General features: G+C 45.7%; 2 long non-coding RNA genes across 2 annotated transcripts; both read left to right on the top strand.

The window, feature by feature from the left end:
• The first annotated feature begins 18,445 nt into the window (after positions 1 to 18,445).
• LOC115894521 lies at positions 18,446 to 26,823 on the top strand. Its single transcript, XR_004054619.1, has 3 exons — positions 18,446 to 18,619; positions 20,717 to 20,787; positions 26,602 to 26,823. It is a non-coding gene; the product is annotated as an uncharacterized LOC115894521 (long non-coding RNA).
• A 26,579-nt stretch (positions 26,824 to 53,402) lies between these two features.
• Positions 53,403 to 54,231, top strand: LOC104665306. Its single transcript, XR_748395.1, has 2 exons — positions 53,403 to 53,499; positions 53,934 to 54,231. It is a non-coding gene; the product is annotated as an uncharacterized LOC104665306 (long non-coding RNA).
• Positions 54,232 to 71,855: the final 17,624 nt, after the last annotated feature.

Genomic DNA, 71,855 nt, shown 5'->3' with positions numbered 1-71,855 from the left:
CACACTAAGCCAGTTGATTTGAAACCACCCAAGACTTGGTGATTTGGTCTAAAGAAATAATAGTATTAGCTTTGCAGAAAACACTTCTTTTCTATTTACAGTGATTTTGGTTTTTAATAATGTGATGGGTCCGTCTGTTCTTCCTGCTCCATATTTTACATGCCAGCATTGTCTTTCTGTGCACATGCTAAAGTCAAGAGTAGGCATTTCAGCCTAACCCAACGCTGCCCTTTCCTCAGCACACGGCTTGGCTCTGGCTCGTGGTAATTACCTAAGGAACTGATTGCAGGGAGAAGTGGCCCACTGAGATTTCTACTGCCAAGTAATTAGGGCCGGAGAAGTTCCACAGACCATTAGTGTCACTTTGGGGAACAGGATTTTACAAACATTGTGGTAGGCACTTGAGCTGAAGTCCTGTGTCTTTTTAAGGAGGAACGAACCTCAGAAAAAGAGAGAAAAGAGGTGAGACGCAAATGAGAAACAGATGGAGAGAAATTAATCCAAAAAGGAATATGAGGGAAAGGTAGAAAGAAACACAGACAGCCTTAGGTTTAGGTGGTTTTCTGTTTATCCGAGGAGATGGCCAGTGTATTCATTTAGAGGATTAGTTAGTTTTTTGACCCTGTGTCTGTCCCTGAGTCAAGGGGTGCCTGTCACACAGGAAGGGAAGTTTTGCTAGGCAAACTGCTAACCAAATGACACCCCCAATTTGTTTCACGCTGGCTTTCCTGGATTGGGAGCCCTTTACTGTAATGTGGTCCCCGGAGTCCCTCGCATGCAACACCAGATAATGGAGCCCTCTGGTGCTTCATCTAAGTCATCTTCTACAGGGGTCCAAGTCATTCTTCCTAGCAAAGGCGTCTTGGTGAAGTTGCGGTAACTATTTTGAAGCATTATTAAAATGCATTCGGTGTCAACAAATAGTCCTTTGATGTAGGGGTGAGATGGGACTACGAGATGCAGGAAAATGATTCGTTTCCTGTTATCGTGCTCAAGATATATTTGCATAGATCGCTTTTCTGGTTACTTTGAATAGAGGCACCACTGCAATGCACCAAGGCAAAGGTCAGAAGTGTCTGTGTAAAGTCCAGCACGGATTTCTGACCACCTGTACCCCTGAGATTTTCTGATTTGATGTCATTAATATTTTCATTAGGAACAATTATTACATGACAAAACATATAAGACTTCATTATTATACCTTTTTTTTTTTTTGAGATGGGAGTCTTGCTCTGTCACCCAGGTTGGAGTGCAGTGGCGTGATCTCAGCTCACTGCAACTTCCACCTCCTGGGTTCACGCCATTCTCCTGCCTCAGCCTCCCGAGTAGCTGTGACCGCAGGCTCCCGCCACCACGCCTGGCTAATTTTTTGTCTTTTTAGTAGAGACGGCATTTCACCATGTCAGCCAGGATGGTCTCAATCTCCTGACCTCGTGATCCGCCTGCCTCAGCCTCCCAAAATGCTGGGATTACAGGCGTGAGTCACCGTGCCCAGCCCATTATTATACTTTTTTAAGACCTGAAGATGAAACAAATCAGAAAAATAAAATGATGATAGTCTGAGATTTTTGTCTTAGAAACTGGGTCATTCTCAGAGACCTCAGAAATCTTAGACTAGGTACCCCCAAATTGACTCTCTTTCTTTTTCTCTTTCTCTTGTCGAGCTATCATCATCTAGCATCATCATCTATCATCTATCTATATCTAATCTGTCTATTGTTAACTATTTATTTGCCTATTTCCGTAGCATTTGATTCCTCACAGCAAGCTGTCTCCCCGGGTTCTGGAGAATTCTGCTTAACGTCCTCACTTCTCGTGGCAGAGTCCGGCTGTGGTTTGTAATCCCTGACACTATTCCCTGGGGCAGCAGCCATGCTCCTTGGTGTTTTAGACCTTCTGAGAACTCTGAAAGCCGAGGCCCAGCCAATCAGCACCTCAGTGGGGGCTGTGCTAGAATTGCCTCTGTTTGATTTGGTCAATATAACTTGTCTTGGGAACAACCTGTTAGTTCCCCAGCTTGAAAACAATTCTACTTGCCAAGTTCCTGCTGATGGGCTGTGCTCCCTCGCAGGGCCAGTGGCAGCCAGCAATTCACCTCCAGGGGCCAGGGGGTGGCTCCGTACGAGATGAGACCCTGGGATCACAAGAAGTCAGAGGTGGGGCCGGGCACTGCATGTGCCAACAGATTTATATTCCGGCTTCACCTTGGCACTGCCTACTGGTCTCCCAAGCCCAGATGCCCCCTCACCTTTCCTGTGGAAGGGCCCTGTGGGCACTTTGTACTTGCTTCCCCAATTGAACAATTGAACCAAACTTGAAACCATTTGTGGACACGACTGTCACCCACTGGACCATGGGCTCCCCAGGATGGAGGCCGTGTCTGATTCATCCTTGTTTTTCACAATGAATACAACACTCAGGTGTAGAGTGTGTAGCATTTATTTAGTGTTTATTATGTGGAAAAAAATGAAGATACAAGTGGAAGGAAAGGAGCAGGGGTGAGGGCATGGGACTTTGACAGTCATCACGTCTGGTTCTAAGATCTCCTCTTTCTTCTCCCATCTCTGAGCAGTCCCTACGGGGTACATATGAACTTTTATGTCTCTTTCCTAATCCTTCTTAGTCCCAGAGAAAAAGTGACAGGGACCAGGCAAGACAACAAATGATCCACTCCCGTATTTGTTAGGATGGGCTAGGTTACGCTGTGGTTAACAAATAGCTACCTGAATCCTAGCATCTAAACGAAAAAAGCTGCTGGGCACGGTGGTTCATGCCTGTAATCCCAACACTTTGGGAGGCCAAGGCTGGTGGATCACCTGAGGTTAGGAGTTTGAGACCAGCCTGGCCATCATGGCAAAACCTTGTCTCTATTAAAAATACAAAAAATTAGCCAGGCGTGGAGGCAGGTGCCTATAATCCCAGCTACTCGGGAGGCTGAGGCAGGAGAATCGCTTGAACCCCGGAGGCGGAGGTTGCAGTGAACCGAGATCACACCTCTGCACTCCAGCATGGGCGACAAGGGTGAAACTCTGTCTCAATTAAAAAAAAAAAAAAAAAAAGAAAAAGAAAAGAAAAGGAAAAAAGCACTTAAAAATGTTGTTTGTTTATTAGATCACTTACTGTAAATGTTTATCACAGACTGGCTGGTTCTCTGCTCCATGTCGTTTTCCTCTTAGGACCCCAGTGTTGGAGAAACTTCCATCTGAGATGTTATTGATTGACAGCACAGAGGTCAAAACACTACAGCGAATCCCTCTCGCTCCTGATATTCTCTCACAGAAGTGACACCATCTCTGTTCACATTCCCATTGTCGAGACCGAGCCACACAGTCACACCTAATCTCAGGCAGCTAAGAAATGCAATTCTGCCATGTCCCTAGGAGGAGAAATGAAAATATTTGGTGCAAGGTGCCAACAAGTACCACAGCTCAAAAAATGAGATCTATCTGTCTATATCTAGGGCTACCTCTCTCTCTATCGAATGAGACTCTGCCACGCTTTCTATTTTGCCGAATCCCATCTTACTTATCATCTATCTATAGCTAATCTGTCATCCGTCTATTTATTTGCCTATTTCCATAGCATTTGATTCCTCACAGCAAGTTGTCTCCCCGGGTTCTGTGACGTGATCCCAGTCCACCCAGCAAGGATAGGTCTGCAAAGATCCAGGTCCCTGACAGCTGTGAAGGGTCTATGGGAGCCTCTTGTCTCATTGGAGAGGTCTAGAGAAGCAGACATGATGAGACCACTCTTCCTGGTAGGTGATGAATTGAAGGGGGAGGAGAGCAAAGATTCTCAAAGTGAGGTCTCTGAACCAGCAGCACGGTCGCCACCTGAGAACTTGTTGGAAATGCAGATTCTTGGGCCCATCTAGAGGACCTGAAAAAACTCTGGGGACAGGAGGCAGTCCTCTGTGCTTCAGGCGACTCTGATGCTGCTGGCATCTGAGAACCACTGGCTTTGGCTTCGGCCGGTCTTTGGGTCTCCTGCAAATACATGGGGCATCTGTTGCAACTCACACTCTTAGGCCAACCTCAGACCTACTAGGTCGGAACGGCTGAGATTCCCCCAGGAGTTTTCACTTGAATAAATGCCCCTGGGGACGTTACTGTCTATCAAAGGTTACAGAAGACACTGGCAAAAAAAGGCCAAGGGGTCCAGGGTCTGGAAGGGTGGGAGTTCTGGGTTTGGAAGGCTTAGGAAAGTCAGGGAGTTGCTCTAACTACAGGAGACCAAGAAAGAGAAAAATCTGGGAAGTGTTAGCTGGCTAAATTAATGTAGTCAGCTTGTGATTATCCAGCTGGAGGACATATCGGCCCTTTGACCAGCTGTTCCCATTTAACCCAGTTAGGATACTGATGCTCCTTCAGCTCTCCGGCTGCACACTAGCACCTCTCTGACTTTCCCTCCACTCTTCCTGAGAGCTTCCTAGTGCTTCCTCCATGTGCTGGGGAGGTGCCCCAAGGCTGCTGCATCATCTTCTCATCCTGCCCCCCAGCTCCATCCCAGCGGAGGTCCCCGGGGGACCCCTGTTGCATGGCAGCTATCCTCTTTGGCCACAGAGTTGGGAGGATGCTGCTCTCCTCAGGTCCAGAACAGGGCCTCACCACCCTTCAACAGAGCAGGGACCAGGCTGAGATTTCAAACAAGGCTCTAGGGAAGGTTCAAGGAACAGTGAAAGGAAGTGCGACTCCAAAATGTGATCCTTGCTTTTCAGCCCTAGACCCACCTGGCATCTGGTGTTGGGCAGGCTTCCCCCTTCCCCTTCCCCTTCCCCTTCCCCTTCCCCTTCCCCTTCCCCTCCTCCTTCTCCTTCTCCTTTTTTGATGGAGTTTTTGCCCTCATTGCCCAGGCTGGAGTGCAATGGTGCAATCTCAGCTCACTGCAACCTCTGCCTTCTGGGTTCAAGCGATTCTCCTGCCTCAGCTTGCTGAGTAGCTGGGATTACAGGTGCCCGCCACCACGCGACCAGCTAATTTTTGTATTTTTAGTAGAGACGGGGTTTCACCATGTTGGCCAGGCTGGTCTCAAACTCCTGACCTCATGATCCACCCACCTCGGCCCCCTAAAGTCCTGGGATTCCAGCGTGAACCACCGCACCCAGCCGTCTCCTGCTTTCTTCTAAACCTGCCTCTACGTGGCCATTGTAAATGCTCCCCAAATTTCTGTGTCTTGGAATCAGGGTCACAGTGGACTTCTGGCTTCTAGGAGGGTGCTCCCTTCACCACGGGACCCTTTCCCTGTCCCAGGGCTGGCTGCTTCCTGCCATGACTCGCTGTGGGTAAGACAGTTCCTTTTAAAGCAAGGTCCACTTTCACCCCAGTCAGTTCAGGTCTCCTGGGAGGCAGATACCAGGGCAGGATGAGACACACAGGAGAAATGTGTGTGGAGCATGAAAGGGGCTTAGCCTTAGTCATTGGCTGTCTTTCGTATCTCATCACCTGTCTGTAGGGTGTCAGAACAAATTAGTAACCATCAGCCAACTCTCCTGTCCTTGCAGGCATTATCCCCTTGTACATGCCAATGTCCAGTACTGGCAAGGGTGTCCCCCTTGGCCCAGACATTTTCACAGGTTGCAGCCTATGAAATCTTCAGCACTTGGGCTGTCACTCTGAGTCTGGGAATATTCAATCCCCACTTTCCATTCCAGAAGGAGTCTGACTTGCCAGCTGGGCAGCAAGTGAGCCAGTCTCCAATATCATCTTATCATCACTTTCCTCACACCACTCCTGGTACCCACTGTGAGTTCTCTGAGAAGTCAATGCCAGGTGACATGAGGGAAACAAGAGATTTACTGGGACAAATGCCTGTGAATGATAAAAAGGGAGAGCAGCATCAGGTTGGGAGAGACTTCAGACTGAGAGGCAGCTCTGGCACCTGAGAAGGGAGAGCAGGAAGGAAAGATTAGACCGGAGGAGCCTCAGGCTGTAAAACATGTTCTGAGAAAGTCTTGGCCAGGCCAGTTGGGTGACCCAAGCAAAGTGCATTTATTGGAAGAGCCTCATGCTGGGCAGCAACGGCCTGGCTCTGGGACCCCGGCTGTGCTCATCTTGTGCTGGGAGCAGCCCAGGGGAAGTGTGGCTTGGCATGAAGCCCATGGGGGGTCTGAAGGTGCAGCAGCTGGAGGCTGCCAGTCATCCCCATTCCCTGCAGCAGGCTCTCTTGAAGAGGGAGCCAAATGATGCATTTCTACGGCCGCCACATACCCAAAGAGTTTTGGTCCACAGTCCAATAGCCCAAGAAGACATTTGCACAGCCATGTCCTTTCCCAGCCACTGTCCCAGTCCTGGCTGTTGAGCCATCAGTGGTCTCCTGTGGCACAGCAGCAGCCTATCAGGCTCAGTGCCATTCCTTCTCAGCCTCTCATCAAAAGCTCAGCTATGCTTAGGATCCACTCCCATGCAGAGATGACTTGCTTCCTAATAAAGTAACTTCATGGAAAGGTACTAGGAATCTGAGTTTTTTCATAGCTGGAAGTTACATCAGAGAATTTTGTTTTAGTCCCTCCCCCAATCAGTTACGACCCCAACAGGAAACAAATGGCACGCTCAGATTAGGGTAATTTGGGGAGGGCTTATTTACAATGGTGTGGGCAGGACGCAGGAAGGCCACAATGGGTAGTGCAGTGCTCTGGGTCAGTGACAGCTAAGTTCTCACCATCCCTAGGTCCTGGATGGGGCATGAGGACAGAGTCACACAGAGGAGACCATCTTGAGAAGAACAGTGACCTCTGGATACAGGACACAGAGTCTGAAGCCGCCACTCCAGGAGTGAGCCTGAGGAGAAGGAGTCTGCCCTCACTCCATTTCCTCCCCCCATTGGCCACACCCAACCAGAGACCAGAGGGGAAGGGAGTCCCTGACGTGGTCCAAACAGGTGAGCTTCCCAGGGCGGAGAACAGGTGCTGAGTGGACTGGGGTGGGGGAACCAGAGCACACCCTCTAAGCATAGAAGTGAGGTGCAGTCCAAGGTCACACAAATGGTTGAATAAAGGAGACGGGCAACAATTCATCCTTCATTCATCTACTTAGCAAATATATTTTCCAGGCAGCACAGTGTTAGGTCCCGGAAATACAAAGATGAACAAGTATTAACTTTGTTCTCTGCTGGGCATCCTGAGGCCTTAAGGACATTGAGTGACATAAGGTTTGGAAGCTGTGGCATTTCTATTTTTCTTAATGTCATGGTCTCCTATTGCTGACAGAGAATTGAGATATAAGCTACAGTTACTATTCTGAGTGAGAATCTGCCTGTATCAATGACTGAGAGAGGCTGGGAGGGGTCTACTCACCCACTGAAGCCTGAATCCCATCATTTGGGTTCAGAATTGGGTCATAAAGGGTTTTTTCATTTTTGAGAGTTCCGTATGTTAATGCAGCCTCCAGCTCTCACCCCAGGAGGGTTAAGTCCTTCCGTCCCCAGCTCTCAATGTTGGCTGCTCTTGGGAATCACCAGGAGAGCCTTCAAGAATGCAGATGCAGGCTGGGCGGGGTGGCTCACGCCTGTCATCCCAGCAGTTTGGGAGGCTGAGGCAAGAGGATCTCTTGAGACGAGGAGTTCAAGACCAGCCTGGGCAACATAGTAAGACTCTGTTTCTATAAAAAATAAAGAAATTAGCTGGGTGTGGTGGTGCATGCCTGTAGTCCCAGCTACTTGGGAGGCTGAGGTGGGAGGATCCCTCGAGCCCAGGAGTTCAAGGCTGCAGTAGTGAGCTATGATTGCGCCATTACACTTCAACCTGGGTGACAGAGCAAGATCCTGTCTCTAAACAAACAAACAAAACCAAAAACAAATCACAGATATCTGGACCCACTCCCAGAAAGTCTGTTTAACTGGCCAGGGGGATCCAGCCTGCTACATGTTTAGATTCTTACCTACAGCCAGGCCTGAGCGCCAGGGAACCACTACCTGAAACCTTCGCTGAGAGTCAGTTATGAGCAAAACTGGTGCCAGGGTTGGAGGCAAACATTAGCACTGAGAGGGGAAACAGGGACACCAAAGACCTTTACAGTTTTGTTCAGTGCGGGCCACGCTGGGGTGGGGGACATTCGTGAACCTGCAGCAGGGCTTGCTATAATCCAACTGGCATGGGTGGCAGGGCCAGGGGATCCCTATCTGTTGGAACGAAGATGATTTGGAGGGGTGCATAGTGGGCGCACGTGGACTGCTTAGGAGTGAGCTGCCCTTGAGGGCAGGGCCCATCTGGGGTGAGGTGAGGGAGGATTTACCCTAAGGGAGCCCAAGTACTGGGCTGGGTCCTGTCTTATTTACAATTTTGATATTTTATTCATCAGGGATATTTTGCATTAATTTTGATTTGCGTTAAAATATCATTTATGGTGATCACTGAGTTCTCTGGTGCTCCTTTCCATGTTTTTTTTTTGCCAGAGCTGGTGAGACTCAGCTCACCTGGTCCCGGCCCTACTGTGGGGCAAGGGACATGCCATTTATTGCAGTGCTGTTGGCTGCAGCTTATGATGATGGGAACAGGCTTCTTTTGCAATGGGACAGACGTGGATTTGAACCTCAGCCTCAGTGGTGTGACCGTGGGCTGGTCATTCACCTCTCTGAGTCTCAGTTTCATTCACTGTTATCCTGGGGATAACAGAAATCCCTAGGCTAGGTGCTAGGGCTGCCAGGGTGAAATTCACGCATCGGAAGTACCTGCAGTGCCCTGGCAGGACCTGCATAAAGTGGGCCACCAGAGTGGGGTCATCAAGGCTCCTGGGTGGCGGTGCCCGGCACTGAGTCTGAGTGGGGCATGCTTCTTACCCCCCCAGCTCCCCACAGCCCCACCCCCACCCTCCTGCGCCCCCACCTCCCTGGCTCAGCAGCAGATGGTTCTGCGCCTCCTCTTTTCAGGTGCGAGTGAGCCTTGGCAGCTCCAGCTTCTCCCTTTCATCCACCGGCCCCCTGCCTCCTCCTGCCCTGGCTGCCTCTCCAGGCTCCCCAACACCATTGTCCAGCCCCCGCGGTGTCCCTGTCCCCGCAGAGCACAGAGGCCCCTTTGTCTCTGGCCCACACCTGACTGCAGCTCAGCGAGGCGGTGACAGCACTGTTGGCGGGCAGCCAGGCACTTTCGGCAATAACAACATTAGTCATGCCTCTTCCAGAAAGGCCTCGTAAACCTGCAGGGGTCTGGGCGGCCCTGGCGGCCCTGGGCGGGTGTTTTTCATTTCCTTTCCCTGTTGATTTTTAAATGCGGCTGCTTTTTGGTGCCAAATGGAGACCCTCTGGGCCAGCCTTGGGACAGCTCCCTGGTGCTCTGGCTGGAGGGAACCGTCACCACCTTGGCCCCTGCAGAGCTGAACACTGAGCCTTGTGAGTTCTGGGGTCGAGGGCTCCAGACACAAAGGCCAATCTGTGGGTTTCCCCTGGGCTGTTGGAGAAAACCCTGTGGCAGCTCCTGTTCTCCTTCCTTCCCAGAGCACCCTGTTGCCCATCACCTGGCACTGGCAACCGCCGAGGTGCAGGCCACTCCTTACTAGCGGTTTTCTTTTTCCTTTTCTTTTCTTTTTTTTCTTTTTTTTTTTGAGACGAAGTTTCGCTCTTGTTGCCCAGGCTGGAGTGCAGTGGCGCCATCTCTGCTTACCGCAACTTTTGCCTCCTGGGTTCAAGCAATTCTCCTGCCTCAGCTTCCTGAGCAGCTGGGATTACAGGCGTGTACCACCATGCCACGCTAATTTTGTATTTTTAGTAGAGATGGAGTTTCACCATGTTTGTTGGTCTCGACTTCCTGATCTCAAATGATCTACCCGCCTCGGCCTCCTAAAATGCTGGGATTTTGGGTTTTCTTAATCCTCCCTTGGAGACATCCAGAAGGAGGTGGGGATCATGACTGCTAAGGAGTGAAGCTACCTGCCCAGCATGTCAGGACGAAGCAGCCCCGCACCCAGTGGCTTCCTTCTCCAGAAACGCTGGAGCACAACGTGGAGTGGGAGGGCTGGCTTTGGGGAGGCTCTGGCGCTGGAGTGTCTGCCTTGCGGGGGCCTGGTGCTAAGGGGGTGTCCCTGTCAGTGGGGGCTCCTGGCATTGAGGAGCCCCAGGCACTGAGGAGCTCCTGGCACTGGGGAATCCCTGGCAGTCAGAAGCCAGGCTGTTGGTGCAACTGAAACGCAGAGCTGACGGTGGTGATCTTCAGGGATGTCTACAAAGATCTGCGTGTTTTTCTCCCCCTAGGCGTGTGACAGGATTGCATTTTCTTGTCTTCTTGAACGCAGGCATTTTTTAGGTGTAAATGACTGTGCTTCTATTGAGTGAGCATTTGAAAAGCCTGTGCTTTGCTTTGCAACATTCTTTCCCTTTGCCATGGTAACTGGCAATGTCCTAGATAGTGGCCTCCCCTCCTTTCCCCCCACCCTCATCATCCTGGGGTCTGGAGTGAGGACGATGAGCCACTGACCCTGGTTGTCCCTCAGCATAACCTGGCCCATCCTGCCTGCTGCACTGACTGGCCCTCCCAGCTTGGCGCAGGCCACGGGGACAGGCAGGAAAAATACAATTTCTTGACCCCTTATAAACCTGCAGAGTCTTCTTGGTCAGCTGGGAGACTCTGCAGCAGGTCAGAGGAGCACCCTAAGAGCGTGGCACCCATGACTCTCCATCTGCTCACGCCTTGCCCATCTTTAAAAAGGTGGATGAAATATTATTTACACCATGAAGTCTTCTATAAATAGGGTGGACAGTCTTACCACATAAAAACCCAGGACACACAGCTGAATTTGAATTTCAGATAAACAGTGCTATACAATGTATAATTTTTTAGTCCGAGCAATGTTTGTGACATACTTACACTAAAAATTACGCATTGTTTATCTGAAATTCAAATTCAGCTGGGTGTCTTGTATTTTATCAGGAAATCCTATCTATAAACCTTTCTTTCCTCGAAACCAATATAACATTTTTAACTCTATTTATGACTTTCTGCCCAGGATTGTAATAATAATGTTCCAATTTTATCTGTCCCGTTGGACTCTGGGCTTCTTGAGGGTACACCCATAAAACTCAGGTATCTGGCACAGCACCTAACCCAGGCCCCTCGCTTAGTACAGGCATTAACTCAATGAAAAAGTTGGTTCTGATGTGCCAGAAAGCTTTTAAAGGTGCTCAAAGAGAAAAAATAAAAAGAAAAAGGAAAGCACAAAGTATTAGACATTTGTATTTTTCTCCATTTTCCTGCTTCCTTCCAAATAACATCAGAATCTAGCATTTTGTATTTTGCGGTGACCGTGGTCTTAGCACTTGGAAGGAGACCCTAACTTCTTTTCTAGGTTGTCATCGTCCTTTCCCAGCAGACCCTATGCTGGAAACCGAGCTAGTGCTTCCAGGGTCCCTGCGCCTCTCTGAGAAGCTGCTCTGCAAACTCTTGCATCTGGGTGGGTATGGGGGCACTGGGAGGCACCGTCCTGGAAAGGGAACATGCCACGGAGAGTCAAGGCACTGGGCCTTCCTGGGCTGCAGCACATAGGTGGATGAACTCCTGCGGCACCTCCACAGTATCAACTCTGCTACAGAACCCTGGGAACAAAGCTGTAGGGGACCGCAGTGGCCGCTCCTGTGTTGAGCACCTTGGGTGTGGCACACGCCATGCTTTGGACCTCAGAAATCAGCGTTGGGAGCATCGAGGTTCCTGCATATTGGACATTGGCCAGTTCCTGCTATTGAGCCCTTAGAGAAATGTCAACATCCAAGAGCAGATGTTCCTCACTCCTCACTGCCAAGAAACTACTTAATGCTTACCTCACTTTCCCTTAGTCTGGGCTCAGAGTAAGGAAGTTTCTATTCATCCTCTAATCGCAGAAGCCAGCACTGGGTTTCTCTCCCCATGATGCGCTAGGTAGCCGTGTTCTCCCTGAGGTCCTGGATTATTGGGGAAGGCAGAAACGGCCCCAGTTTTCAGAATCTTAGGAAACTTTAGACGACTACTACTGCCAGTGGTAGACAACGTACCTCTAACTCAACTCAAACGAGGAAACTTTTACAAACATTTATGCAGCTGGTGAACTTCTCTACATTGCCGTTTTCCCCCAGATTCATCCCAGTTCAGCTTCTCTTCCATCTCCATAACTGCCTGCATCTCAGGATAAACAGAGAGAGCCATGATCACCAGAACTGGACTTAATGGGCGTACGCCCAGTGTTTCTTTGTGGGGGTTTCTTATCTTCTAGCAGATGCTTGAGGTATGAAACCTGCATTTAGTCCCCAAAATGGGTTCAAATGGATCTATTGGCTCCCATTGATCTCGACACTTAGGTCCATGTGAATATGCCCTAGCAGCAACATCCATGCCTCACGTACACACAAGGTAAGCACAGGAATACACAGACCTGCAAAGTGAACGGAAGCCTCACCTTTCCCTGGCAGGGAACAGGAATGATTCTGGAAGTTGAAAGTAGGAAGTGAGTCCGGGAAAGGCATCAAGGACAGCCATGACCCAGTTTAGCAATCCAGATCTCACCCTGACTCCCGTTCCGTTTCTTTTGGGTTCTTATTTTCCTTTCTGCATCTGCAGATGTTCCTTTATCTCTGTCCACAGTCAGCCCAAGATGGGATAGACCCCCTTGGCTTCCTGCAACACCTTCCCCGCCCACTCCCCTTATCAGGCATGTTAGGAATGTCTACTGGAAATTGAAGCAAAAAAGGCAAATTCACCACATCCTGAGCTTTCCCTGCTTCTCTGTCTTCTTTCCCAATTTCTCCCACCCACGAACCCTGTTCCCCTGAAGCTGTGACCAGGATGAGCTTCTAGATCCTGGCCATGCTCTGCATCTTGACCTTGGCGATGGTTCCGTGTGCATTTGCTTTACAATTATTTTTAAAACCGAACATATATGACTTACTCTTCTATATGTGCAATGTATCTTACATTTCAAAAAAGAAGGGAAGACTTTGTGTTCATTTCTCATGCAGTGTGGCTCAGCTATCTCTTGTTTATTTCCTTCTATGTCCTTGGAGGCTTATCTTCTATTTCAAAGCAGTTTATCTAGGTATTTTGCTAAACATGGGCAGTCCTCCCATTAAAAGGAATGTGTTGGCATAAGATAAGACCACATTTCATAGTAGGATGGACAGGACACAGTTTTGAGAACTGCTAGGGTCCGGTATGGCCAGAACGTAGGGTGTGAGGGGCAGGGCCAGATGAAGATGGCGAGGTTAAGTGGGCCTGCTCTGGAGGACCCTGCAGGCCAGGCCAAGGCACGTGCATCTTATCTTAGAGACAGAAGGAGCCATGGATCTAAGCAGAAGTATGCACCATTAGATTGGATCAGAGGTTTCTAGAAGGTGAGTTCAGAGCCTGGGAAACGAGGTAGGAGGGAATGTAATGAGTTCAGTCAGAAGAGTGGGCATGAGCAGGGGCAGTGTGGTGGAGAGGAAGAGGGGACAGGAGGCGTGCATTGGGATAGACAGGACTCCCTGGTTGCGTAGATATGACATGGACGGGAGAGGAGAGACTGAGATACTGTGGCATTTCTAGCTTGAGCAATATGTGACTGTCATGCTGTTCTCGGAGACGGGGTAGTGGGAGGGAAGCAGGCCCTGGTCAGTGTCCACACGCGGATGCAGAGTACACGGAGCCCAAGGCAAATGACAGACAGAATTCTAGGGCCCGTGGCCGACAGTCTACCCCTGTTCAGTTAAAAAGAGTGACGAGCCAGTCCCAACCCTCGGTCTCATGGCCAGGGTGAGCAAACTCCTTAGTTGTGGGCATCACCATCTTAGGCAGGGACAAGAGTGGAAAGAAGGAAAGGAAGGGAAGAGAAAAGAAAGGGGATCAGGCGAGTCAAGGTAGAAGAAGAGACCGGGAATAGCAAGTGAAATGGGAGAGGAAGCTAGTAGAGGAGGAATGTGAGAATGATGAGATAAAAGACCAATGGCTGTGGTTATTGTTTTAGTCCATTTTTGTGCCCCTATAAAGAAATCCCTGAGGCTGGGAGCAGGGGCAGAGGGCAGGTGACACACTCGTTTGAACAACCAGAACTCCGGTGAACTCAGAGTGAGAAACTCACTCATTACTACAAGGAGGGCACCAAGCCATTCAGGAGGGATCTTCTGTCATTGGTCCCATGACACAGATACCTCCCACCAGGCCCCACCTCCTGCATTGGGGATTACATTTCAATGCGAGATTGGGAGGGGACAAACCATATCAGTTGTCACAGGGAACAACCTTTTCTTCAGAGTGTACATTCATTCACTTATTCACTCATTCGCTCATTCATTCAAGAGGAGCTTAAGTGTCTGTTAGGTGCAGGCCCTGTGCACAGGCTTAGTGAAAACTCCGTCGTAAACAAATCAGACGTGGTTCCTACCCAGGTGGAATTTACAATCTGGTAGGTGAGGCAAATAATGAACAAATAAAAACAGAACAAATGTGTAATTACAAAGTGTAATAAGGACTGTGGAGGAAGAATGAAGAAGGCTATGAGAGAATAACAAGCGGACTGGATTTAGGAACGTGTCTGTCGCTGTGTGTATCTGCAGTTGTATGTGTGGTTGTGTGTGTGTGTGAGATTCTGTAAGGCAGGGTCAGGGAAGGCTTCTTTATGGAAGGATGAAAATCTCAAGGATGAAAAGGCAGGCTGTGCTCGTTGGAATAGGTGTAACAACCAACCCCCAAGTCTCAGTGGCTTACCATAATACAATTTTACTTTTCATTCACAATAGTCAGTGGAGAATCTGGGCAGCTCTTCAGGGCAGCTGCCTTCCAGATGTGGCTCAGTGTTCCAGGAGGCTTTGATCTTCCAGCATCTCCATGTTAACTTGTCTTCCAACAGCATCACAGCAGGGAACGGAGCGTGGAGAAATGCACTCTGATGCCGAAATTCCTCTGCTGCTGACACATGTCCCATCCACCGACATCTCACTGGCCACAGCATACCCCATGCCATGCCTAATTTCAAGGGGACAGGAGCTTAAAAGGCAAGAGAGCCAGAAATCTTGGGGAGTGCTAGTAATGCCTACCATATGGGCCAAGCCTGGGGAAAAGGGCATTCCAGGCAGTAAAGGAGTTCAGGAAATGGGGGAGGGGGGTGCGGGTGGCTGAAGTAGAGTGAGCAAAGGTAATGCAGTCAGACTCTGTTTTTTAAACAGAGTCTCACTGTGTCTCACCCAGGCTGGAGTGCAGTGGTACGAGCTCAGCTTACTGCAGCCAGGTTTAAGCGATTCTCCTGTCTCAGCCTCCTGAGTAGCTGGGACTACAGGCATGTGTCACCACACCCAGCTAATTTTGTATTTTTAGCTGAGATGGAGTTTCACCATGTTGGCCAGGCTGGTCACAAACTCCTGACCTCAGGTGATTCGCCCGTCTCAGCCTCCCTGAGCCACCGCACCCAGCCAGAGTTGATTGAAGAGGTGATCACGCGTCAGATCCTACACGGGAAGGATTATGAATTCTATTCTAACTACAGCCTAAGGTTTTAGCACAAGGGAGTCAGGGTACATGATTTCTAGTTTAAAAAGGTGGTTTGAGTTGTTGTATGGAGAAATGGAGGAGTAGGCTATGGAAGCCGTCGAGTCTAGAAGTGATACTGGCTTGAGCCTAGAGCAGTAGTGATGGAGAGAAAATATAATTGAGACATATATTGGTGGTAGAGTTGATAGGGTTGAGTGATGGATTGGAATGGAGAAATAAGAAGGGTCAAGAATGACAGATAATTTTCTGGATCAAGCAACTTAATGGATGGTGATGCTGTGTTCGGAGGCAGGGAGATGAGGGGAGGAATAGAGAGAGAGATTGTGTGTGTGTATGTGGTGTGTGTATATGGTGTGTATGTATGTGGTGTGTGTGTATATGGTGTGTGTATGTGGTGTGTATGTGATGTGTGTGTATGTGGTGTGTATGTGGTGTGTATGTGGTGTGTATGTGGTGTGTATGTGGTATGTATGTGTATGTGGCGTGTATGTGGCATGTATGTGTATATGGCATGTGTGTATGTGGTGTGTATGTGATGTGTGTGTATGTGGTGTGTATGTGGTGTGTGTGTATGTGGTGTGTATGTGGTGTGTGTGTATGTGGTGTGTGTGTGTATGTGGTGTGTATGGGGTATGTGTGTGTATGTGGTGTGTATGTGATGTGTGTGTATGTGGTGTGTATGTGGTGTGTATGTGTATGTGGTGTGTATGTGGTGTGTATGTGGTGTGTATGTGTATGTGGTGTGTATGTGGTGTGTATGTGGTGTGTATGTGGTGTGTGTGTATGTGCTGTGTATGTGGTGTGTATGTGTATGTGGTGTGTATGTGGTATGTGTGTGTATGTGGTGTGTATGTGGTGTGTGTGTATGTGGTGTGTGTGTATGTGGTGTGTATGGGGTATGTGTGTGTATGTGATGTGTGTGTATGTGGTGTGTATGTGGTGTGTATGTGATGTGTATGTGGTGTGTCTGTGGTGTGTGTGTCTGTGGTGTGTGTGTATGTGTATGTGGTGTGTGTATATGGTGTGTATGTGTGTGTATGTTGTGTGTGTGTATGTGTGTGTTGAGGGGGAGAGCTCTAGGGTTCAGTTTTGTACAGTGCAGTGAGAGACCCCGTGAAGCACCCGGGTGGGAATATCAGAGGGCAGTTGAGTGTGATGCCTGACTCTCAGGGGTATTAACGTTAGATGAACAAATGCTCCACTGTTGCACTTACAGAGAAGGAGACTCTCATGTGACACCCTGGGCTGTCTCCCTACTCACCCACAGTCCTTTCTCCAAGTACAAATGGTACTGCTTATTTTAAAATATAGTGTATTAACAGGAAATTGGAGCCACAATAAAGCCAACAGATCAGAAGATGATTGCCACTGAAAAGATAGTTGTGGCTGCATGCGGTGGCTTATGCCTATAATTCCAGCACTTTGGGAGGCCGAGGCGGGACAGGAGTTTGAGACCAGCCTGGGCAATATAGGGAGACATTGTTTGTACAAAAAATTTAAAATAAAAAAAAAGCCAGGCACAATGGTGTGCGCCTATAGTTCCAGCTACTCAGCAGGCTGAGGCGGGAGGATCACTGTTACCCGGGAGTTCAGGAATGCAGTGAGCTATGGTTGTGGCACTGCACTCCAGCCTGGGCAACAGAGCAAGATCCTGTCTCTAAACAAATTAAAAAAAAAAAAAACCCAAGAAGAAAAGATGGTTTGTTACTCACAGTTCCTAAGAGAAGAAGGCACACCCTGCATGGGGTGCCACGTGGGGAAGCACTGGGTTGGGGAACAGAGGCAGAGGGAGAGGGAGGCAGGGTGGACAGGGCTGGGATTGGCTGGTTTGAACACTTTCAGTGGGCTCTGGGGCGTAGGGACTGTCCCTAGTTGTCTGCTCCCTGGCCCTGGGGTCATTAGGGGAGGTGGATAGTGGTTTGGAGCAGGAAAGCTGAATAGAGGAAGTGGTTTGGGTATGAACTCTGGATTGGTTCGTTTACATTTTAAAAGCATCCTCCTGGGTGAGTTGTTTAGTATCTTCAGGAGTTGGCTGAAGTGAATTTGATCAGCAGGACTCTAGAGATCAAAGCATAAGAAAATAAGGGACATAATGTACTGACACATTGTGTAACAGAGGCCCACACTGCGCCTAAGCCCCCAACAATGTTGAGAGGTTTAATGACTTTGTTTGTTTGCTTGTTTTGGAAACAGGGTCTGGCTCTGTTGCCCAGGCTGGAGTGCAGTGGTGTGATCATAGCTCACAGCAACCTCAAACTTCTGGGCTCCAGTGATTCCCCTGCCTCAGCCTCCTGAGTAGCTGTGAATACAGGTATGTGCCACTACACCCAGCAAATTTCAATTTTTGTAAAGGTGGGGTCTTATTTTGTTGCCTCAGCTAGTCTCAAACTCCTCAAGTGACCCTCCTGCCTCAGCCTCCCAAACTGCTGGGATTATAAGCATGAGCTACTATGACCGGCCTTAATGACATTTTTAAAAGCATTTGTAAATGATGCTGTTGAGAGTTATTCCAACACACTTACCATATAACACATTTGTTAGTCATCTGCTCTTAGAGATACATATAACAATAGGATGTATCTATCCTTCTTTCCCACCTCCTGACACCACTACCAAACAAATACCTTTCTTGGCCTCAGTGACTCTAAATGAACTCAGTTTAGATCAAACATGACAGAAGAAAAGATGAAGGTGTATATTTAATTCTAATTTCCCCTTCTGAGAAACACTGTATTTTCATTAGAGGCATGGGTTGCCTGGGAGATATGGTTATCAGGCCGGATTTTCAGTTGTCTGCAAAGTAACATGGATATTACCAAAAAGAGTTCTCATGCAATTGAATGATTAGGGAAAGGACCACCTGGATGGATGACGCTGTTGGTCTCAGCTGTGCACTCTTGCTGCCAGATTGCAGGGCTTACCTATCTCCTGACACTGGGCGGTTTCCTAGCTAGTCACACAGATACCTAAGTCGGTCAGGTGCTCACAGCAAGACTACTAAGTAGTTGCTCACTCCGCAGGAGGAGGGGGAAGAGCTCGTCTGCTGCTTGCCGCAATGTTTGCTGCTCACTCAAAAAGTGCTGGGCCCTTGACCCTGGATTCCTCTGCTGCAGTGCATCCCACTGAGTGTGTAGCCCTCATCTGGGCCTGTTTTGCCATGGAACTCGGGGCAGGACGCCGGCTGCAAAGATGCTAGCGCTCTCTGAAGTAAGTGAGAGTGCTGTGAATAACATATTTTGTCTCTGATCCAGGAGTGTCATGTCTTCTGTCAGAATCCATGAAACTTGTTAGCTCACAGCTGGGGTAAAACCTTAAAGCTTCCATAGGTCTTGACATAAGAATCCAGCTATTGCATTCAAATGTAAGTAGTATATATTACAAAGCAGCTGTCAGTCCATGGAACAGGGAGACCTTGTGCTTAGGCAAGAGAGGCACCTGGCAATGAACACCAATGGCCGTTTTAAAAAGGAGGCAGGTGTTTCTACTTCATTTGGATCTTAGGCATTAGGGCATTCACATAAGATCATTGCTGGTTTGAAGGAAAGAACCAAAAAAACAAAAAACAAAAAAACACAACCTTTTAGTGTTTAGTATGATTATAATGTTCCCAGCAAATTGATGATTTGTTTGAAGAATGAAAACTCCTAGAAGGGGTCACTGGAAAGGAAAACCTTAAAATGATGATGATCTGTAGGGTGATTTTCCTGAGAGAAAAGCATACTTTGCACTAATGGCTACCTTCCTAGTGAATTCATTTGGAAGCCAAAGAGGATAATTCCCAGCAGCCAGCCTCCACCCCAGGGGATCTGTCCCCCAGTCATCCAGACAGCAATGCTGATGGTGGACAGTGGGGCAGCCCAGAGCCCAGTCCTTCCCTCACCCTTCCTGCCTGAAGTCCCGTCCCTCCATCAGCAGGGAGTGTTGTCAACTCGTTAACCACAGAGCAGGACACGGATGACTCCTCGTTTCCTTATGTCTCTTTAAAGCACGGCTCCATTGCACCCATGTTCAATTTTAGCCTCAGCGTCTGCCCTTAGCCACGAGTTCCCGGCATCTCCGTGGGAATTCATGATTGTGAGAGGAAGACAAGCACCTGTGTGAAGGGATGATTCACCCTCTCCCTTGAGAGTTTCAGTCTCAAAGCTGCCAGCAAATGGGTCTTGATGGAGACAAGTAGGAGACTGAGTATTTGGGCAGATGTCGTCATTTTAAATCTTTGTTGGGAGAAAAAAAAACCCCGAACAAAATCAAAACAAAAGCCCTGTCAAACGGCACTATAGCCCTTCTTTACGTAATTGCTAGGGGGTCCGAGTTGCAAAATGCATAGAGAAGAAGTATTCCTGTTCTACGAGTCCTTTTAGGACAGGAAGAAAAAGCCATACAAAATGAGAAAGGCCTTGTTAAGGCTGGAAATGCTAACATTTCACTAGTAGGTGTCTGCCCTCTATGCCATCTGCCCCTTGGGTTCTGTGGTCCCTCTCCTCACCTTCCCGCTGGCTGCCTCCCCATCCTTCGTCTCCTCCTTGCTTTTTGCTCAAGGTTGCCTTCTCTGCTTCTTAGTCACCTTTCTCATTTCTGTGGCTTCATTTTTGTCATTTTGTCCTTTCTCTTTTGATAGACCATGTTCTGGTTTGAGTTCTTTGTGCACACACGTATGTGTGTGAGATATAAAAAAAATTAATATAATGCAGTGGGCAAAAGCCTTAGGGCAGCTTGGAAACAGACCACAGCCTCAGCCCACTGCTTTGGATTCAGTATCTTGCTTCATCCTGCAAAAATCCTATGGAGCATGAATAGACCCATTTTACAGATGAGGAACTGAGACTCACAGAAGTTGAGTAGCTTCCCGGGGGTCACACAGGTGATATACTGTGGAGCCATGGCCAGCTCTACTGCTCACACTCTTCATTTCAGAGTGTGTCTAGCTAAGGGGGCTGGAAGGGAAGTAAGCCTTGAGCAGTGGGGTAGCTTGGACTCTGGAAGCAGCACACTTGGGTTCATAACTTGGCTTCTTCATGGACTAGCTCTCTGAGTTAGCCTTTCTGGGATTAATAATAGTGGTTCTCAGAGGGTCATTGTAAGTATTAAATGAGGTGATGGAGGAAAAGGTACTGTGCCTGGCACATAGTAAATGCTTCATTAATGTAACTAGGTCTGAAATCTAGGAGTCATCCTGGAATCTTCCCTTTTTCTCACATCCCACATCCAATCCATCAGCAAGTCCTGTCAGTTCTACCTTCCATATATCTAAACCCAGTCACTTCTCACCACCACCTGTTAACCTCAGTCCTTGTCTCTTACCAGGTGATTGAAACTTCCAGCTGGCTCCGGGTTTCCACTCTTGCCCCCTTCAGCCAGGACGATCCTGTTAAAATGTAAGTCAGATTACACCCTTCCAATGTTTGGAACCCTCTGAAGATATCCGATGTTATTGCACAAAGTTAATAGCTGAGGCCCAACAGTGGGATGCTCAAGCCCAATAGCAGCACTTTATAAACTGTAATGTGCACGTGAGCTACTGAGGATGTTGTGAAAGTGCAGCTCTGACTCAGTGGGTCTGGGGTAGAACCCAAGGTTCTGCATTTCTATCAAGCACTCCGCTGCTGCTGCTGCTGGTCCAAGACCCTGGTATTGAATAGCCAGATGCTACATTATCTGCACTCCACCTCCACCTTATCTCCTCTGTTATCCCCTTGCTAAACCTGCCCACCTTCATTAGCCTCCTTGTTGTGCCTCAATGCACCATGTAAGTTCTACCTGAGGGCCTTTGCACCTCCTGTTTCTCTCTGGGAAATTCTATCTCCAGACACGTGATTAGCACACTCCCTCACTTCCTTTAGGTATTGACTCCAATGTCACCCTCTTGGGAAAGGGTTGTCTGACATCTGTTCTTAAAATTGCATAACCCACCCCCAGCAACACTATTGGTTTTCATTCTCTTTTCTTTTGTTCATAGACTACAACTTTCTAACATCATACATATCATACTTACTCTGGTTTTTGTCAATCTTTCCCAGCTAGAAAGTAAGCCTTTTTTCAAAAGGTAAATTTATTTTTATTTATTTGTTTTTAATTTTTTAAATGTTAGATTCAGCGGGCACCTGTGCAGGTTTGTTACATGGGTGTATTGCATGATGCTGAGGTTTGGGCTTCTAATGATCCTGTCACCCAAGTAGTGAACATAGTACCCGATAGGCAGGTTTTCAACCCTTGACTCCCTCTTTCCCCTCTTTTGGGATCCCCCACGTTTATTGTTCCCATCTTTGTGTCTCTGTGTACTCAACGTTTAGCTCCCACTTATGAGTGAAAGCGTGGTATTTGGTTTCCTGTTTCTGCACTAATTTGCTTAGGATAATGGTCTCCAGCTGCATCCATGTTGCTGCAAAGGACATGATTTCATCCTTTTTTATGGCTGTGTAGTATTCCATGGTACATATGTACCACATTTTCTTTATCTAGTTCACCAGTGATGGGCACCTGGGTTGATTCCATGTTTTTGCTATTGTGAACAGTAGTGTTATGAACATATGAGTGAGTGCAAATGTCTTTTTGGTAGAAGGATTTATTTTTTTGGGGGGTATATACTCAGTCATGAGATTGCTGGGTTGAATGATAATTCTACTTTTAATTCTTTGAGGAATCTCCAAACTGCTTTCCACAGGGGCTGAAATGAGTTACATTCCCACCAACAGTGTATAAGTTATTCCCTTAACAACCTCACCAACATCTGTTATTTTCTGACTTTTTAACAATAGCCATTCTGACTGGTGCGAGGTGGTATCTCATTGTGGTTTTGTGTCTAATCATCCTGTGATGATTTGTGATGTTGAGCGTTTTTTCATGTTTGTTGGTCACATGTATGTCTTCTTTTGAGAATTGTCTTTTCATGTACTTTGCCCACTTTATAACCAAGTTAGCTTATTGATTTGTTTAAGTTTCTTATAGTTTCTGGATACTAATCCTTTGTTGGATGCATAGTTTAGAAATATTTTCTCCCATTCTGCAGTTTATCTGTTTACTCTGTTGATAGTTTTTTTTTTTTTTTTTTTTTTGCTGTGCAGAGGCTCTCAGAAGCAAGCTTGTTGAGGTCACACAGCCTTGTCTCTTTGTTCAGTGCTATATATCCTCAGCTACAAGAAAAGTGCCTGGTATATCAAAGACATTCAGTAAATACATGTCAATCAAATTATTATTATTTTATTCCTGCTATCCAGATAGCACTGAAACAAGCCCCCTAAAAACAAAACAGCAACAAAAAACCCTGTCTTGTTCCGTTCAGACTATAACAAAATATCTTGGGTTGTGTAGCTTACAAACAGCAGAATTCATTGTCCACAGTTCTGGAGGCCGGGAAGTCCAAGATCAAGGTACCAGAGGATTCACGTATAATGAGGAGGGTTCCTCATAGTCGGTGCCTCCTATGTGTACTCACAGGGTGGAAGAAAAGGGGCAAATAAGTTCTCTCAAGCTATGAATAAAGGCATTCATCCCATGCATGAGGATGGAGCCCTCATGATCTAATCACCTCCAAAAGACCTCACCTCTTAATACTATCACATGGGGGAATAAGTTTCAACATGAATTTGGGGGGAAAACATTCAGGTGTTTTTCAGATCATAGCAGGCCCTCCCTCTCCCCTCCCCCCTCCAAAAAGAAAAAAAAAAAAGCAATTGGCAGGTCCTCTGCCACACTACAGGTATTCAGTGATTTCTCTGTAAATTGGGTTTCTGTACTTTAAAAGCAAAAGCTTGCTTCTGTCTAATGTATTTCTATGGTGTGTGCTGGGTCAGTTGTTGAGAGTTGAGGCAGAATGTAAAATCCTGAGCAGAGACTGTGTGGGAAGACAAATTACAAAGTGCAGCTGGATGGCCAGGCTCAGCTGCCTCAGTCTTGCATACAGAGCATGTTTTAACATCGTCTCCAGTTTCATTACTTTGTGCTACTCTTGGGTCCATTCTCCAGACCAAGCCTGAGTTCCTGATTGCTCAGCAGGGCTGCCCGTGTTGGGGGGAGCCTTACACCCATCTAGTTGCTCCAGATCTTGGTCTTGAGTTAGGACCACCTTAGACCCATCCGGTTTCTCCAGATCTTAGTCCTGAATTAGGACCAGACTCTTGTCAGGCAGCCCTTTGGCTTCCCGAGAGAGAACATTCTCGGTCTCCCACTCACAAGGCATACCCCCAACTTAATACCTTTCCTGGATTCTTTCTAGCCCCTTGGTGGTGACTTGTTTTCAAGCATTCCTAAATGCATGTTCTAAAATTCTCTAATTAATGATGACGAGGCTTCCCTGGCTGCAATCAGATCATGTTCATTTTTTATTTCGCTTCCTTAGTGAATCAGCTTCCTTGTGTCTTTCTCCATGTCCCATCTGAAACAGATATATACATATATTGAGGTAGTATTTTGGGATCAATTTTTCTGTAGAATATGCACAGGGTTTTCCCTGTTTTTACTTTTGCTGTGAGTCATCTCCCACAGCATTCTAGCCATAATGTCCAATGAAAAGGGCCGTCCTTTTCTATGTATTTATTTATCTGTGGCAAGAGCACCTGCCATGAGATCTATCCTCTTAACGATTTTAAGTGCACAATACAGTATTGTTAACTGTAGACACAGTGCTGTACAGCAGATTTCTAGAACTTATTCATCTCGCATAGCTGACACTTTATACCCATTGAAAGTCAGCTCTCCATTCCCACTCCCCCCAGCCCTTGAGAACTACTCTTCTACTCTCCGTTGCCATGAGTTTGACTATTTTAGATATCTCATATAAAGGGAATCATGCAAAGGACTTGAATAGACATTTCTCCAAAGAAGACATACAAATGGCCAAAAGTCATACGAAAACATAATCAACACCACTAAACATCAGGGAAATGCAAATCAAAGCTACAATGAGAAAGGCTAATTCCTTGCCTCTGTAAAATGACACATTGTTTTTCTAATAAGTTTCCGTTTTCTTTAAGTTTGCTTGAGTTGGGTTCTACCACTTACAATAATAATAACACCAATAATTTAATTAAACTAAGTGCTTAATATGTGCCAAGTATTTCATATTTAGACAACTTTCAATCCCAGAGGAATCCACTTTACAGATAAAGAAATGGAAGCATGAAAAGAGAGGTTAAGTAACTTGCCCAAGTCACTTGGCCAGTAAGCAGCAGAGGCAGGATTTGAATTTGCAGTCTGATGCCAAGGCCTACGTCCTTCACCACAGTGATGTAGACCCTCTCCCAAAAGGAGCATGGTGTCTCTCCTGTGGGCAGCCTCTCCGCATCTCTCTTTTAGGACAGATTCTCACAGGTGTAACTTGTATCTGATCTTAACCACACAGAAACAATATAGAATAAGGGCAGGCATCATTTGTTCCCCAATAATGTCTTTGGGTTCTAGATGAAAACATAGAGAAGGAGAGAAATGCCATGAACAAACTTGTGGCACCATGATTACGCCTGTTGTTTCAGATGCATTTCTTTTAAAATGATAGGACACTGGCCTGCCTCAAAGTCCTATTAAAGGCAAATCCAGAAGTAAAATAGCTTCGGTTATACCTGTGGTTTGACATACCTCAGTTTCTCTGGTCCCTACCCCTCTCCTCCATCAGCCAGAAGTTTTTGTAGCATGGAAAATACCAGGGAAAAAAGAATTTCACTAGACAGGAAGAGAAAAGCATCAGCTGTCATTTAAGGGAATTGAGGAGTTAGGTCCCATGAGAATGCTAGTAAAAGTCTTGGTTAAAAATAAAAACATTTATCTTGGTTCTAATAGATAGAGGGGTGGGCCTGAACTCACCGAAGTGTCTGAATAAAGATGAGCATTTTCCTGGCAGGAGACATAGAATTCTTTATTGATACTTATCTGTGGCAGCAAAGTTTGTGATGCAGAGATACTCTCCAGCCAGCCCAGAGGGAGGGCGTTTGGAGACACAAATGGTCAGGGGCTGGCTTAGAGGGGACTGGGCATTGAGACTAGAGACGTAAGGTAGGTAGGATGGGAGTGTGTTATCAATCTCGCTCATGGTCAGTGAGCAATTAGATGTACTTTAGCTGATCATAGCAGATGCTCAGTTTTTTTTCACATTTTCAGAGATAGGGTCTTGCTATGTTGCCCAGGCTGGCCTCAAACTCCTGGCTTCAAACCATCCTTTCACCTCAATCTCCCGAAGAGCTGGGATTACAGGCACCACCTCATCTGGCTCTCAAATAGTTTTGAATACATTAGAAATAAAAATTGCTTCAATGTATTGAGCACTCTCTATGCCAAGGACTGAGCTGAGTGTTTTGCTTATCTAAATGCCTCTCCCAAAAGGCATTTGGTGACCCTCCTTCCGCAATGGTCAGTTGGACGTGTCCACTTGACGAGGTTGTTACTACCCAGTTGTGGAGTCAAATATTAATCTAGGTGTTGCTGTGAAAATGTGGTTTGTAGATGTGGTTAACATCTACCATCCGTTGATTTTAAGTAAAGGGGATTAAAAGGGTGGGCTTCAGCCATCAGTTGAAAGGCCTTATGAGCAAAACCCAACATTCCCATAGGAGAAGAAATTCCCCCTCAAGGCTGCAGTATCAGTTCCTGCCTGAATTTCCAGCGTGCAGGCCTGCCCTACAGACTGCAGACGTGCTAGACCCCATAATCTTTTTTCTCTCTTTTTTTTTTGAGATGGAGTTTTGCTCTTGTTGCCCAGGCTCACTGCAACCTCTGCCTCCCAGGTTCAAGCGATATTCCTGCCTCAGTCTCCCAAGTAGCTCGGATTACAGGTGTGTGCCACCACACCCGGCTGATTTTGTATTTTTGGTAGAGACGGGGTTTCACCATGGTGGTCAGGCTGGTCTTGAACTCCTGACCTCAGGTGATCTGCCTGCCTTGGCCTCCCAAAGTGCTGGGATTACAGGCATGAGCCATTGTGCCCGGCCTTACGCCCCATAATCTTGTGAGCCAATTCCTTAAAACCAATTTCTTAATATACGTAAAAGACACACACACACACACACACACACACACACACACTCCTCCTGTTGGCTGTTTTTCTGGAGAAACCTGACTGATATATCTTCTAACAATCCTATGATTATCCTCATTTTTTAATTGAGGAATTTGAGCCTCAGAGATATTAGGAGACTTGTTCACAGTCACACAGCTAGTAAAAGGTAGGGCTCTGCCAGTTTCTAAAATCTGGACTTTTCCAGGATAGCTGAAATCCAAGAAGCGCAGCCAGGGAGTTCTGGAGAAACGAGTGCTCGAATGCAGGTTACCTCTGCCGTCATCTGCAGAAAAGTTCTCAGGAGTCTGGGCTGAAGTACAAGTAACATTCTTGAAGTACAATTCTCAGAGAACCAGCTTCTTCACAACCTTGACATCACTAACAACCCATTGCTGGCCTGCTGCTATGCTGGCACCCTCGACTTTTCTCACCCAAGCTAATGATATGTGCATTCTGGCTGCCTGGGCCGCCTGCCTCTCTGTGAGTACCTGGGCCACCATGCTGCGTGGCTGCTGGATGCTTCAGTGTAACAGTTGCCTGGTCTGCCTCCTGCATTTCAGTCTATAGGACAGACTATGTGTCATCTTGCTCGCCAGCAAATTCCAAGCATGCAGCTCAGAGCTAGCCACATAGTCTACTTCATCAGCCTGTGCAGAAGGAAGTCATGAATGGCTGCTGTGACATTTCTACTTTGCAGGTTGATTTGAACTTTGTCTGCATCCTACATTTTTTCAAAGGTGCTTAAAAGAGGCCGATAGCCCCATGACCTGAAGTCATTACAAATCTAGAGCTCGGATCTCAGCTGCAGGATTAGCTGCCAATGAATGAATGGACAGCCTGCCGCCGGTTATCAGCGAAGCGCCCAGTGCCTTCCTGCGCCGGCCAGGAAGACACAGCTTGAGAGCATCACCGTCATTCCTGGGTGGTCTCCTCACAGGAAGTCCACGCTCATGCCATGCCCCTTGGAGCAGGCTGTCAGAATCAATAAGCTAGAGATGAATTTGCAAAGACCTGTCATTTCACGTGTAACAGGAGCAAACGTTTAGAAAATGAGCATTCCTTTAGACTCGGTAAACATCCGCAGGACAGGCAGATACTGGCATTTAGGATAAAGGGAGCTGGGCTAGAAAGGGGTGGGGAGAGCTGGATGTTTATCACGTGAATGTCAGGCTGTCGCCCTGAAACAGCTGGGGAATTCTCACCGAGCTGAGTGGTCTGGTGTAACATGTAAAATCATGATAGAAATAAAACGAATCCTGGCTTAGGATTACACGATTGAGACAAGGCCTGAAACCTTCCAGGCCTTCATTTCATTATCAGGGTAACCGGTCATCAGGAACATCCCTGAATTTTTAAGATAGGATTGCCTCAAACTTCTGCTTCTACAGCTTCAAGGTCTAAAGTCCTTGCTGCATTTGTGCAAAGCCCTGGAAGCTTTACTCTCGGCTCCCTCCTTATGTCCCTTCTTGTGGGTACTGCCTCCCTTTCACTGGGCACCGAACTAGACCCAAAACTCAGCACCTTTGCTTGTTTCCTCTCATGGAATCCATCCGCTCTTGTGAAGATCTGCAAACCACAAGATGAGTATCCCAGGACGGCAAGGGGCTTCATCGTGTCTGGGTGGTGAGTATATGGGGCCCACAGCTGGCCTCCAGGCACTGCCGCGGTGTCTCTGAGTCCCACAGCCTCACACTGATGCCACCCCCACCTCCACCAATCTCCAGCACCACACCTGAGACCCTTGAACTCCTGATGTGCCTGAAACCGGAGAAGTTCCTCACCACTCTCTTGTCTTACACCCTGCATAGGGCACCAGGATCCCCTCTTTGTGTGCTCATGTCTCTCAGAGGGTTTGGCTAAATAATCAGTCCGCTGAGATGCTGGCCTGAGGACAAACCTGGTGTCCACTGCCAGGCCATGTGGAGGAGCTCACCTGCCTCTGACCACAGAGCCACGCAGGACCCGTCTGGCTTCCTCTTCTCCTGCAGGGTTTTTTCTCTCAAGAGGTTCCTCAGCGGCTTGGTGAATGCAGCTATGGTTACGGTCCTGTTCTCCAGACAAGTGGATGAATCGGGAGTGGATGTAGCTAAAGGTTGAACAGAGATCTCCACTGTGAAGGAACAAGTGAGTTCTGTACGCTTAGGCATCAGGAAGCCGCATTCATGTGCGCTCCAGAACACACCAGCCGGTGACCTTAGGCAAGTCACTCACTTTGCTGAGCCTCAGTTTCCATTTAAAAGGGACATAAGGTCATGTTTCTATTTATTTCACAGTTTGTATGAAGCACAAATGAGTGCACACGTGTGAAAGAACATAATTTATTTTGCACACACTCTCCATAAAAGGTGTTACAAAAACACAAAACATACAAAAGGAGCCTATCTCTAAGTTTTCGGATTTGAGATTCTCCCCCGATGTCTGCCTGGAACAAAGCTATGTTGGGGATGAGCTCTAATTTTGCCCCTTTTATTGAGGGAGAGTCAGAATAAAATTCCAAACTTGCTCACATAAGCAGGAAGCTGAAAGCATTCCTTCACATAGTCAGGGCTCGGTTAGATTCTCATCTAAAAAGCATTTAAGCAGCATGACTGAGTTTTAGGTGGTTTTCTAAGGTTGAGAGGACATGCACCTGATGTTGAGCTTCTGCAGCTTTTTGTCACAATGGCAATGTTCTTCCTTGCTGAGCCAAGGCTATGTGTCCGGGGAACAGTGTCGTGCAGGTAGCCTCACAGTTTACCACTTCAGCCAACCCATGTAATGTAGCCAGACAAGCAGCAGGAGGGTGGACGGAGCTTCCCCCTGAGTTGGGGTATCACCCTGGTGTCCATGGGTCCATTGTTGTTTCTGACTCCCCCATACACGCTGATTCCTTCTCAGATTTCTCAGCTAGGTCAGCCTCCTGAGCCCTTGCATGTCCCTCAGCATTGGCTGAGAGCACAGGGCTTCTACCTAGTCTACATTTCTTTATCTTTGGTCTGTTCTGTTCCTTCAATTCTTAGGATAGGAAATCAAGATCTGGTTTATCAGTGTTAAGTACGAGATGTTCTTTAGGCATCCAAGCTAAGTAGGCAGTTAAATATAGTATTACTGATTTACTGCTGTGTAACGAATTATTCCTAAACTCAGTGGCTTAAAACAACAAATAATATCTTACAGTTTCTGTGGCAGAAGCCATCTGAGTGTGGCTTAGCTGGGTCTTACCTTTAGGTGCATTCCCCAGACTGAGCCAGCACTGATGGCTCCACTTATCCGCTTAGGAGGAAGCTGCAACCTGTTTGGCTCAGGGTATCTCACAGACTGAACTTGAGGAGCTGTGATCTTATCTGAAGGTTCTTCTGGGACGGATCTGTTTCTGAACTCATGCATGTGGCTATTGGCAGGATTGGGTTCCTCCCAGGCTGTTGGACTGAGAGGCCCTCACTAGCTGTTGGCTGGAGGCTGTCCCCGGTTCCTTGGCATGTGAGCCTCTCCCCAGAGTGGCTCACAGCGCAGTAGCCGACCTTCATCAGAGTGAGCAAGCAGGAGAGCAAGAAAGGGCCAGCAAGACAGAGGCCTAATCTCAGAAGCAATCTAGCCCACCCTCAGGAAGTGGTGTGAACACCAGACAGTGGGGAAGATGGGAGTCATCTCAGGGGCCACCTAGCAGAGCACATAAGCCTGACATTCTGGGGAAGTGGCTGGGCTCCAAACAGACATTGGCAAGCTGTCAGGTGACCTAGAGATGCAATAACAGGAGTGAATTTCCAAAGAAAAGAGATCCTTGGCCTGAGCCCTGGATCCTCCAGCCTTTAGGAATAGGAATCCTGGAAGGAACAAGCAATGGAGTAAGAGCAGGAGGGAAAGGGAGGTCTGACAGCTGGTATAGGCTGAGGCTAATTAGAAATGACCACTAAGAAGTGGAAATGGAAGTGAAGGGATTGGGAAATGGGACCACAATTCTTAAAGAGGTTGCCTACTGAAAAGAGGAGCCTTTTCCCAATCTTCAGAGCTCAGCATACCTCTCCTCTTACTCCTCCACCCTGGCACATTAAACAATGAACCTATCAGGTGGCCATCCTGTCCTCCTGGGTCTCCTCTTAACTTAAGGCTGGTGGGGGAGTCCTAAACTCCTGGGAAATGGGGAAGAACCTTGAGGGAGGTCAGGCAGTACAAACCAGGAAGCATCTGCTGGAGAGAGAAAGGTTAGCGGCTCCAGCAAATCATTTCCCCAGGACTTTGATCCGTGTATTTAGGCCCCAGCAGGCAGAACCGGCTGGCTGAGTCAGCACCAGCACACTGCAGCAAACAGCCTGACTTTTCTCTGAGTTCCCCTAGAGCTGAATTTCAGGCCAGGCAGTCAAATGAGAAAAGGTGCAATTAAGTAAATAGAAACGAAGAGAAATAACAACAGGCAAGCCAGTGAATTAGTGGCAGTGTGTGTGGTCTGTTTTCTGTCTTCCAAGACATTCCCTGGGCTTAGTATACTAGGTGCTCACTCATTCATTCATTCAGTAAATTCATTCACTGAGCATCTGTGTGTCTCAATTCCAGCGTAGGTGCTGAAAGAGCATGGTAAGCAGAAGCCAACGATGGCCTTGTCCTCAAGGAACTTACAGTCTAGAAAAGGAGACAGCCGTGAATCCATGGTCACATGGATACATAAAAATTAGATTAGTGGGCTGGGCGCAGTGGCTCACAACTGTAATCCCAGCACTCTGGGAGGACAAGGCGGGCAGATCACCTAAGGTCAGGAGTTCGAGACCAGCCCGACCAACATAGAGAAATCCTATCTCTACTAAAAATACAAAATTAGCTGGGCATGGTAGCATATGCCTGTAATCCCAGCTACTTGGGAGGCTGAAGCAGGAGAATCGCTTGAACCTGGGAGGCAGAGGTTACGGTGAGCCCACATCGTGCCATTGCACTCCAGCCTGGGCAACAAGAGCAAAACTCTATCTAAGAAAATAAATAAATAAACAAATAGACTAGTGGTAACTGACAAAGACTCTTTCCTTGACCAAGCTGACCAGGTTCCTCTCAGCACTCTTCTCAACTAGGCCCAAGCTCTGAGCTTGGCTCTTGTTCTGTACTTGTGGTGCTTATATCACCCAGTCTTTGCAAAAATCAGTTTAGTAAGAGTAAGTCAGTTTAGCAAGAATGCCCTTATCCTTGATATCTGGTCACTCTCCCTGTTTGATCAAATTCCTCATTCCACACCCTCAATTTTTATCACCCTGCCTGCCTTCAGCAAGAATCCTAAGTCAGTTTAGCAAGAATCCCCTCCCTGTGAGGTCTTCTCTTAGTAATTTTCTATCCATCCGCCCCTCACTCTGTTTCTTGGCTATAAATCCCCACTTGTTCTTATCGTATTAGGAGTTGAGCTCCATCTCTCCCTCCTGCTGCAAGAATCTTGACACCTATTGGAATCGTCCTGAATAAAGTCTTTTTTTACCATTTTCACAATGTCAGGATAATTTTTAATGTAACTGCCGAGAAGGCAAAATACCTGACACTGTGGAAGCAAAAGTGAATGGGGGATGTGACCTCGTCAGGGAGGCCAAGGAAGGCTGGCTTAAGGAAATGATACTTGAGTTGAAATCTAACATCTTAAGGCAGGATGTAAGTTAGAAATTATCCCAAACTTAGAAATAAAGCAAAAGGATGACCACAGGACTTTCAGTGTCGTATTGAAACATTGTCTAAGAGGCGTAAGCACGAATCACCCAGTTCTCTAGGGGAGTATACCTGGTTTGACGTACTGGTAACTATTGATTAGGGCCCAAACTGTGTGAAGTTAAAGGTTAACTTGTAGGAGATTGTTAAGCTGCAAATGATTTTTTTTTTTTGTCTGGTTGGAGATGTAAACATTTCTGTCCAGTGGGAAAGGTAACCCAAAAGGTCGTAGTTATATTGCCCTGTAGGGTATTCACTTGCTTTGTATCTAACTTTGCAAACCTGTTTCAATATTCCTTTCCTGAGAAAGCATGTCAGTGTCTGTTCCACAAATACTCTTTGGGCAGTTTTACCTCCCTGTCGGTTCCCTCATTTGTGAGTGAAATCAGTCTTTATCAGGTGTTCAGTATATATTTGTATGAGAGTCATGCTTCTAATTATATAAAACTCATACTTGGCCAGAGGTGGGCAGAAGACATTAAATAAGTATGGCGAGCACCTATTTACTCCGGACCCAACACCTGGACTTATTTTTTTCAATTTTCAGTTTTTGTGGGTACATAGTGGGTGTATCTATAGAGTACCTGAGGTATTTTGATACAGACATGCAATACATTATAATCACCTCAGAGTAAATGCGGCATCCATCACCTCAAGCATTTATCCTTTGTGTTACAAACAATCCACTTATACTCTTCTTGTTACTTTTAAATGTACAATTAAATTATTATTGACTATAGTCATCTTGTGCTATAAAATACTTGGTTTTATTCTTTTTTTTTTTTTTTTTTTTTTTTTTTTGAGATGCAGTCTCACTCTGTCACCCAGGTTGGAGTGCAGTGGCATGATCTTGGCTCACTACAATCTCCACCTCCTAGGCTCAAGCAATCCTCCCACCTCAAGCTCACAAGTAGCTGGGACCACAGGCACATGCCACCATGCCCGGCTAATTTTTTTTTTTTTTTTTGTATTTTTGGTAGAGATGGAGTTTTGCCATGTTGCCCAGGCTGGTCTTGAACTCCTGAGCTCAAGAGATACACCTGCCTCAGCCTCCCAATGTGCTGGGATTACAGGCGTGAGCCACCACATCCCACCTTTTTCATTCTTTCTAACTACTTTTTGTGCCCATTAACCATCTCGCCACCCCAACCCCACTCCCCTTCCCAACCTCTTGTAACCATCCTTTTACTCTCTATCTCCATGAGTTCAATTCAAGACCTAGACCTTGGGCTCTGAGAAAACTTGGAAAAACCTAAATGTGGTCATTGTGTTCATGGATCTACCAGACTTATGAGTAAAAAAAGTAAGAGTTAATAAATTGTCTACTCCGCAAAGTGTCTCACTGCTACAGACACACTGTTTCCCATTCAGCAACAGTTGGGGGCTGTTGGTATCCATCTCCCAATGCAAGTTTATGTATCTAAAAAGAATCCCCCTCACATGGCTCCTTTTGCATATTTTGCTACTGTCAGTGTCAGTGAGGCATTTTCCTCTCTACTCGCCAGGCTTGCAGTCTCAGTGTGTCTTTAGGTTCCTCTTCCTCTCCTTCCTCGGCCAGTTGCTCACTAAGTTCTGTCAATGCTTTCCTCAGCCACTCTTTGGGAACTGCCCCATTCTCTCTGTCCTGTGGTCCCCTCCCACTCCAGGTGCTGGGATCTGTAGCATCCTCTTCCCTCTCCAGGGCGTCCCACTTGTTATTGTCAGATTAATCTTCCTCATAAAAATGATGCTTCCCCATGTCACCGCCCTGTTTAAATCCTTGCGCACTTCTGCAGTTGTAACCCAGACTCATTTCCAGGCTTCCAAAAGCTTTCTACGGGAAAAGCCAAGTGAGGTGCTGGTCATAGTTTCTCCTTCTCGGAATCCTCAGAATGTCTCTCCCCATGCAGGTCTCCCCCAGCGGGGGGTTCTGAGGATAGCTTGCCAAGCCGAGAGACCCACTAATAAATTGATTAGACAATGAGTAGGTGCTTGATTCATGGGCAGCCGGCACGCGCGGCCTGACATAAAGAGCCACCCAACAGGAGCAGCCAGGCCTGGCTGGAAGCCACGGAGACAATCTGATCCTGTCCGGGGAGTCTGACTCCAGACAGGAGCCGCAGAGGAGAGTCAGCGTGGGGCCGAGGGCTGGTCACCCAATCCAGAGCACTGGTGGCAGCCACAGACGAGGGCACCGCCAGAGCTACATCGTGTTCTGAATGTTCTCTTGGTGCAGTAATTGTGTCTTTTATTTTCTATATTCTGATGCTTTGACGTCTGGGCCTTGCTAGCCCTGGAGGGACTGTCCCTCCCAGGGTTACCAGTTATTCCAAAGATAGAAACCTACTTCCCACCCCCCCCACCCCCCCGCAATGTGCTTTTCAAGTGCAAACCAACCCCTCCACAGCCCTGCCCCAACCACCTCTCCACCTGCCCTAATCACTCCTCCCGCAGGGCCAAGTCCCTAACTAAGGACAGCCCATATACCCCAGAGCCCACTGAAACCAGCCCACCCTGAGCCTGCCTGCTCTGCCTTGCCCACACCTTCCAGCATGCGCCACAATAAGGGCCCCTGTCCACAGGTCCAGCCTCTTCGGCGACCTCCCGACTCGCTCTGGGGCTCCCCCGTGTGCCCCCTCCCCATGTGGCATAGCATGCCCCCTCCTCTTGGAAACCGTAACAAGCTATCTTTTTGCTGGCAGTTGTCTCCTATCTGTTTGCCTTACCATACCTCAAATTTTTAATTAATTCATGAGGTTTTAAAACACTCAGCTCCCACACTACATTCCTGTCTCTCCGGAGTTTGGCAATGTGACTGCCCCTGCATTTTTAGAGGCAGGGCTGTGTGCTCTTCCTGCCTCATTCCTGCATCTCAGAGTCAACCCCCTTCACTTAAGGTGCTTCGAGTGTCTCTGCTCCTTGCAGTCTAAAAAAAGCCAACTTCAGGAATTCCTCATCTTACCCGTATCTACTGACACCTTTTCTTCTACTACGCTTCTCAGACTCTCCGCTTCAACCATGTAAGCCATGTTTTCATTCTCGTGTGTTCCCGTTCTCCGTTATCTTGCTAATATAAGGTCTTCAAGGAATGGCCTCCCTCCTTTCCGTTGCCAGATGAATCTATTCTTCCTTCAAGACCTGACTTGTGTTTCATCTCTCCTGTGGTGGCTTCCATGACTCTACTTCCCCGGGTGGCTTCTCTGTGACTGTCTCTCAACACCTGCATCACCTACTCCCGGGACACGTACAGGCAGCCTACGCCACCTTACACTAGTCAGTATTCACTTCTCAATATTTAGGAACTGTCTTTCCCTAAGGCTTTATGTTCTCTTGGTTCAGGGACCAAACTTTTGATTTTGTGGGATGACAGGATGCATTTGATACCAAATACATCCACCACATCTTCCTTCTCATTGAATTGCTGTATACAATTCCCAGTTCCCAGAACAGTTGTGACCTATGGACCCAGGGCCTGGCCTACAGGGGAAGCCAGGTCCCTGCTCAACTCTAGTCTAGGCTTTTCCCGTTTGGGAGGTGAGGTCGGCCTGTCCCCAGCTTTACTGAATGGAGAGCGTGCGTTCATTTCCTAATATGTCAGGATTCTTGGGAAGATTTTATTTGCTTTAGTTTGCTGTCAGGCCTGGAAGGGAAGGTGAAGTGGGGAGTCAGCAAGGAGGGGGCTGGACCACCTGGTGGGATGTTGGGAACTATTTTCTGTGCAGAGGCCAAGGCTGGGGCTGGGGGTGGGACACATGGAAATCAAACGTGTACTTCACAGTTTGGTCCTGGGCTGACCTGTTTATAATAAAAACATTTGGTTTGACTTCCACAGACTCCAACCCATGATGTCAATGTTGATGCATTTCAGGCCACATTCCTTTTAGTCTCCGGAGAAGTTCTTTACAAAAAGCATGAGCGGTGGAATCAAATAGTTCCTGGGATCATCTCCAGTCTGAGACATCACATTTGCACTTTAAGCAAATAATTCAGATACTAAAATTCAAGCCCTAAATATGCCTTTTCAACTACAAACTAATTATTTGTGTCTAAATCAATGGACGGTGTCTCTTTAAATGTTCCCTTCATTCCTCATGCATGCTATAATCAGCAGATGGCCCTAACTTCCCCCACCACCCCCTTTTAAACAGACCCTTCTAATAGCTAATATCCTGCAGTGACTGAAGCCATTAGAAGGATTAGGCCATTACTATCCTGTCCAGCAAACACACAATGCTCACGGGGATTGCTTTTTTTTTTTTTTTTTTTTTTTTTTTGGTTGTTGTTTTTATGGATGAATCAGGGCCCAATGGTGGGTTGAAAAATCAAAACAGGGACGGCAAAGGCTTATAGTCATTCTTTTCAAGGACACCTCCCAAACAGCCTTAGGATTTGAGATTCCTTTGTTAGAATGACGGCAGATGTCAGCTTTGTGGCTAGTACAAGCTCCGAAAGGACGCAGTACGCAGACCTCTGTCCCTCATTTCCTTAATATCTAATACTCATCCTTTCCAGAGCACCACCACGACTCTCTCTTTGCTCTGCCTGTCCACACAGGCCTGTTTGTGCTGTAACAGACAAGCAACCAGCAGCCCAGCCCAAAGCCACGTTGCAGGGCTCAGGACTGCTCTGAGACACTGCCACCCAGTGGCACTTCTGAAGCATAACAGCACACAGAAAGGAAGCAGGGAACCCAGTTTTAAAAGCATGGAGGGGGTAGGGGGTGCAAAAGCTGGCCTAGAATCTTGAGGCCAAGCTGCAGAAAAGCATGCTCCATGGCACGGAGGCAGGTAGCTAGTTTGGAGATGGCTAAATAGGGCAAGTGACAAAAACACGAAGAAAGGCAGCTGGAATATGGAGAGGAATAAAGAAATGTAATGACATGGAAAGCGTGAGCAGTCTCTTCTAAATGGAAGAAATACGCACTTTCTCTAAGTGAGAGCTGGAGCGAGATGACCGAAAGATGAGTCAATGGAACCCTTTTTTGGAGTCGGCCTCAGTTCGGATTACTCAATATCTCACATGTCTGGGTTCTTACGGATCCTTGAGCTTTGCTGACTTTGGGGAAGCCATTGTACTTCAGTTTTGTGATCCGAAGGGGCTGAGCTGAACCTCTAAACAGCTTCTCTGAGCCCTAACAGTGAGTATGTTATTAGATACCTGAGACGCTGAGTGAACAAGAAATGCAGAAATACGGAAAATGCAGGCTGCGAGCAATCCTTAAATCTTGTGTTTGATTTCAAAACGCTGTGAGAGAGAACCTGAAAAATACATCCACTTACACCTTTGGTGGTTCGGCACTTGCCAGGAGAGTGCATGGAAGGGACCCCCATCCCACAGGGCGTGGGTGACTCTACCTGCCATCTAACTTCCCTGAATCTCGGCAGCAAAGGCCAGTGCACTGAGATCCGGCACCTCCAGCACTTTCAGTGTAGTGGGAGAGAGGTTTAGAAGGAATTGGGCTTCTCTAAGATTGAAGCTAAACCAGAAGCTAATGGGTTAGTAATTTCATAGGCCTCCCTTTTCGGCAACATTTTCATTTTAAAAAGAAAACTCCTGTTAGAGGACAAGTAATTCCAAAGAAATGAGATTCTGCTGGTTGAAATGTAAGAATCCAGCAGGCGGTGAGGGAAATTTGTTTTCGGGCTTCTCCAATCTAATCTGATAGTGACTGTCTTGCTTCTGTCGTTAATATTTCTTGGGAAAAAGCAAATGTGATCACTCTTTTAAAAACTGTTAGGATCACTTTCCTATCCAAGGTCTGAAAGAAGATTTGGGCTCAGGCTCCATTTGAAGAAATCCAGGTTGTATTTCCCCCAGCATTTAGGGTTTGATGATTTCTGCTTATCTAAAGTGCTCACATTGCAAATATGAGCAGCAGGGCTGGGGATTTAAATTCTGTCTTGATGGGAATTTGAACTGAAATACTCTACCCACTGCCACTTTATAAGCTGGGAATCATCAAGCTAGCTACAAATACCTCGAGGGGTCCTTGCAGTTGCTCAACATAAATCAGCAAAATGACAGGCAATTGACTTTGAAGACAGCGCTCACATGGCTGAGTGGCTGGAGCTGCTGGAAGCAGATGAGGGCATTTTCCTGTAAACATGATTGTGATTAGCACCAGAGTAAATAGCGAATCGGGCTCTATCTGTCAGACTCCAGTCTGCTCTGGATTTTTCATTAGGTAGAAATCAACATGTGACTCAGTGCAGCAAAGTTGGCAATTAAAAGAAATAAGTTTCTATTTCAACACCTGGTGAATACTTCTGATTTTCCTAGAAGGTAAGCAAGAAGGAAACGATTTTGCCATGTTTTCACGTAGGGATAAAATAGGAGTGCGGGGATCAGTCCTTTCTCTGCAAGAGCAATTCAGCTTCTAGTCCGGGCTCTGATGCTATCTGACAAAATGTCTGGCATAGCTCAGATTTTGGTTAAGTGGAAAGGTTCACATTTGAAAGGTTGACGCTACCAGTGTCATCTGAGGTCACTAATTCATATGTGTAAAGAACCCAGGAAGGTAACATCAGTAGCTAAGCTGGCTGGAGGGGCTGAGGCCAAGTGGACTGTGCCGGCCCTGTCCAAGGAGGCAGGCTGACCCTGCTCCAGCATGGACTGCTGCCAACTGGGGCAGAAAGGCTTGGGTTGTCATATCAACTGGTTTTTCAAAAGAAGCCAGAAATTGGGATTTTCATGTAAAACACTAGGTGTGCCAAATCAAACATGTCTACAAACCCAAAAGCATCTAGCCTGTTTACAACCTTGTATTGGGCTACCTTCATGTTGGATTCCTCCACACTCATTCTAGCTACACTAGGTCTCTAAGCCATTTCAAAGGATTTCCAGAGAGAGCTTGCACAGACTCCCTTAGCAAGGAAATGAAAAATCTATCAGCTCTCCAGATCTAGAAGGTTTTTTTTTTTAAATTCTAATTTAGATCTTTCGTGCTGCAACATAAACCACTTCTTTTTATTCTCAATCAATGGAAATGAATCAACGGAAATGATAATCATAACTCGCATGGGAATTTTAAACTCAGTTGGCACTGAACAGAAGGAAACCTCTTAAATGCTCTGGAGCTCCGTTCTCTCAAAGGTAGCTTGTGCTATAGAGGAGTGAGAACAGTTGTAACTCTGGTGGGCATGGGTCAGGTCACCACCTGCTTTGAACCTCAGTTTTCTCCTTTAAAAAATGGGTTTTCTCCACTTCATGGGCCCTGTACTGTGAAGAGTGGGTACTGGCTGACTGCAGGAAGATGTTTGTCTCCTCTGAGGTCAGCTCATCTGGCTGGGAATCTCAACACCACCACTTACTCCGTGTGTGACTTTGGGCAAATTTCTTACCTTTTCTAAACCGGGTGTCCTCATTTCTTTCTTTCTTTCTTTCTTTTTTTTTTTTTTCTAAGACAGGGTCTCTCTGTCACCCAGGCTGGAGTACAGTGGTGTGACCACAGCTCACTGCAGTCTTGATCTCTTGGGCTCAAGTGATCCTCCCACCTCAGCCTCTCAAGTAGCTGGGACCACAGGCACATGCCACAACACCTGGTTAATTTTTGAATGTTTTAGGACATGTAGCCCAGGCTGGTTGGTCTTGAACTCCTGGGCTCAAGTGATCCTCTTGTCTTGGCCTCCCAAAGTGCTGGGATTATGGGTGTGAGTCACTGTGCCCAGCCTGAGTGTATTTGTGTGTGTTTGGTGGGGGTGGGGGGAAAGGTGTCACTCTGTTGCCCAGGCTGGAGTGCAGTGGCACAATCTCTGCTTACTGCAGCCTCTGCCTCCTGGATTCAGGCGATCATCCTGCCTCAGCCTCCGGAGTAGCAGGGATTGTAGATATACACCATCATGCCTGGCTAATTTTTGTATTTTTGGTAGAGATGGGGTTTCACCATGTTGGCCAGGCTGGGTCTCAAACTCCTGACCTCAAATGATCTGCCTGCCTCAGCCTCCCAAATTGCTGGGCTTACAGGTGTGAGCCACTGTGCCCAGCCTGGGTGTCTTCATTTTTAAGACAGAGGTAAAATAGTGCTTTCTCTGTAGTATTGTGGAGAGGAGTAAATGGAAAGCTCTAAGTCAAAAGCTTGGCTCAGGCCCCGGCCCTCAGAGGGACTGGAAGGACTGGGCACAGTGGCGATGATGAGGAGGGAGGAGTCTAGGGTGATCCCAGGTTTCTGGGTGACTGGGTGGATGAGGGAGCATTAATAAAGACAGATGATACCAGAGAAAGAACTGGGCTGGGAGATAGGTAGTTTCTTCAATTCAGGACATACTGAGTTGAAGTCGCCTCAGAACTTTTCAGGAGGAAAGGCCCAGTTGGAAGTTGAGAAATGGCTTTGAATACTTGGCTGGAAACAGTCTCAGCTATAAGCAGCTGTGGCAACTGTGCATGCATGAGGATGCCTGGAGAGAGTGTAGCTTGAGAGGAGAAGAAATGCTAAGAGGACCAAAACTCCAAACGGGATGCTAAATGCTGACGCAAGCCAGGAAAGACTGAGATTGTGCATCCTGAGAGGTCAAGGGAAGACCTGCAGAAAGGAGCTTCCTGGAAACCAACAGAGAAATAGAAGATAAGGTTTCCATCTTCGATGGCTTTACAACCTGATGAAGGGGCCAAAACAGAAACACACACAACAACCAAAGGACTTTCTCAAGACAAAATACCAACGAGGACCAATTAAAGCAGCTCCAAATAGTGTGGACATGCCGGGGGACTGCAGCAAGAAGGAGACACGGGAGGCAGGCAAGGTGCACCACGGGCTGTGGAGAAGACATGCTTGAGCTGGGTTTGCAGAAAGGAATGCATCTGGGCTGGCCAGAGGCAGGGAAAGGGCATCCAGGTCACAGCTGGGCTGGAGACCAAGGTTCTGCAGGGTGGAGTCAGGATTCTGTAGGGTGGAACAAGCCCTCTTCAGAAATATAGACGGTTTCAGGCAGAAATGTCGAGGCATTTTGCTCTGATGGAGCAAGTATTTTCTTCTAAATAGGGACTTTCTTCTCTTGTGTCAATTTTCTTTTTAATTTTTTCCTTTATTATTGGGCTCTGTTCCTCAGCTCCTTCTGTCGCTCTAGAAGCTTGTTTCCTCCTACCTCTTCCCTCTGGGTGATATACACACTCGAATGTCCCCAGTCAGAGGCAGACACTTTCCAGGTTGATTTTAATTTCTCTAGGAGCCTGAAAGGTTGGAAAGAGCATGGAATCTGAGCCCAGGGCCCTGGGTTAGAGCTGCTGCCAGTTACAAGCTGTGAAACTGTAAGCAAATCATGACATTCCACTGCGGTTGCCTCTGGAATGGAGAGGATGCTACTCCGCTCCTTCAGTTTGTGACGCATGCTATGTGAGGTCATCTAAGGGAAGCCATTAGGGAAACAGTGACAGCACAGGGGTGAGGAGCTCACATAACTCCTTGTCCTACATGGGACTGAGCTTCAGAGGACACTGTGGGGTCGAAGTCAGGGATTCTGTGGGGTGGTCAGGGGCTCTGTGGGTGGAGTCAGGGGCTCTTTGGGGTGGAGTCAGGGCTCTTTGGGGTGGAGTCAGGGCTGTGGGGTGGAGTCAGGGCTGTGGGTGGAGTCAAGGATCTGTTGGGTGGAGTCAGGAGCTCTGTGGGGTGGAGTCAAGGGCTCTGGTGGGGTGGAGTCAGGGGTCTGTGGGATACAGTCAGGGGCTCTGTTGGGTGGAGTCAGGGCTCTGAGTGGAGTCAGAGCTTTGTGGGTGGAGTCAGGGGTTCTGTTGGGTGGAGTCAGGGCTCTGTGAGGTGGAGTCAGGGCTCTGTTGGGTGGAGTCAGGCATTCTGTGGGTGGAGACAGAGCTCTGGTGGTGGAGTCAGGGCTTTGTGGGTGGAGTCAGGGGTTCTGTTGGGTGGAGTCAGGGTTATGTTAAGTGAAGTCAGGGCTCTGTGGGGTGTAGTCAGGGCTCTCTGGGGTGAAGTCACGGCTCTGTGGAGTGGAGTCAGGGCTCTGGGGGTGGAGTCAGAGTTTTGTGGGTGGAGTCTGGGGTTCTGTTGGGTGGAGTCAGGGCTCTGTGAGGTGGAGTCAGGGGCACCGAGCTTCTTATTGGAGGCTCTCTGGAGGGAGTCCGTGGCTCTGGCAGGGGGATGGTTGTGGGGTAGTGGAGCTGCACTGGGGGCTGGTGCCTGCTTGCTGACTGATGAGCATTCTGGGGACTGACGTGGGGAGCAAAGGCCCACCTCTCTCTCTACCTGTTTAAGGCCCACGACATGGCTACAGAGTGAAGAAGGTGCGGAGGCTGACCCCCTGTCCTGAGAGGACAGCAGGGGCCTGGGCATGTCGGCACGGTGCTCCTTGAATCTCAGGACGCAGAGGGATGGTGGATGCTGGGCCCTGGCGGGTGGATGGAGGGAACCGAGACGGGTAGAAATTCCTGGAAAATGAAGACAGCGCTGTTTCAGAGGGGGAATATCCCTGCATCAGAGGAGGCAGCTGCTGACTTTTGCTGAAAGGGAAAGGAACCTGCAGGACAGCGATGGTGGCAGCAGCTGGGCCGCTGAGGGCAGGCGAGTGTGTGCTCCGCGGCCCTAAGCCTGCACCGGCCCGGTCCTTCCCTGGGGGCAACGGGACGTCCCCACAGGGACCTGCGCATGGGGACTGGGGCACGGGACAGGGCTCCGCAGAGAAGACCGGCCTGCGCGGGGCAGCTGGGCCCACCAAGGCTGCCAGACAGCCCAAACCCTTCCCAGGCTGCAGGGAGGCCCCAGCTGGTGTGGCCTCAAACCCGGCATCTGTTTCTTCACTCCTGGGGCTCCCTTTGAACTTGAACCTTGCAAAGCCCAAGTCACAATAAAAAAGCCAAGGAACAGGTGCTGCTGCAGAGGACGGAGGACAGGCCGGCTGGGAGCCTCAGCGGGTGCCGCCTTTGTTTCAGCGCCTTCAGTCTCCCCACTCCCGCATGAAACTGCTCGGGACCCACGTCAGCGCCAAGTTCCAACAAGGAAAATATAGCAGCGCACAATATGTTGTTTTGGCAGAAAGCTATGAATTTTAGTATGGAATGTCTGTCACAGGGCCCATCCAATTAACTTACTTGTCGAGAAATCAGAATAAATAGTTGAGAGGAGGCGACTGCAGCTTTGCTCAGACCTTTATTTCTTATTTGTTTTCGTGGTTAAGCAGGTCTGCAGTCACCAGGATGTATATTTAGGGCAGGGAAGGAGAGAATACGCATCTTCACGGTGGTTCTCCCTTTGGAGGGAAAGAAGGGTATTTTCTATTCATTTTGGAGGAGGGAACTCTGGTGAGCTTCTGTTTTAGAAAAGTGTTATGGAGGCAACCCTGGCAAACTCCCTCGAGTTTTGGACTCAGTGCTGTTGAGTCTGAGACAAGGACTGGGCCCGACCAGAGAAGTTTGTCTTCCTCCTTAGGTTTTCCACAGTGGCTGGTGAGCGTGGCAGTGCCGGGTGAGTGGGTCGGCAGCCCAACCTGACCCCGCATCTGAGCCTGGGCCGAGCTTCCTGACGGGAGGACACTGGGTGCTCTGGGTTAGCAATGGCAGCTGGCACTTGGGGGTGCTGGCATGCCTCCCAGGGTGCCTGCTGTGCCCAGAAACTTTGACATTTGTGTGAACTCCCTGTCAGAAGCCCTGCTGCATAGTCGAGGCCCTTGGGAAAGAGGCACCTCAGATATTCAGCAAGGGGGCTTCTCTGGGAGGGCACCGGCCATGCCGGTGCTCACCCCGTGTGAATTCCCAGGGGCAGGAGCTCATTGCAGCCCCGCGCAGGGTGCTCTTCCTGTTCCACAAATTGCCAATTGTGATGTACAGACATTCAGCAGATAAAACTCTGAAGGAGTCTTCTGGTGGCTCTCTGAATTTAGAGCCTTGCTACAGCAGAGATGAAACCCAAAGCCAGTTTATAACAGCCTACATTCTTGAGTTTTGAAGGAACCTCATGTGAGCCAGTTTTATGTAGCCAGAGGGACAGCCAGGGGAATACATTTCAGCTGCCCAAGCAAAAACTTGGCCCATAGCTCCCCCACACCTTTTTCCAGCCCAGTGCTTCTGAAAACCACCCTCTCTCTAATCCCGAGGGCCCCTGGCCTCCCCTTTGAAGTGTTCACACTCTGGAGGTGGGGTGCGGGGGTTTACATCAATATTTCCCCAATAGTGGGGCAAGAGCCAATCCAAGGCAAAACCATTTTTTGACCTTTGCTCTCACGAGCAAAGTGCCGCCAAGTCATGAGGACCTGGAAGAAGGGAAGGGCACCCTCTCTGTAGCCTGCCATCCACATCCGAGGCTGTCAGTCAGGAGGCAAAGGCATAGTCTTCAAGGGCTGCAGACTAAGTTCGTCTTTGTGCTCTGGTGCTGCTTCCATTTCAAAGGCTTCGCCAGCGAATCCCGTGAGTCATTCCTGGAACCTTCAGGAGTCTCCATGGTGATGGGGTTGAGTGGGCCTGGGGGAAGCCGGCATTCACTCCACTTCCCAACAAGTTCCTCTTTTCTGATTTTTTTTTTTTTTTTCCTTTTTTTCAATAGAGACTAGGGCTGAGGCTTGAGCTTTTTTGTTTTTTTTTTTAAACAAATCACAAAATAAGAACTCCCTAAGCCTTTTTTCCCCCATTTTATTGGAAACCCATTCTAAGTAAATATATCATCTATTGTTCCTTGCCTCTATTGAGACCATATAAAACAACAAAGCACAATAAAAACTGTGCATTTGCTTTCTTTCTTTCTTTCTTTTTTCTTTTCCTGCAAGTGTTTTCAGAAGGGATCTGGTTTTCTTGTTTTCCTCAGTGAAAAGATGAAAAGGCGTTGGGTAAATGATTGTAGTCTGAAGCAGAGATGCCTGCAGCATCAAGCCCAGAGGAAGGCAGGCCTGTCTAGCCTACTACTGCCCCCGTGGAGGTCTACCAAGAGTCTGAAAATGATGCCCAGTCATGGTTGGCAGAATTGTGTATATTCTTATAATCCCCAACGTTCTTCATATGCACAGACCTCTCCTTCATTCTGTAATGCTCCGGAAAAGCATAGTATCTGGGGCTTATTAGGGAACCAGCATTAACGTTGCCATTTCAGCTACAGAAAAATGTAGCTAGATCTACAGGAATCTATGGGATTTTCCACATGGTACTAAATATTAAAATTTGAAATGAATTTAATGTGAATTAATGAACATAAATAATCTTTGGGGGTATAAATCCTCTGTCAAATTTCATAATGGTGTGTGGCCCCAAAGTTCCCACGTCTGAGGGTGAAAATGAGTTTTCAGTAACATTGAAAACTTGAATTCTGCTGACTTCATTATCCCCTCGGGCTGAAGCAGGAGGTGCAGCTTCCTGAAGTTCTGCTCCCAGATTTCTGGGGGTCTCGGGGGCGTCTCGCACGTGCTCCACCCTGGAGAGTGCAGCCGATCTCTGCTGGTGGCTTAGAGTGCCAAAGCCTTGCCCGGGGCTGGGGGGAGGTGGGGAACGGCTTTCTCTGCTGTGTTAGTCCCTGTGTGGGGCTCCACAGCAAGGCTGCTTGGGCCTTCATTGACCAGCCATCCAGTTTTTGCTTCCAGTCTGCTCTGTCCTCCCTCAGCCCCAGCCTTGCCCCCAGGGGACGGCTCCAGAAGCATGCCAGGTAAAAGCCACATCTTTGTATTTGGAATCCTACTTTGCTCTGACAACTGAGGCTTTTCTGACAGGTCAAGCTCACTGAATCTCACTCTGGGTTCTTACGGCATGGTTTCTTAAGCCGTGAAACCTTTTCAAAAGATGATAAAAGCCCCAGCAATTCTCTCAGAAAAGTGAACATATAGGTAACATTTCACAGACAAACTCAGGCGTTTCTGGGTCTTCGGGAGAGAATCTTTCCTCACGGGAATTTTCTCTCGAGAACTTTCTCAGCCCCTGCGGTGGATGTCAGTCCAGCCTGGCTCACTACCGAGGCCGGTACACTTATTCATGGCAGAAGCCCCACCGTGGGTGTGTCCCAGGCCACGCTGAGGCTGCCACAACACACACAGTGGTTTTCAAAGCCCATATTCCACATGTGCTGTCAACAAATAAGTGTGCAAAAAATATGACTTTCTACTCAAGCCTGTTCTTCAAGATCTCTCAAAAACTCTGCTTGGAAACACAGAATATCAAGGCCTGATTTCAAATCCCAGCGAGCCCAGGAGTCCAGTACCTGGAGCTGGAGGATCCAGAACGGATGGCCTTGGAAAAGATATGTGTGGGAGTCCTCCTCTAACATGGATTTTCAAAAATTCACACAATTAAATTTTTCTGCCTATTGTTTTGCTGGTAGTGAAGTAGCTTTTGCTCTGTTGCCTAGGCTGGAGTGCAGCAGTGCCATCACAGGTCACTGCAGACTCGAACTCCTGGGCTCGAGTGATCCTTCCACCTCAGCCTCCTGAGTACCTGAGACTATGGACTCATGCCACCGTACCAGGCTAATTTTTTTGTTTTTATTTTTTTTAGAGGGAAGGTCTTGCTATGTTGCCCAGGCCGGTCTTGAACTCCTGGATTCAAGCCATCACCCTGCCTTGGCCTCCCAAGGTGCTGGGATTACAGTTATGAGTTTCAGATATAAGCAACTTACCTCTGACTTGTCCCCATCTGCATATTGTCCTTCAGCTCCTAGATATCGGGATGCTGTTTGTATTTGTTTCCCAGGACTGCTGTAACAAATTACCTCCAACTTGGTGACTTAAAACAGCCAAAATTTATTCTCCCATAGTTCTGGAGGCCAGATATTTGAAATAAATATGTCTGCTGGGCTGTGTTCCTCTGAAGGTTCTAGCGGGGACCTTTCCTGTCCTGGTCCAAATTCTGGTGGCTCCAGTTATTTGGTGGCTGCGGCTGCATCACCCAGCCTCTGCCTCCATCTTCTCACAGCCTTCTCCTCCTCCTGTGTGGGACTCTTCCATTTGTCTCATAGAATGTTTGTCACTGGATTTAGGGTTCACCCGGCTAATCTGGGATGATTTCATCTAAAAATCCTTAGCTTACTTGTATCCACAAAGACTTTTTTCCAAAGAAGGTTACATTCACAGGTTCCAGGGATTAGGATGCGGGTACATTTTTCAGGGGCCACTGTTTAACCCACCACAGTATTGCTCATTTATATCTCTGCATCTAACAGTGCCTGGCATGCTGAGTTTAACAGTCACTAATGTATTTGTTTTTGATGGTTTAGATTTAAACTTGGACCCAGGCACTCTATCTGCTTGCTCCATTCCCAGATCTCAATAAAGGGTGGTATGTGTTTGGAATACAATCAATGTCTTTGATACTCCTTGACTATGAAATAAGCCACTAGGCTAATTAGGATAAATAATTTCTTGCTTTCCTTAGGGAGTTCTGTTAGAGTATTTTATGCTATGGTTTCCACTTATCACATGCTAAGTATGCAGGAATCACATAAGCATAAGGCAAATATGTTTTAAGGTCTTTTTTCTCCCCAGAATGGGGTCTTTTCAGACCCTTAATGTCTGATTATAAATCGGATTTTATTTATGAGATAACCTTTCACGTATGTATTTCATAATATTTATGAGGATACAAAGACAAGTATTTATAGGAGTACAACTATATATGTAGACGATTTTATTTCCATCATGTGGCATTTCAGTGCCACCTGATACTGACTTCCAAGTGTCCATTTAGACGATATGCATACAAAGGAAGTGACATGCTTCTTCTTCCTTTAAAAATATAGCTGACGTGATGCCCCTAATAGAGAGTAAATGAATATAATCAAGTTTTCCCTGCTTTGGAGTACAAATTTTAAGCTTTTATATTAAAACCTATTTATGTCTAGTGTTCCATTATTGGAACACTAAGCATGTGGGAGTTATTTATATCCTACTGCTCGAAGTTATCACCAGGGTCTGATTTTTCACACTCAAAAAATTGCAACCTCAGGCATAAATGGGTTAAAATGTACTATGACATATCTCCGACTTCACCCTGGAATGGTTTTATCTGACAGGGTTAAAAGTGGCAATGAGAATAAGTCTGATTTTGCCAGCAGGAAATTTTAAAAACAACCTCTCCCTGTGTATGTAACTCACATGGTATGTACCTTACAATTCATGCAGCTGGTCATATTTTATTTATGAAATATTTGGAATCTGGAATCCAAAATCAGGGAAGGTGCAGATTCTTTGTTCCCTATTCATAGTGGAAATTAGTTCAAGTTGCTTTATTTTTAGCGTTGCCATTCCACATTATTTTAAAGATAAGACTTTTGGGGTGACACTTTATAATTATTTTTATCAATGTTTATTCATTTTTCCAATAATCACGAAACAGATAAATCAGAAGAAAGCCAGAGAAAAAGTGAATTTCCTGTCTGCAGTGCTCAAAGCATACCACACACATTAGGAAATGACAGAAATGCACAAGCTAGACATCCAGCCAATCAAAACACATTGCCCAAAACAGTCAAGTTTAAATGGGAGCATGCATTCCAAGTCTTGAAGTTTAAGACACATTAATGTTAAGCCTTTCAACTTCACGTAGTAATACAATCCAGCAACAACACAGCATCAATCAAGAAAATCAGACTTCACTAAAAGAAAGAACTTGTGCTTCCCCCAAGGGAGCCCTGTAGACAGATTGCACCTCAAAGTTGAAAGGACAGTTAAAACTGCCTCCTCCTTGTTGCTTTCTCTGTTCTGGGACCACTTTGCAGTTTTCCTTCTTTCCTGAATATGTTTTATCTCAGATACAAATAGGTTGGCTCTTCTGCAAAAGACTAGCCAACTAGTCTACCACAGAGTTAATTAAGTCTCATTGTTTCAAATAAATTTGTGTTTTATTTTTAAACTCATTGACAGTTCTATGTGTTTTTAATTAACTTCTTTGACTTCAGTTGTTTGAAATCCAAAAATGGGCTTGGATAAAAATTAGCTTTATCAGTTTATGTCAGTGTGTGTTTAACCAGGTTTTATCTTTACTATACATTAAGGCTGGCTTTTCCTGCGTATCTCTGTGGCAGACACTGGTTGGGTTACCTTGTGCAAAATGGCTCACACCAAATAGGATTGGGGGAAAGAACTGACACTTCCAAAACCAACTATGGTTGCAATTGTATACAAGTGTCAAAGAGCCCACATTCTTTATACAGCTTAGCTAGGCATTGAGCTGTAGGCTTTTAAAATATGACTTCTTTGTGGGGTTGTTTGGTTTTTCGTTTGTTGGTTTTGAGACAGGTTCTCACTCTGTTGCCTGGGCTGGAGTACAGTGGCACTATCATGGCTCACTCTAGCCTCGACCCCTTGGGCTCAAGTAATTCTACCACTTCAGCCTCCTGGATAGCTAAGACTACAGTTGTGTGCCACCACACCCAGCTAATTTTGTTTTGTTTTTTTTTGTTTTGTTTTTGTAGAGATAGGGTTTTGCCACGTCGCCCAGACTGTTCTGGAATTCCTGGGCTCAAGTGCTCCTCCTGCCTTGGCCTTCCAAAGTGTTGGAATTACAGGCGTCAGCCACCATGCCCGGCCATGATATGACTTCTTAAGCACCTTTATTACACCTAAGTGATAAGCCCTGTCTTTCAATTTGCCAGATGCAGGATGGCCATATAATTTATTGTCCATGCAAGGATCTTTTTGAGAATGGTTAGGGTTGCTAACCAAATGGGTTGCCAGGACATCTGGTGTAAACCTGGACATCCATATATGTGGGACTCTTCTGCCCCATGTGCCACTACCAAGTGTTTCTGAAGGCCACGTGTATGTTGAAAATATCACTAAATTTCACCTGTTAATTGTTGTGATGAATCTATGCATTTTTTCTCATCCTGGAATCATCCATGACTTCCTACTTGATCCATCAGATATCAGTATCTCACTATTTCTGGACCCCAGGACACTTTTCTACCACGAAGTTCTTTTTCTGCTTACAGTGCTACTGTCTGTGTTTCCCATCTCTGTTTGTGGAGATCCCAGTAATTCTTTGGGACTTAACTCAGCAGGGTCTCTTCCATCACCGTAGCTTCCACAGGGCTGTACTTGTACCCTCCTTAGGGCACTCACCTCTTTCTGTTTTGTTATATTTTTATGTGTTGTATTATTTTCATTACTGAACTGAGAGAAGGAACCAACCACAAAGTTGCACCTCTACATTACTCATTGAATGGGAGCCCCTTGTTTTAGCTACTTCTTATGTGTTTGGTGAATTGTTTTTAAAAGTGTGGTAGGAAATAAACATCCAAGAAGGTAGAAAGCCTTGTTGTATTTGGCAAGGAACAGGCCGATGCTACTGCTGGATTTGAATGCCAGCTGCTCCAACTAAGAGCTGTGTAATCTTGTGCAAGTTACTTAACCTCTTGGCGGCCTGTAAAATGGGGATAATAATAGTACCGACCTCCTAAGATACTGAGTATTTAATGTTGCCAGGCACTATCTTCACAGAACAGTGCTTGGCAAACGGTGCCTGGCAACATTAAATACTCAATATCTCAGCTATTTTTATTGTTCAGACTTCATTTCCCTATTTTTCGAGGTTTTATTCCCATTTTTGAATTGTATTGCAAATAAAAGAAAACCAAGAGCTATTGGCATGTGTAATGGAGGGAGGCCTAATGGCCACCTACGTCAGGCACACCAGCAATATCCACTGAGAACTAATGCCTTGGTGACCCGAAGGACACTTGTTGGGACAGAAGAAAAAGTCCTCTTGACTTGAAGAACCAACCAGGCCAACCCCTGATCTCTGATCTCTCTGAGATCAGACAGTTGAGGTGCTGGTTCTCTGCACATCTGCAGAATAGGGACCATAATAATACCTATCTCATGGGGTTACAGTAAAGATGAAATGAGATCATCTGTGTAAAGCACTGAGCATAGTTTCAAGTACCTGCTCTACATTTGCTGTTGTTCACAGCATCTGTCCTGGAACATGAGCTGATTGTTGAGAGAGGTGTGGTGGGTGTTCAGGGAAAGGTATCCTCATATTTCCTCTAGCCATCAGGAACCTCATGGGCAGCTCCACCAGGAGAAGCTCGGCAAGAAAGTGAGAACGCAAGCTTCTCATTTTTTTATTAGAAATGGTGATGAGGAGAGCACCTTCCCCTCCCTGCGAGCATCCGGTGCAGGAAGGCCAACATCTCTACAGCTGCAAGAATGATTGGGTAGATGCTGAGGCAAGAGTGAGGATTAGCAACAGAAGTGGCAAATTAAGGCCACTGACTGGCAGGCTGGGAAGAGCCAAGAAATCTGTGTTAATCACCAAGGACAGAACATGAGCTCTTTGAGACCCTGCAGGGAGAAAAGAGGCTGAAAGTATCCACAGTTCTTCTGGAAGGGGGCTCAGAACCAGTGAGTTTTCATTAGCATGGCTATTGCATCCTATAACCCTGGAGTGACTCACCCAGACTACGGTGGCCTAAAGAACTCAGTTACACACAGCACAGAGCCACTGTCTCAGGGAGAGAAGTTTATTTGCTTCCTGGTGCCTCTGTACCTAACTGTTACTGTTCTTTTCCCAGGGTCCCCAAAGAAGAGAATTCCACCAACTTTTCTTGGCACTCTCTGCCAATAATTAGCAATTTTTTCTTTATGTTTGTCCTTATTAATGCCTATTCCTGTTCAGTTGTGCTCATGGCAAGATAGCCAGCGTGGTTTGCCCTCTCCCAAGCAAGTACATCTCAGAGTCCAAATGGCACAGTTGCCTTCAGTTAATTTTCACTTAGATCTTAACCTTCTCAGTTTATTTCCACTTGAACTCTGGATATTAAAGTAGAAATAATGCTTTGTGACCTTTAAGCAGGACACCAGCTGCTTCTCCACCCTTTCCCCTGTGGTTTAGTGACCCACACAGTCCAATTCTGCAATAGCCTTGTTTCTGGAGTTCTAACCTCCTTCCCAGCAGGGAATGACTAACGCTCAGAGCCACACATCACACCAAGGTTTACCAGGCAGAGCAAATAAATGGTCATCTGAGACATGCTTTCAGACAGAGATCTCTGTTCTTGGCATGAAGGTTAAGGTTAGTGAAAAAAAGTCCCACCTCTGCCCCTTTCTGTTCAATTCCGCCCCTTTATCTTCCCAAGGACATGATGAGAAAGATTTTTAAAGTGATCACAGTAGTTTATCTTCATGACAAAGGCAGAGTTCCATGAGTCCTGTGACTCAGTGACACTCCGAGGGACCCATGACTGTGGGGTGGGCTTGGAACAAACTCACTGTTGGCAGAAACTGTCCACTGCCCCTATTTTTTGCCCTGGCAAAAATAGATTTCAAAGGCAACTTAGGAAGGGGCTGCGGTGGGGGAAGAGGTTGTGGTAAGAGAACGTTCTCTCACATTCTCCAAATCTTCCAAACCAAGCTTTGCTCCATGGGACCACTTCGCCCAGAAGTCTGGGCAGGAGCTCAGGCTCTGACATCGTCACAGCTCCCAGCTTGATGGCTGGGAGGAGGCGGGGAGCTGGGTTTCCAGCCAGGAACTAAGGGAACGCTACGCTTCTAGAGTCCGTTGTACTTACTGGGATGGTGTTCATGGCTTCTGCCCACTGAGCCTGCCAAAACTCATTTTGTCACAGCCAAGCCCAATCACTCCCCATTCCCTGCTCCAAAAAAGAAACCTCGCTGCAGCTTCATAGACACTTGGTCAATCTGCAATAATAAAAAATAGAGGCAGTGGGGTATGGGGAGAGGGAAAGAAAAGAGGCTGGGGGCTGGTGATGGGAGAAGCTGAGTTTGGAGTTGCAGAGTGGGAAACTACAGGATGCTGGGAATACACAGGGGAGGATGCCTCCTTAAAGCAGGCTTCGGACTGTGTATATGGATCCCCTTTGGGTTTTGGGATAATTAGGGAAAGATCAGAGATATCTTGAAATTCCTTTTGTTTGCAGGACTGCATGTTTGGCTGCTCTATGGGGGTCCAGGCTGTGTAAAGGTCACACGTGTAAGTGGCTTATGGGCTCATTCATCTCCACAGGGCAAGTTGGAGAAGTTTTTCTTGACTCACTGGAAACAGAAGTAAAAGGCTGAGGAAGGCATTGTGGGGCGGGTGTATTGCACAGGCAATGGTGAAAAGTGGAGGTGATGTGGTAGGGAGGAAGGCATCCGTGTTTGCTATTGACTTCCTATTTCTTCCGCCAGGGAGCCTGGCATCCAGGTCGCCTGTTGCCCGGCAGTAGAGCAGTCACTTCATGTCACTGTGTCTCACAGTTGTCTCTGCTGTTGGCAGCTGGATGTGGGAGGGAACAGTGAAGAGACTACTAAAGTTTAATGTCCTTTTTGTGACCAACTTTTGTTGCTGGCACCTTCCTCTTGGAAAAAGACACTGATTTATGACCGAACAATCTCTACACACAGAAATCAAATCGTTCTTTCTGTCTCTTAGCTTATTTTTGTTTAGAGGAGCGGATGGCTTCCATAGGCTGTTCAGAAAATGGCTGGGACAAATCGGAGTAAAAAAACTTAAAGTTTTTATAGTTTGAAATTCTTGCTTCAGGCCATATGGAGTGGATATTCCTTCCAGAAGGAAATTACAGACCACTCTCTGTTTCTACTCAACTGCTTTTCAATCCGTAAGTGGACTCTTTGAAGCAGCCTTTTATTTACCTCAGATTCTGACATGAATAATTGTTTAATTGCCTTTCAGCCTACACAAGATAAGGAACCATGTCTCAAAAGTTGTGTAATTCTCTTAACTAAACAATAGCCAAACCATCCGGAGTAGTTTTCAAAGAAAGAAAAGAATTCCTCACACATGTTAAGCATTTTATTCTTTTCAAAGTGCATTGCTCTGTATTATTTCACTAAATTGGATAATATCTACGAAAGCACTGTGTAAATTACATCACATAACAAAAAAGTAAAATGTTATAACAATGATTGATTTGATTTTCCATGTGGGAAACTGAGGCTTCATGGGGTAAGTTACAATCCCAAATCACAGCAGTTAAACGGAGCCCAGATGGAGGTCTGTCTTCTACTTCCAGATGTGTCATCTCCTCTGCAGAGGATGCTTCACCTCCTGGGGCCTTCCCAGTGGAGTCCCAGGATCACCGGCAAAAGGTTTCCCCAAGGGTGGGGCCGGAAGCAGGGCTGTAGGTATGTGTCCTGAACCTCCCACGGACCCTGCTGGCTCCCTTCAAAGGCTTCCGGCATAGCGACTTGCCTTTCCATCGTGTTCAGTCGTCACCAATCAGCCGTCTGCAGACTCTTCTCCCTCATGTTGTGGCAGAGGAGTTGTACATTCTCTAGATTTTAAAAATATATAGGTTACTTGTTCTTTAAAAAAAAAGTCTCTGAAATAAGCTCCCAATGCATTTGCATATTTTTAAAATGTGTTAGCAAATTCTCATAATAGGATTTGCGTTTGTTAAAAGAGGACCTGGGGCAGAAATCACAGAGGGATGAAGCACCTGCCACTCCCCCATCCCTCAGTGGGTGCAGCCCACCCAGGGAGGCAGCAGGATACAAGGTCGAGGAGTACTCCCAATACCCCAAAACCCCATGCAAAGTGCAGAGCAGCCTGACAGTAGGGGCAGGATACCGGAGGGAAGGGCTCAGGAGGGTTTCAAATGCATCAAAGGACACAATCAACACAGTGAAGAGGCAACCCTAGGAGAATCAAAGAAAATATTTGCAAATCATGTATCTGATAAGGGATTGGTATCCAGAATATATAAAGAACTCCTGGCCAAGCACAGTGGCTCATGCTTGTAATTCCAACACTCTGGGAGGCAGAGATGGGAGGATTGCTTGAAGCAAGGAGTTCAAGACCAGCCTGGGAAACAAAGTAGGACTCCATCTCTACAAAAAGAAAAAAAAATTAGCTGGATGTGGTAGTGCACACCTATAGTCCCAGTTACTTGGGAGGCTGAGGCAGGAGGATCGCTTGAGAACAGGAGTTGGGAGGCTGTGGTGAGCTCTGATCTCACCACTGCACTCCAGCTGAGCTGATACAGTGAGATGCCCTCTCTTTAAAAAAAGAAAAAAAAAAACTAAACATTTAGAAATAAGAACTCCTGTAACTCAACAACAAAATCAGTCCAAATAAAAAATGGGCAAAGGACTTGAATAGCCATTTATCCAAAGATGATATGTATACAAATGGTCAATAAGCATATGAAAAGATGCTCAGCATCACTAATCAATCATTAGGAAAATGCAAATCAGAACCACAATGAGATACTACTTCACACTCATTAGGAAGGCTACTAATGAAAAAAAAGTATTAGAAAATAATGGCCAGGTGTGGTGGCTCACGCCTGTAATCCCACCACTTTGGGAGGCCAAGGCAGGTGGATTATGAGGTCAGGAGATCGAGACCATCCTGGCTAATACAGTGAAACCCTGTCTCTACTAAAAATACAAAAAATTAGCTGGGCGTGGTGGCAGGCACCTGTAGTCCCAGCTACTCAGGAGGCTGAGGCAGGAGAATGGTGTGAACTCAGGAGGTGGAGCTTGCAGTGAGCCCAGATCGTGCCACTGCACTCCAGCCTGGGCAACAGAATGAGATTCTGCCTCAAAAAAAGAAAAAAAAAAAAAGAAAAGAAAAGAAAAGAAAATAACAAGTGTTGGATATTGAGAAACTGGAAGCCGGATGCATTGGGAATGGGCAAGAACGTAAAATGGTGCAACCACTTTGGAAAACAATATGGTGGTGCCTCAACAAATTAAACATAGAATTACCATATGTTTCAGCAATTCTGAAGCAATGTTGCTCTCTGGGGTAAATATCTGAGGTTCGCCATCTTATGCCAGGGAAATTGAGTATGCAGACACACAGGAAGTGGGTCTAGGAGCAGAGTTTTAATAGGCAAAACAAAGAGAAAGGAAAACAGCTCTCTCTTTTGCAAAAGAGAGGGGCTCCTGAGTGGGAGTTCTGGCCAGTTACAGAGTGCACAGGGTTTTACAGAAAGGCTTGAGGAGGCAGTGTCTGATTTACATAGGGCCCAAAGATTGGTTGGACCAGGTGTGATGTGTACATAGCTTGAGGGAAGCTGGCTGCCCCACTTTAATCTTATTATGCAAATGGGCTATTTGCCTGACTAGCTCCATGTTATCTGCCCCCTACTGCACATGTGGTTGGCGAGGAAAAGGGAAGATAAAGCTGCCATTTTGAACATGCCTATTTCCCAGGTAGCCCCCTTCCTATTGGCACAACTGCCAGCACTTAGAAGAGGAACCCATGCCCCTCCTCACCTCTGCAGTGTGTGAAGATCCCTCAAAGGCCCTTTCCCAGTGGGTACATGGCCTGGGAAGGATGAAGGATGAGGTGTCCACCTCCTCCTCCAGGGTCATCTATCTGAGAGTTCATCTCTCCTGTCCCATCCAGATGGCAGAGAGGACAGGCTGTGCCCATCAGGGACCATAAAGGAAACTCTCCTGATTCACTTGGCTCCTCCAGAGGGTAAGAGAAGAAATACCCTGTGTATACAGAATTAATACAGAGGGTGCTATATGATAGAAGTTTGACCTCATCCCTTTTTCCATTGGTTTTTAAGCTTTTTTTAAAGCCAAAACAAGTGGTTCCAAATCGGCACACACACACACACGTTTTATACTCAATAGTTATTAAGGCCAACTATAAATTTTGCTACTGTCTTTGCTTCTTGCTGGACTACACTTTCCAGCAATTCTTCAGGATAATGGATGGTTGGGACATTTTCTCAGGTCTTATATGTCCAAGAACATCTAATTTTACCCCTCACACTTGAATGATAATTTGATTGGGAAGAGAATTCTGTAACAAGGCCACTTTTCCTCAGCATTTCAGAAAGTGACTACTCCACTGTCTTCTGCTGGGTGCTGCTAGTGAAGTGTGATGTTAGACTGATTCACATGCCATGGTGTGTGACCTGCTTTTTCTCTCTCAAAGATTTTAGCTTTTCTTTATCCTTGATATTCTGACATCTTACTCTAATCTACAGGGGGTTATTTGTTTCATTTTTTAAAAATGTATCTTGCTTTTTCCTCCAGGGAACTTTCAATTTGAGGACCTCAGTTTTACGAAATTCTTCTCTGTAATTTCTTCGTTAGTTCTGCTCCCTCTTCTCAATTTTTTTTTTCCTACTGGAATCCTTAAAAGAGGGCTTTTTAACCTCCTGTGTCTAGAGTCCATATTTCTTACTTTTCCTTCTTCCATTCCATTTCTTTATCCCTGCATCCTGCTTTCTGGGAGATTCCCTCTTGCATTTGGACTCATTTGGATATTTGGCCATCCTGCTTAGGTGTCTTTATTATTTATTTCTTTATTTATTTGAGACAGAGTCTCACTCTTGTCACCCAGGCTGGAGTGCAGTGGCGCAATCTCAGCTCACTGCAACCTCCACCTCCCGAGTTCAAGGGATTCTCCTGCCTCAGCCTCCCAAATAGCTAGGATTACAGGCACCCGCCACCACACTCAGCTAATATTTTTGTATTTTTGGTAGAGACGGGGTTTCACCATGTTGGCCAGGCTGGTCTTGAACCCCTGATCTCAGGTGATCTGCCTGCCTCAGCCTCCCAAAGTGCCGGGACTACAGGCGTGAGCCAGCGTGCTCAGCCAGGTTCCCTTATTAACAGTGACATAGACTAATTCAATTGACACTGACTGCTGATAGGAGAGGTGGATGCAGCCGCCTCGTTCTGTGCTCCACACTCTTCACAGTGACACCATGGGGGAATGATTCCACCAATGTGGCTCTGTATTTCCCTTCCCAAATAGGTACCCTGACTCTTGTATCTAAGCTACCCAGCTCCTCGATTCCAGCCACCAGGTGGGACAAATGTTTGGTGGCACCTGTCCCTTCTGCAGCAAGACTCTCTTGTACACACCTCAGGCTTTTTTTTTTTTTCTTCCTCTGATCGTTTTGGTGGCTTTTTTAGGGATTTTCAGTTTCTGAAAACTCCCTTCCCTAAAAAATCTCCCTTCTAGTTTTCTGAGTATTGTTACCTTTTTTTTTTTTTTTTTTAAACGGGGTCTCGCTATATTACCCAGGCAGGTCTTGAACTCCTGGGCTCAAGCTATCCTCCCGCCTCTGCCTCCCTGAGAGCTGGGATTACAGGCATGAGCCACCGTGCCCTGCTGTTTTTTTTTTTTTTTTTTTTTTTTGGTTTTTTTTTTTTTGACTCACTCTGTTGCCCAGGCTGGAGTGCGGTGGCACAATCTCGGCTCACTGCAACCTCTGTCTCCCGGGGTCAGTGATTCTCCTGTCTCAGCCTCTCCAGTAGCTGGGATTACAGGTGAGTGCCACCATGCCTGACTAACTTTTGTATTTTCAGTAGAGATGGGGTTTCACCATGTTAGCCAGGCTGGTCTCGAACTCCTAACCTCAAATGATCTGGGTCACCCAAAGTGCTAGTATTACAGGCGTGAGCCACCACGCCTGGCCTGTTACATATTTTTTCTATTGTGTCTGAGAACCCAGTGCTGAAGGGAAGGCAGTAGTATGTGTTTGGGCCACCATTTTGAAAAAGGAAAGCTTCAGATAACATCTTAGAAGTTCAGGATGTAAGAGACACAGTGCAGCACTTTAGTTGAAGCAGAGGTGGAGGCCCCAGAGGTCTGCTTCCCTTCTCCCTCACAATGGCCTGTGAGGAGACTGCAAAGAATACCCAAGGCTCTGTGGAGCCTGGCATGTAAACCACCCACCCATGTTATTATTGTGGCTTTATGTTAGCATCACAATAGATTTGATAGTTGGCACCAGGATCCTGATAGCCTGATTCCTCCAATAGTGACAGACTACTTTTTTAAATTTAGAAACTTGGGACCCTTTTAGTACTTTCTCTGAAATTTCAATTTTTTGATCTGAGAGTTCATTTGCAAAGAACCATAATAAGTAGGAGGCCATTGGCTTGAGGCTGTGCAGGTACTTTGGGTTCCTACACAATGAACTGCAACCTAACTTGGTACATAAACAAATGAGGACCTAACTTAGGAGTGTATTTTTTTGGAACAGCTGGTCTCAACCAATCACAAGCAGCCAAGCTTCAGCCATTCACAGGTAGTCAGCTGATCAGACCATGTCCTAATAAGCCAAATGCCTAGCCATAAACAATCAAGTTATATCTGCACTTTACCTCTGCATTCAGCCTATAAAAGCCACAGCTCGTGCTGCTAACTTGGAGCTCTATGAACCTCTTGTGGTTCTGAGTGCTGCCTGATTCATGAATCCTTTTTTGTTCAAGTCAATTCTGTTGTATTTACTTTCTATAAAGTTTTTCTTTTAACAGAACTGACTTTCTCTGAGCTCAATAAATTATCATGCCATTTCTGTCTCTGTTTATCAAGCCCAACTACTTCCCCAAGTGCTCTCTGATGACTTAGTAAGGTGGATCTTCATACCACCCCAAACCATAATCTTTCAATATGTAGTGAATATACTGGCTATGAGTTCCACCTATGTAAGAGGTGTTTTTAAATTACTTTGTATGGAACTCTCCAGCTGTGGATATGAGGTAAGAAACCCATTTGTCTCATGCACACAGCGGGGAATGGTTGAGTGCAGAGATTGTTGATGTTTTGCTGTGTGTTCCTCTGTGTAACGCCTTCCTCAGGGCCACTGAGATAACTTCAGTGATTTATATCACCTCAAAACTTTTAAGGATTTAGACTTTCTTCTCTCTTGGTTGTATTCCTGTCTAAGGCTGGCCTATGCATGACCCAATCTTATTCAGGTAACTTATTCAGAGGTAGAAGACATTTTATTTATTTAGAGAAATAAGAAATCATCATACCCAACTAGTGATTTGAGTAAGAGACTTAAACAGAATTTTTTTTTTTTTTTTAATTCTTGAAAAAAATTTTGCCTGATCTTTTTGGTCAGGCAAAATTTTACTGTGTTGAAAATTTATTTAAACTATATTTCCATTATCTGGAGTAGAATAGTGAGTTATGTCAATTATTTTGTTAACTATCTTACATTTCAGAGTCCTATTTACATACATCATTTCCATATACACCATAGAAAGTCTACTCAAGCCTCCATTTTATTCCCAAATATTGAGTTGTTCTTAGTTACCTGTGATCATAAAATGGATTTTAGGCGGTATTATTTAGTTGATTTTTGCTTCAACTCCAGCAAATCAAGCAGTTTGTTGGTTTGTCACATATTCATCATCTATTCTCTTATCTGTGCTTTTTTCTAAGCAGCCCACCACCTTCCACTGGAAGATCCTTGAGATTCCAGGGAAGCTGACTTTATCAATGGGAGTGAGGCATGAGGTCAAAGCTAAGCCAATCAGTGCCTTCCATTTCTTGGAACACAGCTATTGGCTGCAGAGGGGGCATGTGTCTTAAGGGGGTCCAATCAGAATGAATTTTCAGATTTTCCTTGGAAACATTAGGCAGGAATGCTCTCCTGCTTCCCTGCTTCCCTTCCGGATTAGAATGAGGAAGTAACAGCCCTGAGAGCTGCTGGAAGCCATAGGGGACCTCAAAGGGAGTCAGCCTTAGAATTTGGCCCCAGAAGGGGCAACATGAAGAACTAGAAAGAAATAAGGTTCTTGGTGACATTGTTGAGCTCCTGGATCAAGCCTTATCTGGAGCCAATATTACCTCTGGCATTTTCAGTTGCCTGCGCCAACGAATTCCCTTAATTGTTTAAGCTATTTTGAATGGAGCTGTCTGTTGGTTGCATTCTAACTTGTATACTTTATAGATGACATATTAGTATACAACTTCACAATTTAGAAATTGTAGTATCTTACTTCATTGTCACAACATCTCCACAGAGGTATTTAGAAAAGCTGTTACTCCTCTTGTTTTATATGAAGAAAGGGACCGTGAAAGCCTTGCCCTAGGTTAAACAGATGGTTAAATAGAAGAGGAAAATTATATGAGGACTGGAAGAATGTGTTTATTTTAAAGTTGTATTCTCAACATCTTTTAAGGTGCTAGTCAATTCAATGTAATAAAAATATGTTGAACAAATAAATCAAATAATAGAGCTGTAATAGTAAAAAGAATAATGGACTTAGCTGTAATTGATCATTCATTTTTTCCAACAAATATTTACCTAATGCCTACGTAGAGGTAAGAGACTTGGTTGTGCCAGTATGTCTAGTGAAAAAGACAAAGAAAATTGATATTTCTAATGTTCTGATGCTCTTTTTAAAGTTTCAGAGAGTTAAACGATTATTGTATTTACATATCAAGTCCTGCCATGACTTGCTAGGGAGGGTCCTTGTGTTTCAAATCTCTCTCTCTCTCTTTTTTTTTTTTTTTTTTGAAATGGAGTTTGACTCTTGTCATCCAGGCTGGAGAGCAGTGGAGCAATCTTGGCTCACTGCAACCTCTGCCTCCCGGGTTCAAGCAATTCTCCTGCCTCAGCCTCCCAAGTAGCTGGGCCCGGCTAATTTTTGTATTTTTAGTAGAGACGGGGTTTCACCATGTTGGCCAGGCTGTTCTTGAATTCCTGACCTCAAGTAATCTGCCTGCCTCTGCCTCCCCAAGTGCTGGGATTACAGGCAGGAGTCACTGCACCTGGCTGTTTCAAATCCCTTTTCTACTGCATATATCCACAGTTTCTGCCGTGTTCGCCTTGAGAATGGGGATCTCTGAGGTAGAAAGTCATGCCAATTGTTTCATGTTGTAAGTACCCAGTACCATCTGATTACCTCACAAATACTGAATTATATTCTTCTCGATGTCTAAGTCTCTCTCTGGCAGTATGTTAGAATGTCCTTTCATTCAAATCTCTTAGGGACCATTAAGAGTTGAATTTTACTATTTTAGCATGTATTATAGTAGATCAAAAATCCATACTTCATGAGTGAGGCAATATATAGATTTGAGATTCCGTCAGATTGCAAAGTAACAAGAAAGTAGAGGGAAGATCACCTTGTGGGAATGAGGCACCAGCTAACCAAGCAGTCAGGGAAATAGCCTGAATTGTAGTTCCCCAGGGATGGAATGAAAGAAGCCACAACCAAGAAATTTAGCTCTTTAGATCTAATAGAAACCTCAACGAATTAGATTCCAAGAATCGATAGATGAAAATTGTTTCAGGATTTAAAAACTCAGCAAGGTTCCATTTCCTCTTTTCAGCCCTGAGTACTGGAAAGAGCAAAAGCTTTTGAGTGAGACAGAGCAGGGTTCAAATCCTAACTCCAACAATTGAGGCAAGTAACCTGCTCTCTCTGAGAATCATTTTCCCTGTCTAGAAAATGGATAGTATTTACCTTAATAGGGCCAGGCATATAGGAAATGGTAGCTGTTATTCTGTACTTTTTATATAAGTAGAACAAACTTAGAGTCATGAAAAAAGTGTTGTCACACTTATTTTTTGCTTTTCTTAGAAGAAAAAAAGGCTATATCTTCAAAGTGTTCAATAGCACAGAAAGAAAAAAGAAAATGAAGGGCACATTTTGTAGAATCAAGATTTTTTCCTCAAATTCAGTCATAGCCCCATAATGAGCTAATGAGGGTGGAACATCCCTCTCTTGTATCTCTCATTGCTACATTTACTAGCTTTCATCTGAGAGAATGAGGGACGCTTTAGTTCAAATACTTGAATACTGTTCCAAATGTCTCATGTTTCTGATAATGTCCTTCAGGACCCTGAGCAAACTAACTCTAAAAGAGATGAATGACTGTGGATTATTCAGCAGATACTTGGTATCCTTTCAGAAACTTTACGAACAGCTCCTTAACTCTTCACTCATAAACTTGGTGGTTTCCCCTTGGGTGATTTCTCTCATCTTTGAAGTTGAGTCCCATCAGATGTCAATGGCATGATTTATTCACGTCCAGGGCCAATGGAAGAAGAACAAGAGGGAGGATGTTAGCTCTCGCCAGCGCCCCCTCTGGCCACTCCGGCAAAGGCCGCCAAGTGACAGCACACATTAATTCTGGTGCAAAGCTCTGGTGTGGGTGGAGGCGGCTCTGAGCACAGCTCAGAATGTTGGAACAAGAGTGGGGTGGCCTGGCTTGCTGCTTCTGAACCTATCTCGTCTTCACTACTCTGATTAGAGACAAAAAAAAATGGGAGAAGGCTTGCAAATACTGTGCAATAGAGATGGTAGTTTTACATAAATCTAAAAAATTTGGCGTGAGGTTTATGGAGACTCAAAACAACTTAAGGAATGAATTTTTTTTCATATAAAATACCTGATAATTAACCTCTTCTTACTTTTTAAGTTATTAAACTTGAATCTTGGTGGGTCCTTTTTTTTTTTTTTTTTTTTTTTTTTTTTTTGACAGTATTAAGTCAAATCTGTGATATGTATAAAGTATCACTGACATACTCAGAAAATATCTTTATCCTACACCACCCCCAATGGCTCCCAAGTACATGACTTAGGAACCTTAGTGAGTTCATCAGTCATTCAAATCAAAGAAACTTATAGCTGAGTATTCTCCCTTCTTGGGAGAACGCAAATGTTGTACTCCTGTGTCTCACTTCTATCTCATCCTGAAGTTGAATTTAGTCATAATTGTTATACTGCTATAGCATTTGACCCTTTTCAAAACATGTTTATTCGCAATATTGCAAGCAGAGGAGATTTCACTGTTTTTGCTTTTTAGAGGAGAACATTGGTATTCAAAGAAATTGACAAATTTTTGTTTAATCTATCTATTACAGTCTTGGTTATTAATCAATTTACAGAATCACTGAGTCTAGAGAAGAAACCACACATATCAGCTTTAAGTTGCAAGTTAAGTTTGAAATAAGTTCAATTTTTAAAAATCAAATTATAAATGCATTGGAAGAAAATTTTTAAAAATATTGTTATGATTTGGGGGAAGGTAGAGAAAAACTTTATAACTGGGGATCCCAGGACAAAAGTCACAGTGAAAAATATTGCTAAACTTAAGGGCTTAAAACACACATATACATACACACACATTCAAAATTTCTGAATGATAAAAAATATATTCTGATATATTTTGGAATTTATCAAGCAAAAAGGCAAATGATAAAAATTTTAAAAGGTAACATGTTTAATATATAAAGAATTCTTGCAAACCAATAAGGAAAAGATGTCTCTGTATGTTAACATTGGATCTAAATTGCAAATTCAAAGTAGAAAAAATAAAAATGGCCAATAAATATAAAAAGTTTTAACCTTCCTGGTAACAAATTTAAAAAATTAAAACAATAAAATTCTCCAACCTGGTGGGGAAAAAAATAAAATAGAATAATAATACACAGTTTTGGCAAGGACTTTGGGAAATAGGTAACTTCATGCTATGGTTTTAGGAATTGCAGTTCGGAGAGCGGTTTGACATTCTGTATCAAAATCCTTGGAAAAGAGCATAACGTCTGATCCAGGTTAAGGATGAATTATCAGCCAGTAACTGGACAAGTTGCCAAAGATACAAGTGCAAAAATTTTTATCTTAACCATGAAAAATGAGAAACAACTTAAAATATTGGTAATATGGGGTCGTAGATGTCATAATTAAGCCATAAAAAGAAAGGCTACGAAACACAGTGCCATGAATAGTTTGATGTAATTTTATTTAGGAAAAATGCACACATATTAATAAATACACACGTATATAAATATATATCATAGTGTACATATAAATTATATATATTTCTATGTGTGCATGCATATGTGTGTATATATATGGAGAGAGAGAGAGACAATGCCAGTCTTGGTTCTCAGTGCTTTACATATAACAATTCATTTAATCCTCCCTACAACCCCAAGAAGTGAGTGCTGTAATCAACTCCATTTCACAAATGAGGAAACTGAGGCAGAAAGAGGGAAGCTCTTGCCTACAGTCACATAGCTAATGAATGGCAAAGCCAGGATTCGAATCCAGATATTGAGGCTCCTAAGTCTCCCGTCCTAAGCACCAATCCGGCTGCCCTGGGTGACACAGGGAGCTCTATGCCCGCTGCTCTAAACAGATAAACAAAGGCTTGGGGGATGCACAGTAACTGACATTCAGTGCTTACCTCTGGGTGGTGGGATGATAGAGGGGACTTCTGTTTGTTATTTGAAAAAATTAAATCAATACTTTCTGATTTTTCTGCACTTACAAATCACTTAGTGGTGAAGCAAAACAAGTGTTTTTGTTTTGTTTTATTTTTTGACTACAAGGTTTAGAAAATGTGGATTTCTGCCCTTGTTCCACTGCTTTGGTAACTTATAGGCCAAAATCGGATTAAGGGAGGGCTGGCCCAGCTTTCCCCACTCCATCTCTCTGCTAAGCCCTTGATTGTGAAGCCTCACAAAGTCACAAAATGTGTGGGGGGGGGGTTGCGTTTTTGTTTTCATGTTATTTCTCTCTGAACATTCTGTGCCTGTCAATTTTTTCTAGTAAAGGAACTACTGCGTTAGGCCCAGCATTCCAAAGACCTGACGTGCAGGCCGGGAGTTCAGGCCGCCCATGTGAGGGGCCTCCCACTCTGGCTGTTGTCAGCCAGGCATTGCCAGGTTTGTTGTTATTTCTTCCCAGCGTTTTTTTCAAAATCACAGAGGATCTTAACGTGAGGAAAATTCTCTCTCTCTCTTTTTTTTTGGTGACTCAAAAAGTTTTGACTTTTATGATTGTGACAAATACCAAGGGGACTAGAAATAGTACAGTGTTTCCTGGTATTAAATAAATGGAAGTTTTTAAAAGAGAACACAGATTTCTGAAATCTGTGTCAGCTTGATCGACTCCGGGGTGGACCTGTTTAGACTCTTCAGGACCATGATGGTGGTGACAGTCATAATGACGGTCACAATTTTCTGGGGGCTGGCCGTGTGCTCTGCCTTGTTCAAAGAGCTTTCCCTACATTGTTTTTATTGACTGCTCCTAGCATACATAGGAAGGAGTTAAGGGTATCCCCACTTTTTGCAGGGCCCTGTGGTTTCCTGGCTGCCATGGAGTCACAGAGATCTGATGTGGAAGTGCTGGGATCTTAACTCAGGTCTGTCCAAGTTCGAAGTGTGTGCCTGACCATGCAGTTCATGTCTAAGACCAGAGGTAACTACTGACTTTGTGGAGAGTGAGTGCCTACTTCCCATTCCCTCATCCACCCTGGAAAGCACCGGGTCCAAGAGGCTCAATCAGCGTTTATGGAATGAATGAATGACTGGGTGAATGAATGCATGAACACAGCCCCCACCAACATGCCAAAGGGGCTGAGCAATAGAAAAAAGGCCATTGTGTAAAGTTCCTTTTAAAACTTTAAGACAAGGACTTGAGGGATAAGCAGTCTGGGTTTTGGGTGGCTTTACTCTCTTTTGGTCTAGATTCTTTTAAATGTGAAAGGGGAATAGTTCTGGAGAGAGAGAAGGGTGCTGAGGGTTGCCTAGAGAAGACAGAATAACTTACTCTAAACTCCAGTTTGGTCTCTAGAGCAGGGCATGGCAAACTTTCTTTGGAAAAGGCTAGGCAGTAAATATTTTAGGCTTTAAGGACCAGAGAGTCTCTGTTGCAACTATTCATCTCTGCTTTTGTAGCATGGAAGCAGCCATGTGTAAACAAATGGATGTGGCTCTGTTTCAATAAAACTTTATTTAAAGACTTTGAAATGTGAGCTTACTTTGTATTATTTTTGCATGTCACAGAATTATTCTTCTTTTGTTTTTTTCCCAGCTATTCAACAATAATACCCAAAATGAGCTACAGATTCAGTGTAATCTCTATACAAATGTAAAAAACATTCTTAATCATGGTCATACAAAAATAGGCAGCAGGCTGGACTTGGATGGTGGACCATACTTTTTCCACCCCTGTTGTATAGTCCAGACAGACGTGAATAGTGAAGCTTTTCATCTTTTCCATATTGTCAGCTAGGCTGGTTTGGGCAGGAAGAGGTTTATAAAAAGTGCTTCTTCACTGCACCAACTGTATGGCTGGGCAAATTACAAGTTACTGGCACCCTGTGTGCCTCTATTTCCCCTTCTATGAAATGGGAATGTAACTAGTTCATAGTTTGGAGGAGTAAATAAAATCATCCATTGAAGGCACTTAGAACAGTGTCTGACATAGAGAAATCTTCACTAAATATCAGCCATTCTCATTACGGTTGTTGTGGTTGATGCTGTTTGTCAATGGTGTGGAGAAAGACATGAAATCCCAGGAAGAGTTTGGCCCTTTGTTCCAGGAGCAGCAATGATTTTGACAGTATTATGGGATGCCCTGGGTTCATCCCTTAACTTTCCCAATCTGCCCATTTTAGGGAAATAAGTCTTTAGAGCTGGAAGCATCTTCTAGTGCAACCCCCTTTCTAAAGCCAATCTTATCTGTAGACACCATTACTAAGAGCCATCCCTCTATTTTTTATTCTTTCATAAGATAGTCAGGTGTAACCACAAGAGGAGATGCAGGAGAGGCTCAGGAAAAAGCAAAGCTGATTATATTATACCCCTAGGGACAAGGGGTACATACGCCATGTTGGTCCATATGAGAAAGACACCAGGGTGGAGTGCGCAGAAGACAGGATGAGAAGGAGGTTTAAGCCATAACCCTTGTTGGGGTTTCCAGGGAAAGGCAAGGCAGGGCAGGGTGAACTGTTTTGGATGGGCTAGACTGAATAATTCTGGCAAGCTTTGGGCTACAAAGAGGGGTCTCTGTTGCTGGCACCTGGTCCTGGGATGACGTAGGCAGAGGAATACAGCCTCCTGGGATGCACTGGCCAGATACAGGAGGTCTGGCACTGCCCTGGTTAGTTTGCACATCAAAGGCATGCTTCAGTCTGAGTCCTTTGTCTGAGGATTGGCTGGATCTAGGAGGGGCCATCTCTCCCCAACCAGAAAGGTTTTTTAAGATGCCAAAACACCACAATATACAGAAAGTTTTAAAGTCTTTGCAACATACCCTCTCAAATGTGATTTCAACTGCATCCAATCCCATTAAAAGTTCTAGATGAACCCTCACTTGTGTCCTGTACCTAACTAACACTCGTGTTCTTAGGCTTAGAGACCCTCCATCCTGACTTTCTCCTACATAACTGGCTGTGCTCCTGTCCCCTTCCTAGGTCCTCCATCTTGTCCTCCAACACTTATTGACCACTTGTAGCTGGCTTGACTTGAGGCCCCTGGAGACAAGGAACAGGTCTTAGGCATCTTGGAGTCCCACACTCCTTGCCCATGCCAGCATTCCATCAGTGTTTGTAGAATTGAGTGGTCCCCTGGTTCCCACACATAGTTCACATCAACAGACTCACTCTTCTCCAAAGTCACTTGCGCCTCCTCCAGACTCTCCATGTACCAGATGCTCCCAGCTGCTGCAATGTCCTAACCTACATTTGCCCCAGTGCCCCACAGCACTGAACGCCCCACCAGCAATTAAAGACGTTTAACCAAAGTGCCAAAGCACATATGTAACCAGAATCAACTGACTGGCCTGGGAAGGCTTCTGTGTGAACCCTGCCACCAAAAGCGAGTGTTTGTTTGGGCAGACAGGAAGCAGTGAACTCAGAGAATAACACAGGCAGAGCCCAATGAGGTAAGCAGAGGGAAAGAAGTAAAATTTTCCATTCCAGTTTAGCCATGACTAAAGTTGTCAGGAATCAGTGCAATAACTTCGAATTTGAACGTATTTGCATGAGTGGATCTCTTTGCAAATCTGGGCTTTTATTTTCCCATATGTTCCTACTTTAGCTTTCACAAGACTTTTTACAGTTACAATTGCAGGAGAAATGATCTGAGACATGTTCAGATATATTTTGTTCATTTATTTAACAAACACTCAATAGTGCTTATTTATGCCAGGCACTGTTCTCAGAACTTTATATATAACCATGACTCAATGCTGCTTTTCATTCATTTATTCATTCATTCAATAAAAATAAATCTGATATCTTCTGTGAAACCACATTGTACCAGGAATAAAAAGGCATAAGATGCCGTTTTCTTTTCTCATGGGCTTAGTGGGTGAGACAGACAAGTAAATCAATAACACAGCGCTTATAGTACATGATGTGATAAGGGGACACACAACATGTATCATTTGTCCTGTGGGACAAGAGGAAGGACACCAAAATTAGCCTTGAGTCGGTGGTGTTGAAACTGGGTCTTGAAAGATGAGTGAAGGGTTGTGAAGACAGGAGGAATGTGTGGCAGGAACAGCCTGTCCACAGCATCAAGGGAAAGCCAGCTACACCCTCAGGGAGCCGCAAGCCGTTTTCCACATCCTTAAGCAAAGGCTGTGTATCCGAGCATGAGGAAGGGGCTTAGACAGCTTGGGCAGCCATCACAAAGTGCCACCAGCTTTGTGTCTTAGTCTGTTTATGCTGTGATGACAGAATACCACCAACTGGGTAACTTATAAAGAACAGAAATGTATTTGCCTCACAGATCCAGAGGCTGGGAAGTCCAAGATGAAGGTGCCAGTCTCTGGAAGAGGCTTTTTGATGTGTCCTCCCATGTCCTCCCATGGCAAAAGGTGAAAAGATCAGAGAGAACCAGACTTGCTTTTGTAACACACCCACTCTCCATAACAAACCGGCTCCTGAGATAACGACATGAATCCATGCATGAGGCAGCACCCTCAGGACCTAATCACCTCTTATTAGACCTCACCTCCCAACACTGTTGCCTTGAGGATTAAGTCTCTTATCCATGGACTTTGCTTGGGTTTGGTTTGACACATTCAAACCAGAGCAAAATGCAAGTTCAGTTTCTGATGAGGGTCCTCCCCCTGGTTTGTAGACGGCTGCCAATGGCTCTACCTCATGTGGTCTTTCCTCTGTATGCCCACAAACTCTGGAGCCTTTCTGTTCTTATATGGACACCAGTCCTATGGGATTAGAGTCCCACCCTTATGACCTCATTTGACCTGAATGACTTCTCTAAACTATCTTCAGATACAGTCACATCCCATGGTGCTGGGTGTTAGGACTTCAGTATATTAATTGCTGGGGGAATGTGGGAGGAGGGATTGGGAGAGAGGAGACTGGTATGAAGGCTACTGAGATAGTCCCAAGAAAAAGTGGCAGAAGGCTAAGCGAAATCAATAGCAGTGGGTTGGGAATGAACCAAGAGATTCCTGAGATTTGTAGAAGGCAGAGTCAGTGGGTGGAGGCAGCCAGTTGGCTAGGAGGACTGGGGTGGAAGAACAGCAGAAGGGGGTAGGGGTGGAGGGAGGAAGTGAGAAGGTGCAGTCTAGGATGCCCTCACAGTGCTGGATTGAGGGGTGGTGATGCCTCCCTGGGATGAGAAACCCAGGAGAAACAGCACATCGGGCAGGAGGAAGACGATGAGTTGCAGGTGCCAGGGGGAAATCATGTGGAGAGGTTAGCAGAAAGTTGTGTAGATTGGTTGGAGAGCCTGACAAGAAATATGGCCTGGAGCTAGAGATTCAGACATCATCAGCTTATAAGTGGTCATCAGAGCCAAATATTTGGACAAAGTCATCCAGGAAAAGGGAAGGTAGACAAGGACAGAACTCTGCAGCTTAGGAAAATGAGTGGCCTGAAATGAGAGACAAAGACTGGGAGAAGACAGGGAGCTGGCACTATTACTCAAGAACCAGGCACTGAGCTAGATGCTGTGCGTGGGTGATCACCTCATTGTACTCTTACAGAAGTCCCCTGATGTAGGCATCAAGCAAATACTTACATTGCACTTACTATGTGCCAGACAATTCTTTGCCATAGCTCATCAAATCCTCACAAACCTCACTCTTCACATATGAGGAAACTGAAGCACATAGGAGTAATGTGTTCAAGACTACAGAGCTAGACTCAAGACTCCAACCCAGGTGACAAGACACCAAAGTCTGAGCTCTTAACCGTGTTGCTCTCCTGCCTCTCCTTCTATTACCCTAATTGTAGAGATGAGAAAATGAAGGACAAGAGAGTTTAGGAAACTTGCTCAAGATGACATGGCTAGCAAATGTTAGAGTTAGATTTTCAACTCTAAACCCTTTGCAGCTTTCACTACATTGTGCAAGTTCTTCACCAGCTAAGGGGAGAGAGAACTGCAGGGACAAGTGTAGTCTAGTGAGATCAAAACAGAAAGTGTTTATGAAGTTTAGTAACAAGGGGGTCGTTGGAGACTTGGTCAGTTTCAGGAGGTGTGATGGGCAGAAGTCAAGGTATAAAGTCTTGAGGAGTAAATGTCAGGCAAGGAATTTAGAGAATATTTTTCAGGGAATTTGATCATAGAGAGAAGAAGAGACATGGAAGTGTACTAAAAGGGAAAGTGAGGTGTTAAAATATTTTTAAAAGTTTTTTTTTTTTTTTTAAGACAAAAGAAACCTGTAGATGTTTGTATGTTGACAGAAAATCCAAAAATGGTGGTAGTGGTGGTGCCTAATTGATTTTTAATCTCTTGTGAATTTGGTAAGGTTGAATCAAAGTTTCTGAATATGAACTTTCGACCTCCAAAGCTGAGAAACTGAGCCTGCAAACTGGTGATGTCACCAAAGCACAGTTACCTTAATGGGGACACATGAGGATGGCAAAATCTTTATCTTGTCTTATACCTGTGAGCATAGCCACAGACTCACCAATGGGTGATTGCCTTGCTATAAAGTCTCTAAATTTGAGTGGTAACATTACAGCTAAACTGTTAATCTCACTTGTAGTGTAAATAGCTATGAGGTACCCTACCCCAACTGCAAAGATTTAAAACCATGAGAAATCTCTGCTGGTGAGAAGACAAATTGGTGCAAGCCCTTAGGGAAATAATGGCACAGGTTTCCAGAGCAATACACCTTCTCATATCATTTGTCCCAGTAATTCCATCTCTGAGAGCTTGGATACAGAAAAATAAAATCAGAGTCTGAAGATGTTTATTGCAGCATTGTTTATAAGGAAAAACCAGAAACAATCTGAGTGTTCAGGAGTGAAGACATGTCTAGACAAACAATAGAATATACACTTAATGGAAAACAGCATAGCGATTTAAAATACTACTCACAAGGAAAATGCAATTTTCACAACATAATATACATATAATGTTAAATATGCAAAGCAGAATAAAGATTCTACAATAGGAACACAACTATGTAAGCAAACCCCAAAAAAAAAAAGACTGAAAAGGTCTTCACCAGG

Source organism: Rhinopithecus roxellana, chromosome 18, assembly GCF_007565055.1.
Source record: "Rhinopithecus roxellana isolate Shanxi Qingling chromosome 18, ASM756505v1, whole genome shotgun sequence".
NCBI lineage: Eukaryota > Metazoa > Chordata > Mammalia > Primates > Cercopithecidae > Rhinopithecus > Rhinopithecus roxellana.
This window is presented reverse-complemented; position numbering and strand designations above follow the sequence as displayed.